This window comes from Mus musculus, chromosome 3 (assembly GCF_000001635.26).
Source record: "Mus musculus strain C57BL/6J chromosome 3, GRCm38.p6 C57BL/6J".
Taxonomy (NCBI): Eukaryota; Metazoa; Chordata; class Mammalia; order Rodentia; family Muridae; genus Mus; species Mus musculus.
In genome coordinates, this window is record NC_000069.6 from 78,593,626 (window position 1) to 78,665,714 (window position 72,089).

Below are 72,089 nucleotides of genomic sequence, written 5' to 3' on the forward strand. Positions count from 1 at the left end.
ATCAGAGAGCAGAGAACTTATTCTGATGCCATGTCTCCTAGTAAATATGTCCTAGAAATATGTCCCTAAAGTCTCTCCGACATGACTGCCTATACAGGATCTGAACAAGGACCACAATAGACATGCTAAAGCAGATGAGGACGAGACCACTGGGTCTCAGCCCTACACAAAGAACCACAGGCCACTAAAGAATGCTGAAAAGCAGGAGAGACAGTCTTCCCCAGGGAGGAGCACACCAATTAGCTACTCAACACCAAATGGTCAGGCCTGAGAACATACACACAAGTAACATTATACAGACGGTACGGGGTGTGTTCATGTATTTGGGAATTTACATATACATATGTAATATGTATATGTAAATTCCTAGATACATTATGCATATATATGTAACAATTAATGAAAAAGTAGGCACAAAGTTGAAAAAGACCAAGCAAGGGTGTATAGGAGGGTTTGGAAGTAGAAAAGTGAAGAGCAAATTATGCAATTATATTACAATATGAAAAAATTAAATAAATAATATATACGGTTATGTAGCTTAGTCATAGATACTTACCTAGCATGCATGGGACTCACGGTTTCATCTTCAGTGCCAGTTTTCTAAAAAGTAGAATTCCTCCTGACAGTTACAGAACTGTATTTTTTTTTTAATTAAAGAAGAGAAAATATAAGGAAAAGTTATCGCAGCCAAATGATGACTCTTATCCTCCACATGCTGCTGCGGACTTCCTGCGTTACGTGGAATTTATATAACACGAAAGTGGGAATTGTGCAGCGTTCTAAAAATACATAACCCAGGACACTGACTCTGCCTTAAGTGTTCAGTATGGGCAGGCTCAGATCTGGCAGAGCCTTGGGACCACTGCTCATCAGAAACTTACTGCAGTAATCCTAACACACTTGCAAATCCCTGTCTTGAAATCGTGTGCAGGTCCTCCGTCAACAGCTGCGAGAAGTAGGAAGATTGACTGCCATGTAAATTTAAAGCTGTAGACAAATATTTCAATTTTATTAAGTAAAATACCTTTGGGCATCAGGGATCCTGTAGCCAATTAAATATACTATTTACGCTTTCGGTCTCTGGAATCCCAAGGCAGAAACAAAGAAAGTGAGCACAGCTGTGTGCCAGTAGTTACATGGGCCTGTGCCCATTCTCAGAAGCCCCAGCGGGCCTGGGAAGCAGATGACCCCAGCAAAAGAACTCTTCACACAGCGGGTGCTGACTCTCCAGGTACCCCACCCTGAGGACAGCCAAATTTAATGTGTTCCTGGTGGGAAAGGCTGAGCTCCGCAATGACCTAATAGTTAACAGACACAGGCCAAGGCTGTGAGACTCTCTGGCTGCTTAATGCTATTAATTTTGAAAGTGAGAACATAATTGGCTGTCACTTACCACCTGTGGTTGATGTTAGTGCTTCAGGAAGGAAGGAGGGAAAAAAAAGGCAATCGGAGGCCAGAGATCACAGGGTCTATGCAGCCTCCAGCTGGGCCTCTTAAAGAGTGTTGACAACTTCACTGCACACCTCCCTGGAGGGCTCTCTCACTCCCGGTTATAATTTGTCACATCTTCACAGAATGCAACCCTACTTCGCTTACCTCACTTTGGCCATATTTGAAAACCAGAGAGACCAACAGCGACTTTTCTGGCGCAGTCTTCTTTTCCTTCCATTTTTCCAACATAAAAGCAGCGGCTGAGAACAGGGCAGAGATAGTGACTTCAGCAGCTCAGAGCCCATTTACTTCTGTTAGGAGCAGGGGCTTTTGACAGGAAAAGAACATTTTGTTCAAATTTGAAAAGAGTTGGTGCAGTATATATTTTTTCTCTCTCTCTCTCTGAGTGTGGCTAATGTCACACTCCTATCTTCTCTTGTATGATAGAGGAATATGAACCTTCCTCCCTGCAGTCATAATCAAGCCATGGTCATCATAAATGACATACACTCAAAACACAAAACGAAAAACAAAACCCTAAGATCGATATAACATGAAAAAGACTCTCATCTCATGGAAATGAACGGCCCACAGCACGTGAAATACAGGGCAGTAGGTTCATAGACACATAATTCCGGACATCTTTTACAATTTTACCATTGACTTCCTTTGATTTTTGTACAAGCCACTGACTGTTCTATCTCTGTACTTCAGCACAATGGCCATCCCTGAACACATTTCGTAACTCTTTTACCTAGTTCACCTCGCCCTCGAGCAAAGACAAAGGAGTTTACAATACCATTACTATACTATGCAGAGTGTGTGTTAACATAAATATCAGTTGTTAATTTATCTGTCAGAATTGTTCAAAAGTTGTAAAATAATCAATATGAAATGCCCTAATTTCTGCCAGAAAGAAAATGTTCAGTGTATGGTCCTTGTCATCATCATTATCAGGATTATCATTCAATTAGGTTTCTTTATATGTCTGTCAGTGTTTATGGAACATAAGCATTGTACAAGGCACTGCAGTGCTGACTCGTGAGCTATACAGGAACGGGCTACTGCATTGCTGTTTTTTGTAAGTCAAGCCATCTGCCCAAGAGACTAGGACCCTGTACCACTTGCTGAACGCCATGTATGATGTGAGGATTTAATAAAACCTTGCTGATCATTTATTAAATGTACAGCTTCTGTTTCTAGACATCACAGTTGTATCTACTGAAAGGAAAAATTTCCCAGGTAGTTATTTGTCTTCATTTATTAATTTACATTTCGATACTAATTAACTGATTCATGTTTACTAATTAATTTCAATGGCTCAGTTATATGATTGGTGATCTTTATATATAAGCTTTCCTGGTTTTCAGAATACAAGGAAAAAGCATGAAGTCATATGATATATTATTGCTTCTCAAATGTGTTATGAGAATTCCTTCATTTAAATTTCCTGGTTACAGTTGGGCGAAATAAGCAACTCCTACCTAAGACTTCTCAGAGCTCTTTTTTTTAATTAGGTATTTTCTTCATTTACATTTCCAATTCTATCCCAAAAGTCCCCCATACCCCCACCCACCCACCCACTCCCACTTCTTGGCAATGGTGTTCCCCTGTACTGAGGCATATAAAGTTTGCAAGACCAATGGGCCTCTCTTTTCACTGATGGCCGACTAGGCCATCTTCTGATACATATGCAGCTAGAGATACGATCTCCGGGGGGTACTGGTTAGTTCATATTGTTGTTCCACCTATAGGGTTGCAGATCCCTTTAGCTCCTTGGGTACTTTCTCTAGCTCCTCCATTGGGAGCCCTGTGTTCCATCCAATAGCTGACTGTGAGCATCCACTTCTGTGTTTGCTAGGCCCTGGCATAGCCTCATAAGAAACAGCTATATCAGGGTCCTTACAGCAAAATCTTGCTAGTGTATGCAATGGTGTCAGGGTTTGGAGGCTGATTATGGGATGGATCCCCGGGTATGGCAGTCTCTAGATGGTCCATCCTTTTGTCTCAGCTCCAAACTTTGTCTCTGTAACTCCTTCCATGGGTGTTTTGTTCCCAATTCTAAGAAGGAGCAAAAACTTAAGCGAAGGCTAGAAGAAATGACTGGGTAAGAGCACTTACTGACCTTGCAGAAGACTCTAGTTTGAGTCACAGATAATAAAAACAATACCCTCTGCTTCCAATTCCAGTAGATCCTATAAATCCTCCTTTGATTTCCCTGGCTTTTACATGCATGTGGTACCCATGCAAACACATATGCATAAAATTTGTAAAATGCTAAGTGCACTATACACCATAGTGTTTTTACATGGCAGCCAATAACCCTTCATCTCTATAACAGTTCACCACTGGTTTCAACCTGAGATACTTATGAGGTGGGACATAATTATGTGAAGAAATATTTCACCTTCAACGAAGAAAAGAAGCTGTGGTTCTATTCCAACTGCAATCACTAAAATGGTAGGTGAACTTCATTTTTGTATTTTTGTAGTCATTGTTTGCTTGTTTTGGTTTTTGAGTTAGGGTATTGATCTCTAAACCAAGCTAGCCTAGACTTCCCTTTGTTCCTCATGCACTAGTTTACTTTACCCAGCCTCCAGAATACGAGGGTAACAAGCAGGAACTACACCTCTTGAGTCTAAATGTAAAACTTTTATTTTTCTATTTTTCTTTTATTAAAGATAGATATTTTTCACACAATAGATTCTGATTCCTCAACTTCTCCAAGTCCTCCTTACCTTCTTTCCCATCCAAATCCCCCATTTCTGTCTTTTATTAGAAAATAGGCAGCTCTAAAGAATAATAATAAAATAAGGTAAAACACAAACAAACAAGAATAGGACAAAACAAACAAATGAACAGAAGCAGAGAGAGAGAGAGAGAGAGAGAGAGAACCAAAGAGAAAGCATGAGAAATGCATAGAGACACAAAGTTACACCTTCATGCACATAGGGCCCCATAAAAACAGAAGGCTAGAAATCATAATATATTCACAAAGGACTTTTAGATAACAACAAGAAATGTTCTGACAAAACATCAAGAGACAAAGAACCTCGAAAGATGCCACTGAGTTCATTTTCTGTTGATCATCTACTGCTGCAGGGCATGAGGCCTGCCTTTAAGAGTGGTTTGTGTCTCCAGTGAGACTCTGTTGGAGAAAACTAATTTTTCATTTGTGAGCGGTTATCAGTTGAAGATAGCTTCTGAGTTAGGAATGAGGGCTTGTATCCACTTCTCTCAGGGCTGGGTTGTTTGAGGGTTCTCATGGGGACACTTTTGGCCAACAACTTGATTAGATGTAAAGTATTTCTGGCACTGGATGCTTCAATTCATGATAAGAGACATAAATGTTGAACTTTTAAACATTTTTATCTTATGTCTTATGTCCAATTTCTACACCAAACTAATTTTTGAGGTAATTAAATTACTTTCAGAGGAACGAATTTGATGATTCTTCTGCTGCCAAGACAGACTCAGGCAAAAAATACACACCTATGTACTAGGAGAAATTTCACACGCATTAAAAGGTAAATGAAAATGGATGAACTTTTGGTAATGAATTTCAACTTGTGCTAGCTAATGTAATCAATGAATTATCATCTCCAACAACAGATGAGGACTTTTAAGATACAGGGATCACTTTTATTTTAAAACCGCCAAGTTTTTTTTTTTTTTAAATCCAGCTGAATGTTTGACACACACTTTCTGTCCATTAATTCTCTTCAATAACATCCCATCATTTCCTCTAGCACACTAATGGATCCCACTGTGTGTTACAAGTTTATGGTTATATGATTCATTTCTATGATAATCTTGCTTTCATTAATATAACAGCTCCAGTTGTAGTACATCAATTTCTGAGATATCCATTTCACGTCCTGATGACTTCTTCAACCCTTAATGGGTTTTAAAAGAGAAAAGTCACATTGCTCTTTTTATTTATTATTTCAAAAAAAAAACCTGCATAGGAGATTTCAGCAAACTCTATTTAGAGTCCTCTCAACAATGGTAATAATTCAAGAATAAAGTAGTCAGAAGTCTGCAGGTATATAGAACATCTTTTGAAAAGAACCCAAAGAATGTGGCAAGAATAGTGAAGGTACAGAGAATAAAAATAAATTTTCAAATGTATGATTCAGAGCATATTGCTGATATTCTGCGCTATAGTGACTGTGCTAAAGGACAGCCATGGGACTGGAGGCTCAAGAGTAGGCTCCAAAGGGTATGCTAATTCCCTAATAGTGTAAAGACATGGTGTACGTTTGTAAATAAATGTGAAGAAATAACCCATAGCTTTCATTACAATCTGAGATTGTCTGCAGGACACAAAGGAAGCATGAATAGAAATCCTTCATCCTTAGTTTATCTATAGTTTCACAGACAAGAGGACAGTGGGCCAAAGCTGACCCTATACAAAGTAATCCATATCCAAATAAAGTTCAAGAGGAAATACAAATTGTATGTATAGCTCTAAACATCTACATATGAGCATTAATACAAAATATGTAATCATGAAGAAAAGAATTGATACCATTTAAATTTCACTTAAGAAAATGAAACATAACATAACTAGACTGTAAGAGCAGACATTTATTACCCTTTTCAGGAGGGTATACATATTAAATCTATATCTTCTTAGAGATATGCTGGAATGTCTGTGCTCACTGGGCTTAAAAAGTGATAGCAGAACCAAGAGGTTTTTCTTTGAGGACTTGGCATGAGAATACCCTTCTCATGGGAACCATCTTTGAGAGAAAAGAAGCTAATTGAAGCAAATCCCAGTTGAAGCATCAAAAATGAAAGAGAAGTGAGGTACATTGCCTCTGATGATAAAAGGAAGAAAATAGCAAGAAAAGGAAGAACCTAGGTGAAGAGCATAAGGAAACAGAAGACAAGAGAGTCCCAGAAAGCTAAAAGGATGCTGGGAAGTGTTTGCTGAAGAAGCCTGATATAGCTGTCTCCTGAGAGGCTCTACCAGAGCCTGACAAATACAGAGGTGTCAGAGACAACCATTGGACTGAGTGTGGGGTCCCTGATGGAAGAGTTGGAGAAGGGACTGAAGGAGCTGAGGGGGGTTGCAGCCCCATGGAGGGAACAGCAGTGTCAACAAGCCAGACCCCAGGAGCTCTCGGGGACTGAACCACCAACTAAAGAATATACATGGAAGGTCCCATGGTGCTGGCTGCATATGTGGCAGAGGATGGCCTTGTTGGACATCAGTGGGAGGAAAGACCCTTGGGCCTGAGGGTATTTGGTGCCCCAATATAGGGGAATGCCAGGACAGGGGTGGGTGGGTGGATGGGGGAGCACACTCATAGAGGCAGGGGAGGGGGGATGGGATGGGGGGCTCTGAAGGGGAGACCTGGAAAGGGGAAAACATTTGAAATGTAAATAAAGAAAATATCCAATAAAATGAAAGAAAGAACAACAAAAAAGACAAATCAGTAAGGAGTGGTATCCAGGGGTAGTCTTGTGGAAATAAGCTTGCACAATTTGTGTTTCTCTCTCTCTCTCTCTCTCTCTCTCTCTCTCTCTCTCTCTCTCTCTCTCTCTCTCTCATTAGATATTTTCTTCATTTACATTTCAAATGCTATTCCCTTTCCTAGTTTCCTCTCCAAAAGTCCCCTATACCCCCCTGCCCTGCTCCCCAACCCACCCACTCCTGCTTCCTGGTCCTGGCATTCCCCTGTACGGGGGCATATAATCTTTGCAAGACCAAGGGCCTCTCCTCCCATTGATGGCCAACTAGGTGTGTTGTCTCTCTTAAAGGAAAAAAAAGAAAAAGGACTCCAAATCTCAAGCTTCAAATTAGAGACAGGGCATCTAAGGACATTTGGAGGCTAATATTTCCCCAGTATTGGTTTTGTGAAAGGTCATGTTGTGAGCTACCCTACCCAGATCTAGAAATCTCTTTAACTTCTCCAGAAGTTGTTTTCTCTGTCACGTATGAGCATTGTCTCTAGTCTACACTCTACACAGCCATTCCATTCAAAATGCTCTGAGTCCATTTGAGTTTTAGGGAATCCAAGAAGAGGAACCTGGATAAGAAAGAGGCCCTACAAACAGGATTTCAGGTTCTGTGGACCCAGCATTCAGCATTACAGTCACTGACTAGTCACCTAGTCGGCCATCAATAGGAGGAGAGGTCGTTGGTCTTGCAGAGATCATATGCCCCAGTACAGGGGAATGCCAGGGCCGGGAAGCAGGAGTGGGTGGGTTGGGGAGCAGGGCAGGGGTGAGGAGGGTATAAGGGACTTTTGGAGAGGAAACTAGGAAAGGGGATAGCATTTGAAATGTAAATGAAGAAAATATCTAATAAAAAATTTAAAAAGAGAGAAAGAGACAACACAAATTGTGCAAGCTTATTTCCACACAACTACTCCCGGATACCACTCCTTACTGATTTGTTGTTGTTGTTGTTGTTGTTTCTTTTTTATTATTGGATATTTTCTTTATTTACATTTCAAATGTTTTTCCCTTTCCAGGTCTCCCCTTCAGAAACCCCCTATCCCATCCCTCCTCCCCTGCCTCTATGAGTGTGCTCCCCTACCCACCCACACACCCACCCCTTCCTGCCCTGGCATTCCCCTACATTGGGGCACCACACAAATACCCCATTATCACAGTCACATTTCAACAAGGAGCAAGTCAAATCCAAGTAATTGCCATCAGGAGGCTGAAGCAGGAAGATCATGAGCTGGAGGGCAGCCTGGGTTATACAGCAAGGCCCTGTCTCTATTAGACAAAGGTTACTCCCATTCAGATTGGTGAAGGGTTTGTAGAACAAGTCAGGTAAGAAAGAATTGATTACAGAATGTGTCTTGGATGGTATCATCAAATGTACTTTGGCTTTATACTGGAAGGACTAGATAATAGCATTGCCCTAGATGTAAATAAACAAAAACCACAACAATGAGAATCAACAAAACAATGGTTTAAAAACCAGAAAGTAATTTGAATCATAATGTTTTCTATAGGTAGGGAATTCTTTTATTTTTTTAATGTTAGTAATTCTTACATAATTAATTATCCATTTATTCAAAACTCAGTATTTAGTACTTCTTAGATGTTCTTTGTGTTCTGTCACTGATTAAGCTCTCATTGCCCTAATACCTCAGCATGTTTTATGTCTAGACTTAAATTTTATTTCCTTAGAGACTTTTCACGTGAATACTAAATGAAAATGAACAATCTCTACGCCCTTGTGTTTCCTTTCCCTCCCAGAAGTGTCATTTTTATATTATACAATTCACTCATTACTAGTGTACTAGCCAATGGGTTTTAATAAAATGGTGTAGTTTTTAAAACAACATTGCAACTTTGCTTTGAAGCATTGTTCTCACCCGTCCCAAAGTCTTAGCATGCTCATTTATCATTTGTGGAAGATCTCCTCTCCCGGCAGCAAGCAGCAAGTGATCTCTCTCTGTCATCTAGTCCCACACCAAAAGTCTGTGGATTGAGCAATTTCATAAGTAGTCTTTCGTGTAGGATGTTTTTGAGATTCATAAACACTGTTACATGCAGTATTTCTTCGCTCCTTTCATTTGACAAATAATATTTCATTGTGAAGGTATGCTTCTTTTATTTACCAATTTATCAGCCAAATGTGCACATTTAGATTGTTTTCAGCTTGGAGCTATTATGAACAAAGCTATCATCAGCATTCATATGGAAGCCCCTACATGGGCTCTTGTTTTCACCTACATTGCACATACACCTACAAGTAAAATTGCTAGGTCACATGACAAGTGTACATTTAGCTGTCAAGACACGATAAACCTTCCAGTGGGCTGTGTTACATTACATTCTCCTATCAATGAGAACATGCGTATTTCTTTTTTTTCCCTTTGTTTTTGCCTGTCTGTTTTGTTGTTGTTGTTACTGTTGTAAACAGAGGTTTTTGGTTTTTTTTTTTTTCAGTCCTGCTGGATTCCAGCTGTATATGTGGCCAAAGATGAGCTTATATCCTTTACTCTCTGCTTCCAACTCCCAAGAACTGGAATTACAGGCCAGTATAGCCATACCTAGCTTATGTTCTCTACTATATAGTGTACATTTAACAGAGAATGGTGTTTCTTGATACTTTTAATTTGCTTTTCCCTGTGACTAAAATTTGAGCTCATTTTCATAAATGTTTTGAAATATCTATTCAAATAGTGTATCCATTTTTCTGTTTTGTAGCTACTAAATGAAAGTCCTATATTATATAATGATGCATGTCTACTTTCTCCAATTTCTCTGGATCATTGCTTCTGTAGTCTTATCACTGATTTGAGAAACAAAAGTTTAATTTTAATTAAAACTGGTCTGATGTATCATTGCCTTTCTCTCACAACATACAATTTTTATGTGAAGTCTAATATCTCCTTCAACAGCTGAAGAACAGAAAGATTGCCTCCTATCTTCCCTTCTAAAAGCGTTGCACTTTCAGCACTTATACTTAAAAACAAAGGATCAATTATTAAATTCTCTTCTTTCTTATTTCTTTTTCTTTTCTTTCATGATACCCAGAGTTGCAGCACCATTTGCTGAAGAAATTATTATTTCCCAAAAGAATTCCAAAGGTACTTTTGCCAAAGTCAGTGAACCAGAATGAGGATGAGCATGCCAAAATCAGGAACACCTGCACTTTCCTTATTGTGCAGAACAATTAACAAATCCACTTCTCTCACAACTGAAGCGTGTAAATCCATATGGATTCACTTCATTGGCTAACCAAACTGTTACATATTTTAAAAGCACGTAGCTTAAAAAATACAAAGATAAATCAGTCCTAAATCTAGAATCTAGTGACAAAAGGTTTGTAAGTTAGACAAAAAATGGCAAAGGTCATATTAAAAAGCAAACAAGGTGAATTCTTGAGGAGAAGAAATCACCCTCTCTTTACAGAGTCACCTGCAGAGGCTCCTTTAAGACAAAGGCCGCTTGGCTCCAGGACTCCTCGGAGGGCAGGCTGCAGGGGTGACGGTGTGGAATACAGAGGCCAGCCATTTCTGGGACAGGCGAGAGCCACAGAGCTTCTGAGGCGGCGTCATCTTCGGCTCCAGACAACCGGCCACCTTCCTGGTGAGTGCACAGGGATCCGCCAGCCCGAGAGGTTTGTGCCTCAGGCACCGGCGGGAGCCTCCTTGGCTCCGGGACCCCGCAGAGGGCAGGCTGCACGGGTGAAGGTGTGGAAAACAGAGGCCAGCCGTTTTTGGGACTGGCAAGAGCCAGGGAGCTTCTGAGGCGGCGCCATCTTCGGCTCCAGACAACCGGCCACCTTCCTGGCCAAAGCAACACTGCTTCTGGGAAAGATCCTGTTTTGGGCCTTCATCTTCAGCCAGGAGGAGGTCCAAACACCAGATAACTGTGCACCTTCCCTGAAAGAGGAGAGCTTGCCTGCAGAGACTGCTCTGACCACTGAAACTCAGAGGAGAGAGCTAATCTCCAACGTCTGCTGGTAGAGGGTAACAAAATCAACAGAGGAACAATCTCTAAACAAAGACAACTATAACAACTAACTCCAGAGATTGCCAGATGGCGAAAGGTAAACGTAAGAATCCTACTAACAGGAACCAAGACCACTCACCATCATCAGAACCCAGCACTCCCACTTCGCCCAGTCCAGGGCATCCTAACACACCTGAAAAGGTAGACCTGGATTTAAAAGCATTTTTCATGATGATGGTAGAGGACATCAAGAAGGAATTTAATAACTCACTTAAAGAAATACAGGAGAACACTGCTAAAGAGTTACAAGTCCTTAAAGAAAAAAAGGAAAACACAACCAAACAGGTAGAAATCCTATAGAAAAACAGGAAAACACATTCAAACAGGTGATAGAAATGAACAAAACCATACTAGACCTAAAAAGGGAAGTAGACACAATAAAGAAAACCCAAAGTGAGGCAACGCTGGAGATAGAAACCCTAGGAAAGAAATCTGGAACCATAGAAGCCAGAATCAGCAACAGAATACAAGAGATGGAAGAGAGAATCTCAGGTGCAGAAGATTCCATAGAGAACATTGGCACAACAATCAAAGAAAATGGAAAATGCAAAAAGATCCTAACTCAAAACATCCAGGAAATCCAGGACACAATGAGAAGACCAAACCTACGCATAATAGGAGTGGATGAGAATGAAGATTTTCAACTCAAAAGATCAGCAAACATCTTCAACAAAATTATTGAAGAAAACTTCCCAAATCTAAAGAAAGAGATGCCCATGAACATACAAGAAGCCTACAGAACTCCAAATAGACTGGACCAGAAAAGAAATTCCTCCTGACACATAATAATCAGAACATCAAATGCACTAAATAAAGATAGAATACTAAAAGCAGTAAGGGAAAAAGGTCAAGTAACATATAAAGGCAAGCCTATCATTATTACACCAGATTTTTCACCAGAGACTATGAAAGCCAGAAGAGCCTGGACAGATGTTATACAGACAATAAAGAACACGAATTCCAGCCCAGACTACTATACCCAGCCAAACTCTCAATTACCATAGATGGAGAAACCAAAGTATTCCACGACAAAACTAAATTCACCCATTATCTCTCCAAGAATCCAGCCCTTCAAAGGATAATAACAGAAAAAAAACAAATACAAGGACAGGAACCACGCCCGAGAAAAAACAAGAAGATAATCCCTCAACAAAACTAAAAGAAGACAGCCACAAGAACAGAATGCCAACTTTAACAACAAAAATAACAGGAAGCAACAATTACTTTTCCTTAATATCTCTTAATATCAATGGACTCAATTCCCCCAATAAAAAGACATAGACTAACAGACTGGCTACACAAACAGGACCCAACATTCTGCTGCTTACAGGAAACCCATCTCAGGGAAAAAGACAGACACTACCTCAGAGTGAAAGGCTGGAAAACATTTTTCCAAGCAAATGGTCTGAAGAAACAAGGTGGAGTAGCCATTTTAATATCGGATAAAATCGACTTCCAACCCAAAGTTATCAAAAAAGACAAGGAGGGATACTTCATACTCATCAAAGGTAAAATCCTCCAAGAGGAACTCACAATTCTGAATATCTATGCTCCAAATGCAAGAGCAGCCACATTCATTAAAGACACCTTACTAAAGCTCAAAGCACACGTTGCACCTCACACAATAATAGTGGGAGACTTCAACAAACCACTTTCATCAATGGACAAATCGTGGAAACAGAAACTAAACAGGGACACAGTGAAACTAACAGAAGTTATGAAACAAATGGACCTGACAGATATCTACAGAACATTTTATCCTAAAACAAAAGGATATACCTTCTTCTCAGCACCTCACGGGACATTCTCCAAAATTGACCATATAATTGGTCAAAAAACAGGCCTCAAAAGATACAAAAATATTGAAATTGTCCCATGTATCCTATCAGACCACCATGGCCTAAGACTGATCTTCAATAACAACTTAAATAATGGAAAGCCAACATTCAAGTGGAAACTGAACAACACTCTTCTCAATGATACCTTGCTCAAGGAAGGAATAAAGAAAGAAATTAAAGACTTTTTAAAGTTTAATGAAAATGAAGCCACAACGTACCCAAACCTATGGGACACAATGAAGGCATTTCTAAGAGGGAAACTCATAGCTCTGAGTGCCTCCAAGAAAAAACGGGAGAGAGCACATACTAGCAGCTTGACAACACATCTAAAAGCTCTAGAAAAAAAGGAAGCAAATTCACCCAAGAGGAGAAGACAGCAGGAAATAATCAAACTCAGGGGTGAAATCAACCAAGTGGAAACAAGAAGAACTATTCAAAGAATTAACCAAACGAGGAGTTGGTTCTTTGAGAAAATCAACAAGATAGATAAACCCTTAGCTAGACTCACTAAAGGGCACAGGGACAAAATCCTAATTAACAAAATCAGAAATGAAAAGGGAGACATAACAACAGATCCTGAAGAAATCCAAAACACCATCAGATCCTTCTACAAAAGGCTATACTCAACAAAACTGGAAAACCTGGATGAAATGGACAAATTTCTGGACAGATATCAGATACCAAAGTTGAATCAGGATCAAGTTGACCATCTAAACAGTCCCATATCACCTAAAGAAATAGAAGCAGTTATTAATAGTCTCCCAGGGAAAAAAAGCCCAGGACCAGACGGGTTTAGTGCAGAGTTCTATCACACCTTCAAAGAAGATCTAATTCCAGTTCTGCACAAACTATTTCACAAAATAGAAGTAGAAGGTACTCTACCCAACTCATTTTATGAAGCCACTATTACTCTGATACCTAAACCACAGAAAGACCCAACAAAGATAGAGAACTTCAGACCAATTTCTCTTATGAATATCGATGCAAAAATCCTCAATAAAATTCTCGCTAACCGAATCCAAGAACATATTAAAGCAATCTTCCAATCTGACCAAGTAGGTTTTATCCCAGCGATGCAGGGATGGTTTAATATACGAAAATCCATCAATGTAATCCATTATATAAACAAACTCAAAGGCAAAAACCACATGATCATCTCGTTAGATGCAGAAAAAGCATTTGACAAGATCCAACACCCATTCATGATAAAAGTGTTGGAAAGATCAGGAATTCAAGGCCCATACCTAAACATGATAAAAGCAATCTACAGAAAACCAGTAGCCAACATCAAAGTAAATGGAGAGAAGCTGGAAGCAATCCCACTAAAATCAGGGACTAGACAAGGCTGCCCACTTTCTCCCTACCTTTTCAACATAGTACTTGAAGTATTAGCCAGAGCAATTCGACAACAAAAGGAGATCAAGGGGATACAAATTGGAAAAGAGGAAGTCAAAATATCACTTTTTGCAGATGATATGATAGTATATATAAGTGACCCAAAAAATTCTACCAAAGAACTCCTAAACCTGGTAAACAGCTTCGGTGAAGTAGCTGGATATAAAATAAACTCGAACAAGTCAATGGCCTTTCTCTATACAACGAATAAACAGGCTGAGAAAGAAATTAGGGAAACAACACCCTTCTCAATAGTCACAAATAATATAAAATATCTTGGCATGACTCTAACTAAGGAAGTGAAAGATCTGTATGATAAAAACTTCAAATCTCTGAAGAAAGAAATTAAAGAAGATCTCAAAAGATGGAAAGATCTCCCATGCTTGTGGATTGGCAGGATCAACATTATAAAAATGGCTATCTTGCCAAAAGCAATCTACAGATTCAATGCAATCCCCATCAAAATTCCAACTCAATTCTTCAACGAATTAGAAGGAGCAATTTGCAAATTCATCTGGAATAACAAAAAACCTAGGATAGCAAATACTGTTCTCAAGGATAAAAGAACCTCTGGTGGAATCACCATGCCTGACCTAAAGCTTTACTACAGAGCAATTGTGATAAAAACTGCATGGTACTGGTATAGAGACAGGCAAGTAGACCAATGGAATAGAATTGAAGACCCAGAAATGAACCCACACACCTATGGTCACTTGATCATCGACAAGGGAGCTAAAACCATCCAGTGGAAGAAAGACAGCATTTTCAACAATTGGTGCTGGCACAACTGGTTGTTACCGTGTAGAAGAATGCGAATCGATCCATACTTATCTCCTTGTACTAAGGTCAAATCTAAGTGGATCAAGGAACTTCACATAAAACCAGAGACACTGAAACTTATAGAGGAGAAAGTGGGGGAAAGCCTTGAAGATATGGGCACAGGGGAAAAATTCCTGAACAGAACAGCAATGGCTTGTACTGTAAGATCGAGAATTGACAAATGGGACCTAATGAAACTCCAAAGTTTCTGCAAGGCAAAAGACACCGTTGATAAGACAAAAAGACCACCAACAGATTGGGAAAGGATCTTTACCTATCCTAAATCAGATAGGGGACTAATATCCAACATATATAAAGAACTCAAGAAGGTGAACTTCAGAAAATCAAATAACCCCATTAAAAAATGGGGCTCAGAACTGAACAAAGAATTCTCACCTGAGGAATACCGAATGGCAGAGAAGCACCTGAAAAAAATGTTCAACATCCTTAATCATCAGGGAAATGCAAATCAAAACAACCCTGAGATTCCACCTCACACCAGTCAGAATGGCTAAGATCAAATTCAGGTGACAGCAGATGCTGGCGTGGATGTGGAGAAAGAGGAACACTCCTCCATTGTTGGTGGGATTGCAGGCTTGTACAACCACTCTGGAAATCAGTCTGGCGGTTCCTCAGAAAATTGGACATAGTACTACCGGAGGATCCAGCAATACCTCTCCTGGGCATATATCCAGAAGATGCCCCAACTGGTAAGAAGGACACATGCTCCACTATGTTCATAGCAGCCTTATTTATAATAGCCAGAAGCTGGAAAGAACCCAGATGCCCCTCAATAGAGGAATGGATACAGAAAATGTGGTACATCTACACAATGGAGTACTACTCAGCTATTAAAAAGAATGAATTTATGAAATTCCTAGCCAAATGGATGGACCTGGAGGACATCATCCTGAGTGAGGTAACACATTCACAAAGGAACTCACACAATATGTACTCACTGATAAGTGGATATTAGCCCCAAACCTAGGATACCCAAGATATAAGATACAATTTGCTAAACACATGAAACTCAAGAAGAATGAAGACTGAAGTGTGGACACTATACCCCTCCTTAGAATTGGAAACAAAACACCCATGGAAGGAGTTACAGAGACAAAGTTTGGAGCTGAGATGAAAGGATGGACCATGTAGAGACTGCCATATCCAGGGATCCACCCCATAATCAGCATCCAAATGCTGACACCATTGCATACACTAGCAAGATTTTATTGAAAGGACCCAGATGTAGCTGTCTCTTATGAGACTATGCCGGGGCCTAGCAAACACAGAAGTGGAAGCTCACAGTCAGCTAATGGATGGATCACAGGGCTCCCAATGGAGGAGCTAGAGAAAGTACCCAAGGAGCTAAAGGGATCTGCAACCCTATAGGTGGAACAACAATATGAACTAACCAGTACTCAGGAGCTCTTGACTCTAGCTGCATATGTATCAAAAATGGCCTAGGCGGCCATCACTGGAAAGAGAGGCCCATTGGACTTGCAAATTTTATATGCCCCAGTACAGGGTAACGCCAGGGCCAAAAAGGGGGAGTGGGTGGGTAGGGGAGTGGGGGTGGGTGTGTATGGGGGACTTTTGGTATAGCATTGGAAAAGTAAATGAGCTAAATACCTAATAAAAAATGGAAAAAAAAAGACAAAGGCCTAGTGAACAGACCTGTTGAAGGAAGAAAGACTGAAGAGTGTATTTCATCATGGAGATAAAGCTTGTACCTGAGAGAGGAATCAAAATAGTGACCAAAGACAGCAGCGGGCACATATGGGAAATATCCAACAGAAAAGAATTGTAAAATGACAAGCTAACTCTTGCCCCTGTCAAAGAGTAGGGTCATCTCTGAGGAACTAGTTGTATTCACATGAGTGGTTTGTGGGGGCTACGATATGTGTGATGTGCTTTTGAGGTAATAGACAGAGCAGTGTTATTTCCTAAATAATGAGAATTTTCTGTTTTGGAAAGGTTTCCCAGAAGAACATACCACGAGTTTGTCATGTACCTGGCCCTAAACAATGGCCATCATTTTGAGAGCCCTTTTGACTCTTTCTCTAAGCCAGGGCATTTGTTCATTCTTGTCTGGAAGTGCTTTGCCACTGAAGTATATACCCAAAAACCCCCACTCTAAATTCTAAAAGAAAGTCTAAATGATTAAGATGTTAGCTGCTAAATAATTTTTTCTTTAGGTTTATGTAGCAGAATCTAAGGTAGTCTTGAGATAATGCCAGAATGTATAAGGCCTCTCCTTGTTTTATAAATCTATGCCTCTATATAAAGCTTATCAGTTACTGTGATGTTTGATTTAAAAATCACAGGAATTAAAGCCTGGAACTCAAGGTCAAAATGTTATGGTCAGAGGAAAGGAAAACATAAAAGAGGACACACACTCTGTATGATAAAGTTACCACCTCCATCAGCATCCACTTCCTGTCCATTTCCCCTCTTTCCCTATAAAAGTGCTTCCTCATGCCTGAGTTACCTAAAATGGTAAAAAAAAAAAAAAAAAAAAAATGACAAGCTAAATTTGAAGTGCTTAATGCCGGGTAAAAGAATAAGATCTTATTGTCTAAGAAATGGGAGCAATACGAGTCACTCATGGTTTATGGACAGAAGGTCATGATGGGTGTTCACAGCTGTGCCAACATCAGTAAAATGAAACCATAAAAAGTACTGACCATCATTTTCTAGAATTATTTTATTTCATCTAGGAGATGCTGTAATTCTGTTTCTGCCCTAACTCTTTTAACCCAATGCCAATTAAATTAAAATAGACTAATTCTCTATCTTTGGCCATTCTTTTTCCTGTAATTCATTCTTTCATTTACTCAATATATTTTAAGTGCCTCATATCTGTCAAATTTTGGATGTACACAGATTTAAAAAGAAAAATGAGAGTCTATTCTCCATATTAATGAAGATGTTTCATGTACATGTTCAGGATTAAGCATACATATAAACTAAATTATAGTGTTCACTAAAGGCCAATAGCATATCCTGCTTGAATAGACCTGTATACTTTGGAGTTTTATTTCACATTTGCATTAAACAATTCTAACCCTCATACACACATGGTGGTGTAGTTCCAAGTACTCAAGAGATTGAAGGCCAACTGGGGAAGTCTCTGACTCAAAAGAAAGAGAAAAAATGCAGATAATATTATAAGACCCACCGTACATATGAGAATACTAAAGAAAATAATATAAATAAATCCAAGATCATAAGGCTGGAACTTTAAAAACTCAGTTCTATTGTCAAATTCAGTGCACTAATGTGTACAAGTTCTAAAATGACACATTTTTCTAAATTAACATAGAAATTTCAATGGCTAGACACTATATGTATACACACACATACACACAGAGATACATATAACTGGAAAGGAGACCAAGAGAAAGTAAAAATAGGTATAAAGAAAGGTGAGAGCACATGCAAAGGTTGTATGGGACAAGAAAGAAGCAACGAGTTTGGGCAATAAGTTAGAAGTGATGTGAAGGGTAGCTGGCAGTGAGAAAAGGACAAATCTAAGTAAAATAAAATAAAATCCTCGCTTTACTGAAAAATGCCATGTTATCTAATATCTTGTATACTAATTCTAAAAATAAGTAAAGACTAAAACGAGAGTAGAGAAAACCTGGAGATATCTGTAAATTGTTCAAAGGTCTTAATAGCTTCCAGGCTGATGGATTCGGCACTGCAGTAATCCTTACCCACAAAAGACAGAGATATTAAGGAATGATCTCTTCTCAAAATACATGGTGGCATTCAAGGTCATAGTCTGGCTGTTGTCATGACACTGATTTAAGTCTGTTTTAAAGAATTGGGTGTTTGGGGGGGGGGTGGTAAATACCAATACTACTAAAACAAAGCTTTATTTTAATACACAGTAGCAAGTTAATGTTTTCAAAAATAATGCACTAAAAATTCGCATGGGTTCCTAAGTCTATATATGGGTTGTTACATTTGTATTTTGTTTTTCATTTATGGTATTTGAGATATCTGGCAGCTTGAACATCTAGGAAAAAGTAGAAGGGAAATAACTATATGCCATTATTCATGTATGACAAAGAAAGTCCTAAGAAACTACTGTTGAAAAAGTTCCAGGGTCTCCGTGATACATTTAAAATCCTGAAAACTGAGATTCCACCTCACACCAGTCAGAATGGCTAAGATCAAAAACTCAGGTGACAGCAGATGCTGGCAAGGATGTGGAGAAAGAGGAACACTCCTCCATTGCTGGTGGGATTACAAGCTGGCACAAACCCTCTGGAAATCAGTCTGGCGGTTCCTCAGAAAATTGGACATAGCACTACCTGAGGACCCAGCTATACCACTCCTGGGTATATACCTAAAAGATGCTCCAACATATAACACAAACACATGCTCCACTATGTTCATAGTAGCCATATTTATAATAGCCAGAAGTTGGAAAGAACCCAGATGTCGCTTAACAGAGGAATGGATACAGAAAATGGGGTACATTTACACAATGGAATACTACTCAGCTATTAAAAACAATGACTTCATGAAATTCTCAGGTGAATGGATGGAACTTGAAAATATCATCCTGAGTGAGACTCAGTCACAAAAGAACACACACAGTATGTACTCACTGATAAGTGGATATTAGTCCAAAAGTTCAGAATACCTAAGATTCAATTCACAGTCCATATGAAGCCTAAGAAGAAGACAGACCAAAATGTGGCTGCTTCAGGGCTTCTTAGAAGGGTGAACGAAATACTCACAGGAGGAAATATGGAGACAAAGCGTGGAGCAGAGACTGAAGGACAGGTCATCCAAAGGCTGCCTCACCTGGGGATCCATCCCATATACAGCCACAAACCCGGATGCTGTTGTGGAATCTGGGAAGTGCTTACTGATGGAAGCCAGATAGGCTGTCTCCTGAGATACTCTGCTAAAGCCAGACAAATACAGAAGCAGATGCCCATAGCCAACCATTGGACTGAACACGGGGATGGGGAGGAGTCCCCAATGGAAGAATTGGAGAAGTAGCTGAGGGGTTGCAGCCCCATGGAGGGGGCAACAGTATCAACAGGCCAGACCCCCAGAGCTCCTGGGAACTGGACCATCAACCAAAGAATACAAATGGAGGGACCCATGGGGGTAGTTGCATATGTGACAGAGGATGGCCTTGTTGGACATCAGTGAGAGGAAGAGGCCCCTGTGCCTGAGGGTGTTTGATGCCCCAGTGTAGGGGAATCCCAGGCGGGAAGATGAGAGTGGGTGGGTGGGTAGGGGAGCACCCTCATAGAGGCAGGGGGAGGGGTATGTGATAGGGGTTTTCAAAAGAGAAACCTGGAAAATGGAAAACAATTGAAATGCAAACAAAGAAAATATCTAAAAAACGAAACTTCTAGCAGTTCATGGTGACATATACCAGTAATCCCGTCATTCAGCAAGGTTGAAGAATCATAGATTCTAAGCTACATGGTAAGTCCTTGTCTCAAATAAGTAGATAAGTAGAGGAATACAGAAATACACAGAATATTTTAGCATGTAACATTTTGTACATAATGATTACATCTCTTTGAAATCAAATGAGTGATTTTTATAATCACAACTTCAAAATAGTAATTACTTAATATTAGAGAATTCAATAGAATGTACTCTCTGACAGAAATAATACACAAGTTTTTTATAGTTTTATTATATTAACAGGATGCTGTAACTGCAATAGAAAAATCAGGGAAACCCATCTTCCCTTACCCAGAAACCTCCCACTTTACCATAGTAATATAGTAAGACACAACACCCACATGGAAGCCAAGCCTGATACAGTCCAGAGAGTCTATTAAGACTTCAACAAGACTTAAGATATGCAACTTTGTCTTTGTGCTTCTATAAATACACGTCCATCTGTATATTCTTTCGCAGTTTATGTGGGTAGTTATCTATAGCTACCACAATCATGGGACAGAACAGTCTCAGCATCACTTCTAAAGAGACTAGACCTGCATATCCACACTGACACGATCATCCCTGACCTGCTATGACAACAACCCTTTTCTCTCTGATTCTGTTATTCAGAAAGGTAATTTGAAGTCCTCTTGGGAGATGACTCATTTGGGAAAAGGTCCTGCTACACAAGCCTAAAGATCTGAGTTCTGATCTCTTGCACCCATACACACACCCAGGTGTGATGACAACAAGCATGCAATCCCAAGGCCTGGGAAGCAGAGACAGGTGGATCACCAAAACTTGCTGCCACTAAGTATAGCTAAATTGGTGAGCTCCATATTCAATGTGAAATCCCATCTCAAAATATGTATTAGAAAGCAATTAAGAAAGACATCTAACATTGACCACTAACCTGCACAAATTGGCATGCACATATATAGGCATGTGTACACATACATACACACATGCACATAAAAGAGGTAATATAAGTAAATGCACACATATAGTTTGTAGTATTTTATTATCTAACTAAACAGAATTCTTTGGTCATTCATCTAAAATGTTCGCTACAACAATAATCTCTTCCCTTTAATTCCTACGTAGTATTCCATTGTACAAATGAAAACCAGTTTAATCATTTACCCATTGACAGACGTTTAGAGATCATAAGTCAAATTAGTGTAAATGCTTATAATAAATTTCTATTTGTTCATTTGTTTTCATTGCTCTAGAATGGATGTCTAAGACTACAGCTGATAGGTCATATGGCCATTACATGTATCCATTTCAATTTGGTCCAAAACCATCTATGTACATAGAAAACACCAACCCAACTTATCATATGTGTAACTGAATCCTAACATGAGTGAATTCTTATAACAAGCAACTAAGCCTCAACCAAGCAGAGTAATTCAGCTACAAACAACCAAAGCCTGCTAACTAATCAGATCATATCTACACAAGAAAAATGTACCCCCCTGAGCTCGTGTCTCTAGCTGCATATGTATCAGAAGATGGCCTAGTCGGCCATCAGTGGAAAGAGAGGCCCATTGGTCTTGCAAACTTTATATGCCTCAGTACAGGGAAATGCCAGGGCCAAGAAGTGGGAGTGGGGAGGGAGGGGAGTGGGGAGGGGAGGGTATGGGGGACTTTTGGGATAACATTGGAAATGTAAATGAAGAAAATACCTAATAAAAATAAAAATAAATAATATAAATAAGTTAATAAATAACATAAATAAATAAGTTAATAAAGAAATTAATAAGAAAGAAAAAATGCCCAAATCTGATCCACCAATCTAAATATGCCACTATGTTTCTGTCTATATAAATGCTACTTGCCCAGTTTACTGTGTGCTAACTACCTTTGAGTGTCTATTACTAAAGCACAAAACTTAAGGAAGGATTTAATTTGGCTCCTGGTTTCAGAGAGATGGTCTTGTGTTCATGGTCCCTTGGCCTCATGTGTTCAGGCAAAGCATCAGAGAGTGCATAGTAGTTATTTACTTTCTGGGCTGCTGAGAAGCATGCAAGAAAATGCGGAAAACTGGTGTCTGTTGTAATGAAACTCCAACCCCCTTAAGCCCATGAAAAAACATACAACTCAGTTAAAGATTGATAAGCTGCACACCTAGATTGGGCAGATTTACTACTACACTACTCTATTTCCCAGCTATGAGGTCCCTTGCTACTTGCAACTTCTCGGGACCATGTGGTTCTACTCCATCTTCCTTCCACCTCCTCCTCCTCCTCCATCCTTTTCCTCTTTCATTCCCTGTTCTTCCCCCACTGTCTAAAATCTCCAGCCCCACCTTTCCCTTCCACTGCCCAGTCACAGGCTCTATCCTTTATTTGACCAGTTAGAATGGGGAGAAGGTTCACAGGAAATCACCTGAGTATGGGATCCACTCCTCATCAGGGCAGCCCCTCTTGAGAAAGCAGAATTAACATCAGATTACAAACAGCACCAGGGCGACCCACAACAGGTGTCAGATGTGACTTTCAAAGGCCCATACTCAGTGACTTATTTCCTCCGCTTGGTACCAGTTCCTCAAGGGTCCACAAACTCTTAGGTTACATTTATTCCAGATTTTTATTTTAGGCTATTGTAAATGGGTTTATTTTGAGATTATCATTTCCCTGATTTCTTGCTCAGTGTGTTTGTCTTTGGTAAATAGGAAGGTTGCTATTATTTCTATGTTAGTTTTGTATCCTGCCACATTACTAAGCATGTTTATCAAAATTTTTGATGGAATCTATGGTGAATCTTATGTATGGAACCATATTATCTGTAAACAGGATGCCTAAACTTCCTCTTTCCCTACTTGTATTCTTTTTTACCCTTTTTCTTCTATGACTGCTCCAACTAACTTCAAGCACTATAGAAGTGGGAAGAAGACAGCCTTGTCTTATTCCTGATCTTAGTGGGAAGAGTTAAGTTGTTCTCATGATGTTTGCTGTAGGGCTGTCTTGTAACCCTTTTTTGGCTTAAGGCATGCTCTTTTCCACTGCTCACCTCTCCTCAGACTTTTATCAAGAAAGGATCTTAAATTGTACCAAAGGCTTTTGTCTGAATAGATTGAAACGGCCATGTGATTTGTCCTTGGGTCCACTATGTGATGAATATGTAGCACTGATTTATTGCATAATGAAAGAACTTTGCACCTCCAGAATGATGTCAATGTGATCATGGGGAATGAACATTCTTGAGTTCAGTTTGCAAGTATTTTGTGGAGAATTCCTGTGTCTAAGTGCATCAGGGAGAGTGGGCTTTAATGTACCTTTGGTTGTGTCTTTATCTTACTTTGGTATCCATATAATACTGGCTTCATAAGATTAATTTGGAATCAGTCCTTTCTCTTCTATTTTAAAGAATAATTTGAGAGCTATTTGTGTTTAATGTCTTGTAGCATTCAGCAGTGAATCCTTTTGAAATACTATCAAACTGAGGTCTCAGGCTTTCGCAGCAAGCACTGTAGCCACTGAGATATCACCCCGGCCCTTCGTAGAACATTTTAAATTACTTTTTACTGAAGAAAAATCATATATTTTTATGTTTCCTCCTCCTGTTACACCTCCCAAATCCCCTCCACCTCCCTGCCACAAAACTTTGTGTTCTATCTATCTATCTATCTATCTATCTATCTATCTATCTATCTATCTCTTTCTCTATCTTGGTCTCTCTGTATATCTCCCTGTCTCTTTCTTTCAAACAAACAAAAAGATATTAATTATCTGTTAAATGTGCAGCCAGCAAAGACTTTTTTCTCATTCTACAAGCTGCCTTGTCACTGCATTGAGAGTTTCCTTCACTGTACTAAAGCTCTTTACTTTAGTACAGTGGGTCCTACTTGCCAGTTGGCCTTCTTTTTTGAGAGGCCGATTTAGGAAGTTATTACCTATGCCTATATGTCATGCTGTGCTCTGATGTTTCCTTCAGTCATTTCAGAGTTTCAGGTTGGAGGCAACAATAAAGGGATCTGAAAAGTGGAAACTTCTTATATTACCTCATCATTTTCACAATTAATCTCTTGTGGAATAGCAAGGAAATGTGCCAACCTGCCATAGAAATTTAATCCTCCATTCAGTGTGTGTGTGTGACTGATATTTACAAAAACACAGAAATGGCTCCTTTTCATTGCTTGTTAGATGTAATGGTGACTGCATTAGTTTGAAATTCACAGAATATTCTAAGTCTAGAGAAAGTAATCTTTCTGAAGGTTTCTTATGACCCACTGAAAGATTGTCAGTTTTTAATGTATATAAATTTTTCTATGTTCATTAGCTTGTTCTGGCTTGTAAGCTTGAAAGTTTGATCTGCTGACATTTTATTGAGAATGACATAGTATCTGACTGATAAGTTGTATTTTCACTTTAACATGCTATGATCCAGTGAAAATATAATAGAAAATGAGTATTTTAAAAAATACTGGGAAGCAAAACTTTAAAGAGGATGGGGAAACAAGCCTCAAATGCTGGTGTGTGAAGGAAAGGAGCTTTAGACTCACTTTCGCTGAGCCCCTTCGGCCCTTTTCCTCTCCTCTTCCTATTGTTTTTGCTCTTTCATCACTCTTCTTAATATTCACATTAATGATCTCTTCATAGAAATGGTCAGCTGCAGCAAATTGACTCGTATGTCAAATAAAATGCAGTTTATAGAGAACCAAAGCTAATATTTTGTTTATGTGGAATCATTCAGTTCAGGAATGGCATAAAATAAAGGTGTGCCATATTTGTATCCTAATGCTTTATTTATATAAGCAGGTTTTAGACAGACTCAGTATATAAATGACAGGAAGTGGTTTTGAAATGTATGTATGCATGTGCAAGTTATTAGAGTGAAAACAGGGATGTATTTGCAAGTAATTAACATAATTTATGAGCAGCAGGGCCCTTTCTCAGAAACAGGTAAATAAACTGAGCAGAAGTTCAAGACGACTTCAGAAGAGACAGAAATGGATGCAGAAGTACTTGAAAACTAGATGGTGCTTAGTCTGGGAACAGGCACCTGCGCCAGCTGGCAACTGTGAAACCCAGCTCTTAGAAAGCTGAGAAGAAAACATAGCAGTGGCCTGCCACCTACAGGACAGTGAAGTCAGTGTGGGTGAGAGATTTTCAGAACCGTTTCCTGAGTCCAGATCTGGAAGCTTTGAAAACCCTCTATAAAACTTTCAATTTCTGCATTTAGAAAAGGAGACACACACAGAGACACAGATACAGATATAGATATGTTGCCTGTCAGGAAATTAATTGTCTCTAGTCTATGGAAAGACATTCATGGGTGTTAACAGTCATGCCTCGTGGTCTGACTTTGAGAGTCAAGAGGAATTTGGCAAAAATAAAAACAAAAAGAACATTCAGAATCATATTCTTGTGAAACTGATGCGGGGATGTACATGACACAGTGAAAAGAGAGGACAAGGAACACAGCCCGGGGCTGCCACTGCGCTAAAGATAAGGGGGACTTTTGGGATAGCATTGGAAATGCAAATGAGCTAAATACCTAATAAAAAATGGAAAAAAAAGCATCCTGATAGACTCGCACAAGTTCAAAGGGGAAGTGTTTTCCCTGAAATTCCTTTAAAGCACCCCTCAAATTCCTACCTACCATTTACAGTATTGTTTGTTGTTGTTGTTGCTGTTGTTGTTGTTAATTTTGAATTTCTAGAAAGACAGTAAGAAAACACCATGTTACTTCCATGTTCATTGTTAACATGTCCCTCTGCTTTGTTTCTTGGTCTTCAAATTATTCAGATCAAATAAATGAAAGGCCATGGAAGAAAGTGTGATAAAACTTAATTCGGGGAATATCACCTCACAAACACTTAGGCTTATTTCTGTCCCAGTCAATGAATTCTCACTTATCCTGCAGTGTTCAGCATCCTGGCACAAAGTGCATCATATGTCGCACACAGATCTGACAATTATACAGTGGAAAAACACATCCAATGTGACACCATTCACAGTTAATTCTGAGGTGATGTTTCTTCTTGAACCACTTTGCTCTAGGCAGTAAACTTAAGTTTAAAATGTTCAAATCATTAAAAATTTCTTTGTAAAACAGGTAGGCTAGAAAACACCCAGATATAAGTCTAAGAAATGAGTTCATGACCCAAACGCAGGACCCATAAAAGGAAATATCAATATATTGAATATCAAATCAGAAGTATTTTCCTCGTGAGGTATCTTATAAGAAGGTGAACTTACAAGGTGTAAGCCAGGAAAAATACCTGACCAAAAATTTATTTATAAATTATGTAAAGAACTCTAAAAGTCAATGATAAAAAATTCTAAACAGAAATAAGCAATAGACATTTTGCCTGAGAGGTTCTCTATAGAAAAACCAGCTCACCAAGTGATGTGCCAGGTTACCAAGTTATCATAATGTAGAAAAGTAAAAATTGAAACTATATAATACTGCACTTATTAGAGTAGACAGCAGTAGAGGCTGGTGACCATGAAGAAAAGCTGTTCTCTTGTGATTTTATTTAAAACCAATAATTTGGAAGTTTCTTATAAAGATAAATGTACAATTATCATGTATCCCAGTGATGGAATTCTTCAATATTTATTAAAAATAATTTTTCATGGGTAAACAGAAATGTTTATAGCATCTCTGTTTATATCAGCCAAATCTCTGTCTAAGGGTAGAGGTTAAAATAATGGTGTGTCATAAATACTGCTCACCATTAAAAGAGGACACAATACTGGGAGCCTGGAATATGCAAATTTTTAAGGATTTTGGATGAAGGAGTGGAAATGAGGGGGAGAGGTACTTCTTTGTTATACAATGCAGCACAGGTAATCCCTGTAATTAGAAAACCATTCTCTACCTTTATTGTAACGGTGCCTATTGGAATCTATATGAGAAAAATTTGCATTTTACTTAAGATAGACACAGGCATGCATGTGCATGTACAGACTCATGAAAAACAGAAGATGTGAGTAGGTTTGTACTATGAAAGTTGAATAAAGTGTGAACAAAAACGCTATGCTTGATTTCAACTGTACACACATCTGCAACTACTTAAAAATAAAATATTAGATTAATAAGACAGATTGTTATTTAATTCAATAACATTTTAAAACAGAATATGAAACAAATTCTTAACTTTCAATGAAATGTGAAAATGTGTTGCAAATCATGTAACAAGACTAACTGTCATATGTAGTAAATGCATGATTACATGTTTATATATTTTTCAACATTATCAAATCATTAAGCATTTTTATGCTTAATGTAAATGAAAACCCAAATGAACAGATTTCCTCTATTTCTATTTGTTTCTCAGGAAAAAATACTAACCTGGAGCAAAATATTAATAACCTGCGCAACTGGAGACACACAGTAAAACTTAAGTAATAGATCTCAATGAGGCGGCTAGCTGCTCAGGCTTGTATGTGTTCTGCAAGAAGCCACTGTGGGCCTGGCGTGGTGGTGCACTCCTTTAATCCCAGCACTCGGGATGCAGAGGCAGGCGGATTCTGAGTTCGAGGCCAGTCTGCTCTACAGAGTGAGTTCCAGGACAGCCAGGGCTACACAGAGAAACCCTGTCTCAAAAAACCAAAACCAAAAAAAAAAAAAAAAAAAAAAAAAAAAAGTCACTATGGGAAAATCATCAACAACCCCTGTGCAAATGTGATACGGGTTCTGCCCAGGTGACCTAATGCTAAGGATGAAGTAGACCTTTGGATTTGTTCTAGTGGTCTCTCGGGTAAATCAGAGCCCCCTTGCCCTTTCCCTTACACCAAGGCATGCTACTACCAAAAGTCATCCAGAGGCCAGCAAGTGCCAGCACCTGTACTTCCAAGCCTCCAAAGCCACAGGCCAATCAGTTTATTCCTTTTATAAATTACCAAACCAGTGGTATTCTGTTATAGTAAGACAGGTAAACTGAGACACAATCGCTGCTTGGAAAGTCGATTTGAGAGGTTGGTTAACCCTGGCCTGAAACTGAAAGAGTAAACTCTGTCCCCATTGTCTAACAGATAAGATTGCTACACTGTGCCTAAGCTGTTTATTCAAATACTACCTAGCAAGACCACTTCAAAAAACCAAGGGCTGGCAATGTAGCTCCGTGGTAGACTGCTATACTTGCACGTAGGAATCCTCAAGGTTGGTCTCTAGGTCTGCATGTGAAGAAAATGCCTTTAATCACAAAGAACAGTAAACATTGTGAGAACTATTTCATTCATATAGTTTATCTTTCATACAGCTTTATCTTTAATACAATTCCAATGGAAATAGCTTTATAGATGATAAAATCTCAAAGAACTACAACTCTTAAGAAAAGCTACTTTTTCTTTTCATATTCCCCTTCAAGTCAGTCAACAAGGTTTCTAATACATTCTATTTGGCAAGCTTTCTAGGCACTAGAAAATGCTGTGGAAATATAGATATGTGTCCATGCTGCTAGACTGTTATTTTCTTGAAAACATGTTTAAGTTGAGATTAGATATGTAGTTCAGTGGTAAAAGTATAATAAAATTGGTAAGATGTGCTTTCAGTTCAACAAAAGTGGTGGTAGCTTCCAGATAACCAGGCAAGTTTTCAAGAATGGCTTAGAGGTTTTAGACCATTCAGTTCTAACATAAGCGTTGCAAAATCTCATTAGTGGGTTTGAAAATCAGAAACATTCATAGCTACATGAACTTCTCAAATAAAGCATGGTTTTTTTATTGCTTTTCTCTTTTATTACCTTACATGTCATCTTTCACCTTATGGTTCTCTGTTCAGCTCCACAATTCAGATCTTGGAGGTAAGACATACCCATTTAAGTAACCATCTACAGTTCTGAACTTGTCATGGCTTACTGTCAGGACTTACACAGAAAGGCACACATAACTGCAGAAGAGACTAGAAATGTGCTCTTCTGGCTTGTCATATGCTAGGCTCATAAAGATCTCTGGTTTGCATGGAAATTCCAAACTAGAGTAGTAGCAACTATCTTTAAAAGTCAACCCATGGGAAAAGTGCACATACTCCTATATTTACACACCATGCATAGCTGTTATTGATACTGCTTCTGGGGATGCACTTAATGGCATCCTGATTTTTCTGTTTTGTCTACTAGATCCTGCAGAGTTCTCAACAACGAGTCAAAGGGGAAACCAGCATTGCTCTTCCTCGAAATTGTGATTACACTTACAGAATGACATCATGTCAGCATTCAAACTTATCTTCTGAAACTTGGCTTCATCTCTTTATCTCTCCCTATTGATTGAGGTGCTGGAACCTTCATTATCTTTAAGGATTACTGTATCTCCTGATTTGACCACATAGGCAAATCTGATGGGCCAAAAATGCAATGCAATTTCTCTATCACAAGGAATACTAGATTATATCAAGTATCTCTACTGCATACTCTATAGGCATGTTTATAGAGTGAAAGTGGCAGTAGAAGGTAGTTTTTGCAGTCTGAGAAATTATACACATTCTTTGACATTTTTGTTCATCTTTTAACACACACACACACACACACACACACACACACACACACACACGATACACAGTGCCTAAGCTGTTTATGCAAATAACCAAAATACCAAGGGCTGGCAATGTATCTCCATGGTAGACTGCTTGCCTTGCACGAAGGAGTCCTCAAGGTTGGTCTCTAGGACTGCAAGTGAAAAAAAACATATATATGTGTTTATATATATATAAACGTGTGTGTGTGTGTGTGTGTGTGTGTGTGTGTGTGTGTGTGTGTTTTCATGTTTGTTAACATCTAAGAATAATAGTCTTTCCTTGTCTGGATTCTCGTGAAAAGCTTGTTACCAAGTTTTAATCACCCAGAGATACCCCACAATTGTTTCTAAATTAGTTTATTCTGTTACTGCATTTAATTACAGAATTTTACATTCTAAATAAATTCTTTGATTATTATCTGTTAATATATAATTTATCCAAACCCCATCTATGAATGAAATTAGAATTGAGAAAATCATTTAAGCCTTTCTGTTATATCAAGCCATGAGTATATTTCATTATGGGGGAAAAAGGGCCTTTTTGGAATGATAAAATAAATCCCAGAAGTTCTTAACTTCTCTGTTTAAATAAATTAATTTTAAAGGAATTAAAGTAATAATAAAATACATCTTTTAAAACTAAAGACCCTTGGAAACTATCATTCTTCAGTTTCCATTTCTCCATCTATTCACCATATCCCCTAAAGCTAGAGATTTTGTGTGCACCATAGATATTTTATATAAAGATACACTAGTACTTTATAAACTCCCATTTTCAAGGTGACCCTTTGATCTGTCCTCTAAACCTAAGTAAAACCAAAGCCTGGGCAGACAAACAGAAGCTGGGGAGACCACCATGAGAAATTCCTTACAAACAATATTAGCTTTCACATGGTAGCTGAGGACATAAAACAGCCGCATGAAAGCATGTATTTCACTAATGATGTCAAATATGTAGACAAAAGGACAAAAATTATCCATAGCCACATTATCTAATATTATACAATATAAAAATATAAATTATGGCATTAGTAATACAAGTACTTGATAAGAGTAAAATTACAGAATTTTTGCAATATTCAGTTTATATCAGATCAAATAAGCTATTATACTGTTTTTATGTACATATAACCAAAAATAAAAATAATTGATAAAAAATGAAAATCTTAAAATATTTCATTAAAATTTTCAAAGAAAAGCAGTAAAAAGAAAAAAAAAAGCAGAGGCCATGATTTAACGGCGTTATTTATTCTCTTAAATATAAATGAATTTTATAACCTGGGCTATATTTAACATATTTTACAGTTCACCAATATTAAAATTATGCCTTTTTTCTAAACATATTAGAATTAAAATGGCAACCAATAGCAGGATCATAAGAAAATTTCATAATAAAGTGTTTGGACAGAGATACTTAAGCCTTATATCTTTCTTCTTCTTCTTCTTCTTCTTCTTCTTCTTCTTCTTCTTCTTCTTCCTTCTTCCTTCTTCCTTCTTCCTTCTTCCTTCTTCCTTCTTCCTTCTTCCTTCTTCCTTCTTCCTTCTTCCTTCTTCCTTCTTCCTTCTTCCTTCTTCCCTCTTCCTTCTTCCTTCTTCCTTCTTTCTTCTTCTTCTTTCTCTTCCTCTTCTTCTTCTTCCTCCTCCTCTTCCTCCTCCTCCTCTTCCTCCTCCTCCTCTATCTCCAAAGTATCAAGAAAACAAATTCATTGCATTGTAGAGAAAGTGGCACTGAAACCTACCAAGAGAAAGAAAAGTTTTCTAAGACATGGAAGCCGATGGTAGTGCATGGAATGATATGCTGGCAGCCATGAGCCTTGTTTCCTAGCAAGTTGGACTCCTTTACTGGAGGACACAGACTGAACCAGAGATCAAAATGGCCCCATCTCCTCTCTGTAGACACTAATGCTCCTCTCGATAGGAAAGATGCATAGCCATCACATGCTTAGATCCTGGTGAAATGCCTTCACATGTGTCAACCCTAAAGTTTGCCTCTGAGGAAAAACATTACATTTTCTCTTCACAGAACATAGGCTGTGGAGCATGGAAAACATCTTGTGTGTACAGCCACTACGCCATCCACCATCAACATGGAGCTGCCACTGAGCCTTGGTACACATGGCATATTTTCTACCTTACATTTCTCCCATTGCCACCACTATACTCAGCCCACAGCTGCCTCCATGTGGTTCATCCAAACTACCAAGACAGCTTCTCTGAGCTGCTGCAGATTCTGAACATTTCATCTTTACAACACCCTCACTTCTAAATGCCTTTATCAGCCTGTAGTCCTCTCAAGTCCCCCAAAATACTCAGTCAGTGCTGAGTTACCAATGTGACTGCATCCTCCTTTACCTGGCCTCTAGAGACAGAGGAGTAGGCATAGGAAGACAATGTTATGGGCACCAACTGAAAATATATCCAGAATAGGTTACCAACCAGAGGTAACTAACTTCTTCTGTTCAAGTGAAGCCACTTTGGACAATTATACACTATAAAAGTAGCAGAGATGAATGGTCATCTCATCTCTAGATGCATAAAGCCCAATGAAAAATATATATAAAAAAAAGGATAATTGCTGCTTCTAAGTGTTCATAATAGTTCTGTAGCAACAGATTAAAAAAACGATGTTGATGAAATGCCAGTTAAAAAATATAAAGTCATGATTCAAGGAAAGTGAATGAGAGCCAAGAGAATATGATCAAGTAATTCAACCAAATTAGAAAGGCAACTCATGGTGGTCATGAGAAATTCATCAAATAGAGATAGTGAAACAGAAGTGATAAAGAACCAGTGTAATATCTGAATATGAAGCATAACCCAAATATGTTCATCTATTGAAAACTTGGTTCCTAGTTCTCAAAGTTAAAACTAGGGATTAGCTGGACATAGTATGTCTCAGAAGACATGTCACTGCTGGCCTCTTCTTTTTCCTTATTAGTTGGCTCTGGCATGAGTAACTTTCCTTCAGCACACACCCCTGCTGCTATGATGTCTTGTTCAAGCATATGAAGCCTAGTAACCATGGGCTGATTCTAAAATTACATGCCAATTAGATTCTTTCTTTCTTAAGTTAAGAAAAATAACTACCACATTCAATAAGTCAAAAATACCATAGAAAGCCTTACAAGATGATATGTAAATATATTAAGAAAGAATGCATTAATGAGCAAAACAAACTGATCTTTTATATATCTCTGTCAAAAAAATAAATAAGAACAAAAACACCCTTCAAGACCCTTGGAACACTAATAAACATTGTGTGTGTGTGTGTGTGTGTGTGTGGAGAGAGAGAGAGAGAGAGAGAGAGAGAGAGAGAGAGAGAGAGAGAGAGAGAGAGAAAGATGCACATGCATGTATATTTTCGGAGCTATCTGTAAGAAACATAAGGAGGATTGAATAGAAGTAGAAAATGTGTTCAATATCATAGGAAAGCATCACTAATCTTTGGAATTTAAGTAAAAGAGGCCATAGTATCCCAAACAAACATAACCAGTACATAACCTTGTACAGCACGTTACAAGCAAAGACTTGAAAGTATAAGGCAAAGGGAAAGTTCTAGAACATTCAAATAATAGATTTAAATCACATTTAATGGCAGTCATATTAGACTTACATCAGATTTTATAGCAGGAACATAATGAAAGAATAAAAGATACATACTAACATAAAATTTATGAAAGTATAAAATGTGTTAGAATAAAAGGTACACAAAAGAGAAAAAACAGGTCTAAAAGTAAATTGCAAAATCACAATGCTGAAGAACAAAAGAAAAAGAACAAAGGACATTCGAATTGAATAGGTTATTTTTTTAATTCCAGGTATATAAAGAGTAAATAGTTGCTTTTCTATTGCTGTGATAAAACATCTACTCACAGAACTTTATAAAAGAGAGGGTTTGTTCCAGCTTATGGTTCCAGAGCATTACTGTCCATGATGGTAAAATGGAAGTGTGGTGATAAGAACAAAGGCTGAGAGCTCTTATCTTGAACTTTAAACATAGACAGGAAGTGAACTGTAATACTGAGAATCTTTACCTCTTAAAGCCTGCCTCTAGAGACATGCTTCCTCCAATCTAACAATAGCAAACCTCTTAAGCCTCCCAAAATAGTGGTACCAACTGGGGATCAAGCATGAAAATACCTGGGAATACATGGAACATTTCTCATCCAAACAACTATACCCTACTATTATAGAATATAGAGTGCCAACATGAATCTAAAGAACCAAGTGATGTGTTTGTAACACACACATACAAAGAGAATGAGTCAGAGACATATACAGATATACATGCATAAAAACAAACACACTACATTACTCACTGACACACACAGACAAAAAAAAGTGGTCAGAAGAGATAATCCAGGAAAGAGGTAGGCAAACATGTGAACAGAAGTAGCTCTATCTATATAAAAGAGATTTGAAGCTAGCAATGTTACAAAGTGGAGAAGGTAATTATATATGAGTTAATTCAATAAGACACAATGATAAGTGATAATGATAAGTAGAGCGGTAGTAATAAATTTCACAAAACATCATTAAATCTAAAGGGAGTAATAGGTTTCAGTACAAAAATATTTGAGGACATCAACAACCTACTTTCACCAACAGAGAGACAACGCAGACAAAAATGTCAATGAAATAATCAGAATCAAACTATGACATAAACCAAATGGACCTAATAAATATTCAGAGAACATTTTGAGCATTTCATCCCTCAGCTTTAGAACACACAATCCTTTCACCAGTAAGTGATACTGTCCCTTAAAAAATAGACCAATTTTGAGCTACAAAGGGAGTCTCAATAAATACAAGAAGATCAAAAGCGTATCGGGCATCTTTTCTTAGCACAACAAAATAAAATTAGATATCAATAAACATAATTGAGACATTATAAGTGCACATGGAAACTAAATTAATAAGGGAAGGCTCACTGACAAAGTCAAAAGGGAAACCTAAAATTGTCCTCAAAATAAATGGAAGCACAATATGCCAAAACATGTCAAATACAGCAAAATAAACCATAAGACAGAGGTATAGCAATGAATATCTATGTCAAAAATAGAAAGACTTCAAATGAACAACTTAAGGATGAATTTCAAGGTCCTAGAAAAGTGAAAACAAAACTAATCCAGAATTTAGTAGAAGAAATTAAAACAAAGCAGAATGAAATATAAGAGCGACAAAAAGACCAGCAGGATATGATGTCACAGCTCTAAGTCTAGTGCTCCAGAAGCACAAGGAGGAGATTTTTCTGCCAGCCTGAGACACAAAGTGAGACCTGTGTCAAAACTAATGATGAAAATGTTAACAATCAACAGAATAAAAAGTATGTCTCCTTTAAAAATGAGCACAGAAAAGTGAAAGATAGCAACCGATAGCACAGGGTCGTGAGGGACCACCTCTGTAACCATACATACATCAGTGTTCTGGTTTCATCTCTGTTGCTGTGATAAAATACCCTGACAAAAGGCAGCATAGGGGAGAAAGAGTCTATCATAGTCCACAGTTCCAGGTCACTGTCCAACAGAGCAGGGAAGGTGGCAGGAACCGCAAACACCTAGTTATATCACATCCTAAGTCAAGAGCAAAGAGAGAGATGAGTATATTCATATATGCTTGCTTGCTGGTACTTAGTTGATTTCCCCACATATATACAGGATTGTCTTACTTAGGAATGCTCCTGCCTTTAGTGGGATGGATCTTTCTATGTCTTATAATTAATACAGCATGGACAGTGACATTCTCAATAGAACTCTAACAGCTCCAGAAATAGGTGAAAGAATACAAGGCCATGAATTTTTGAGGGTAAGAAGTCAGATGTGATTATATATTTTATCTTAAAACATTTTAAGGCAAGAATGAGGCTATTGAGGTTGCTCATGTGTGACTTCTCAGCGATTAATGGTGTTCGTCATGCAAGGCTGGCTACCTGAGTTTGAGTTTTAGAACCCATGTAAAGGTGGGAGGAGAGAGGTGACTTACAAAGTTTTCCTCTAACCTACAAAAACATGCTAGGAAACATAAGCCCCCCGCCCAAAAAAAATCACTTCAAACACATGTACACAATAAGGATGAAAAATTAAAACTAACATTGGAATTAGTCAGCAGAATTGGCCCATGTTTAACAGTGCTGCACACAAGGGAAATAATTTGTACAGTATGAATACATCCCACAGAATAGGGATTTTTTTTTTGTCAGCTACTCAGCCAGGTATCACTATCCAGAATATGTAAGTATAGGAGAAAAGTATGACAATAACTAAACAACACCTTCTTACACAAAGACTACCAGTGCCCAATAAATTTATGATGAAGTGCTCAACATCCTTGGCCACCACAGAAATATTAAGCAAAATTGCACTGGGAATCTACATTATCCCATTCAGAATGGTTATCACCAAGACAGGAAAATAGTAAACGCTGTCAATGATGCAGGGTGTGGGGAATTCATATATACTAGTAGTGAGAATGTAACTCATTTAAAAATAGAACTGCCATATACTCTAGCTAGACCACTATTGCATATATACCCAAAATATTTAAATCCACTTAATTTAGATACCTGCCCATCTGTATAACCTTTGTGATATAGAACACCTTCAGTGCCCTAAGATTTTCACACATGAGCCCACTAAGTGTAGTTATTTCTTCTTCCCAGTCACTACCCCAGAGCCAATCCCTTAACAATGACACTTGTCTAAACCTTAGCAGTGCCCATACCAGTGAGCACTAGGAACTGCTTATCCACTAATGGCTGGCATTTCATAGAATAGATGTGTACCAAGGCTGCAAAATTTAGGGGCCAAACAACGTTCACCAGCTTATTAACCCTGAGAACATATGTCACTGAAGGGGTAAGCCCACTGGAAAGAAAGAGGCTCACTAAAAAAAATCCACAATGGCATATTGCTGAACATAATTCAAAAGAACACCAAAATACCACATCATAGTGGTATGATTCCTGCACTCAAAGTATTCACATTAGGGTCAGAAACACTTTCTTATTATTTATTATTTATTACCTTCTCTATTGATATATATATATATATATATATATATATATATTGATATAATCAGAGTCAATTAGCAGAGAACACAGTGTATCCACCCTAGGGGTCAAAGCAACAGTGCCCATCCATGTCTGCTATTGATGACTTCCTTCTAAACTAATTTTTTCTGATTTCCAAGCAATAGAAAGAAAGAAAACCTATGTGCTGGAACATTGATTTATTGTTACCATCCTCTTGCCTTGACTTCATTGGTTGGAAGGAGATTAAAAAATCCATTTTGGCCCTTGACTTGGAGCATGACCGTGTGGCTTGTGGATATCACTGAGAGGTCAACACAAATGATCTGAGTGGTCAGTGACATGCTTTCTGGGTCATGCTTCCTTCTGACAACTCTGTCACCATCATAAGGTGAGAACAACCTATTAACCTCTGATCCAAGAAAGAAAAGAAACAGGAAACCGAGTTGGCTTGGTCAGTCAGAAGATTTCCTAATGCACATACAAGCATGCCATCCTATGAGCCAAAGAAAGGCTTATTTCACAACCACTGAGTTTTCCTAATGCTATATACCACTATGGTACAGGGAGTTCACTAAGGAAAATATTCAAATGAGAGATCTTGAAAGTCTGGTTGAGGCTCAGGAAGCAGAAATAGATGTTTATTGATAAAAAGCGACTTAATCCTTCCAACTGCTGTAAAGAAATTGTTGCTACAATATTTTAATCTTATCTAGTTTTATTGTTTTTAAATTGCAATGAGTTTTTTCAATTGCCTTTGTTGTTTCCTAGTATGAACTGAATGTCTATTATGTAACATTGTTCAAGGTATGCAAATGGTTTAACAGTAAAGGGCATAATTTTAAAATATAGAATCACAGACTTTGACCTGATACATTTCTTTCTTGCCACAGCAAAGAGACACCAGAAAAAGTTTAAGAATTGTACGTGCTCTTAGGAAGTCAAATGCAGAGACGCATTTTTTTTAAATTAAAACTTCTTAACCTATCAGGAGACTATTACAATCTATAATAAAGTTTGAGACATTTTAAATGTCTTTAATCTTTGCTACTATGCCCTGTATTATCAAGATAGGAACTATATGACTTCTTTATCTACCATGCACAATATGAAATGCAGTGATATGTATTGTGCCTCCAGAAGACTTGTCGAAAGGTTTTTAGAGTCTACTTGACAAGCCACTCTAGTATCTGTCAATACCTATATCAGTACACACTGACTAATATTCACATAGTTCAGGAAACACATTTTCAATAGAATGTGTGAATAAACCAAAAATATGAAACTAAATGTTTTATATTCTATTGTATTCTGAACTAAGACTGTGGTGTCACCACAGAGATTAAAATAATTTGAGCTTTCCTTATCTTCCTTATCTTCCATTCTCACATACACACATACGTGCCTACACACATTCACACATATACACACTATTACATAAGTTGCTTCTAGGAGAAAAAAATCCCCACATGTTCTCTCATGTGTGCAGTACCCCTCTTGCTACTATATGTTAACTTTTGTCATGTTTAGATTGTCCATGTTTAGATCAAGTACCCAAGAAGTTCAGAACACTTCCTGTAATTCTTGTAAGCAACCGGTTTTTCATTCCTGAAACTGCCCCCACACTGTTCTCTCTTCCTCTCCAATGTCCACTCTGGTAACTAAGAAGGTAATGGAATTTATCTCCCTGCTGTCCAAGCCAAATTGGCTCCAGTGGTTCAGATGCTTCATTGAAGGCCCTGATGGGAACATATGGGATAGCAAAAACAGCTACAAGATACATTTCAAATGCTCTGTTTTTAGTATTCCTGGGATATTTGGCAACACGGCCCATTTGGGGAGGACTTAATTGTTTCATAAAGATATATACTCAAAATCTAGTCACCATAAAATTATTTTGGTAGTTTTATTTTGGATTGTTCTTGGTAACAAAATAAAAAGAGAACAAGAACTGTACTTTAAAACCTCCATCTTTCTACTCTATAAAAACTTTAAAATCTCTCAGTATCTTTCATTAAGCCTTAATAAATAATCTACAGAAGTCAATTAACTGTGCCCATGACCTGAGCTTATCTCCTTCTTAGATATACTACTGATACTGTTGCATCTGCTGGTAATAGTGGTAGTGGAGGCGATGGTGGTGTGTGTATGGGGGAGGAGGGTGTGTGTGTGTGTGTGTGTGTGTGTGTGATCTAACCTTTCTCTGTTCTGAAGAATTTTGTACATATATACACTTAAATATAACTATATCAAAAGAAAAGAAAAGATAAGTAATGACAATGGGTCAAATAATTATTTGAATGACCTCCATACAATCTCAATTCTGAAGACAGCTGAAAGAAATTGATTTAATTGTACACTTATGCATAATATTAAAAATGTGTTTGGCTGAGCCAATTAATTATCAATGGAAATATACTAACAAATGTAGAAATAGACAATAGGTTGTTTCATTGAGCCCAAGAATATAGATTCAGACATATTTAAATAGAATACATACTAAATAGTACTTTATCTGCCTGGGTAAAAAGCTTTCTGGACTTTATTATAAGGGACCCCAGTAGTCAAGATTAAAGTAATTTTAATGCACTGGTCATTACTGTAGATCCCCATAATATTTGACATTATGAGCATTTCTGACCTTTAGAAAACTTGGATTCCTAGATCTTTGATTTGCTGTGGTGTCTTTGTTGCTATGACAGGTCTCCACCTCTGCTCCTATATCAGTCATTAGTATTTTCAGAAGTCAGCAACCTACATGGGTAAGGTATTTTTTCATTTAGACTTTTAAAGATCCAAGCAACAGGAACTATGAATCTTGTATATCTACAGAGAGGTTTTCATGAGAAATTCATTTTGTAATATCAGAAAGACACAAAACTGTCACAAAATTTCCCAAAGTAGAATTGATAGATTCCAAATGGGCATGGCTTGAGAAGTGCCCATGCGGCCTAAAATCATTAGACAGTGAGACTCTGGAAGTGACTATTACTTATTAAAGCATTCTGATCCACAGGGCACATTCTGACCCATATCTCATCCCCAACCTACAAAGTGGTATTACTGTTTTTATTACCACTGTATGAACAAAGAAACTGATACCCTAACAGGTACATTCACCTAAATAAATAATACCCTCAATTGTCATAACAGAGAATTGATTATAACCACCCTAGATGTCTGAATCATCTCTCTTTTCCCAGTTCCTGCCATAAATGATGTCCTTCTTAGTTATTCTTTCTGATTTCTGGCTCAGGGGTAAAACTTCTAATAGTGTGGCCCAGGAGACCATGCTTCTCTGAACCTAGCCTCTGCTGTTTCAGAAAGTAAGACTCTTAATTCTCCTCAGGTAGTGTGTCTGAGTTCGTGTTCCAGGAATTAGTCTTCTATCAAGCAAAGAAGAATAGCAAAGCATAGACAGCTTACTTGCCCCATCCACCTCACAGAGGTAAGAGTGAGGCATTAACTCATAGCCTTCTCTCGTGCTTTCTTTCCTCCATTGTCATCTATAATTTTCCTTAACTTTTCTCTTAGGAAAGCAAAGAAAGCAGTCCATCTTTAATGCATCCTGACACACTGCTATGTAGAAAGGCAGGATCCCATAGGTCAAGAGGTAGGGATGTTCAACTTTGCTCTTTCAAAACATAACCCCAACCTGATCACACTATGTAGTTCTGGGTACTTAGGAAGAAAAAGCAAGGACCACTGAGATTACTGGAGCTTCTGACAACTGGGAAGATGATAGAGGGTTGCCAGCCCTTAGAAGAGAAAGCTTGGGGTTCCACAGGTCACAAGTAACTTGAAAAGTTTTTTTAAAAAAAAAAAATCCTATGTACTCTACGCAAAGACTCCCATGAGATACCCAGGCACTCAGTAATGATATGCTCAAAAGTTCTCAGCAGTGAGCTTTTCACTATAAGGGAACTACAGAAAAGACAGGCAACACTGACGAATATAGTTAAGAGCATAGAGGCCTTCTTTTGCTAGAGGATGTCACTAAGAAATCATGCAACTGTCCTTTGGTTAGAATGGGAAAAGCTGTACCCGACCCCCAAACACCCACCCAAGAGATGGTATTGAAAAATGGAAGGAGCTGCAGGACATAGGGGGTTTCAGCTGCTCCAAAAAAAAGTATAAACACTACAGAGGCAGTCAGTCATGGAGTGAGTTCATTACATGTAAGCTGGTAAAGGCGTAAAAGTTCTCTCTCCCTCTAACCCTTGTACTCCATGAGCATAGGATATCATCTCCCAGCTGTGACTCAGACAGGAAGCCCTCACCCTAGGATAACAAGCTACGACCTACCAAATGACAGGAAACCCTGAGATGGTGACATAGGCATCTTTGTACATTTCTTAAACAAAATAGCAAGGAGATCCAAGGCATAAAGGGGACTTCATATAACTTTGTAGTTCTTACCATTCAAGGAGACACTTAATTTTAACTTCCTGAACATTGTGCGTTGCAGCATGGCCGGCAGAGGTATGCTTTTAGAGAAGAATGCATCCCTGTTGTAGTAGTACGCTCCCTCCTACTATGTGCATAAAGAAAGTATGTGTTTGAGCTGTGACTCCTCTTTCCAGAAAGTCATTTTGTCAAAATGTAAAACTTAATTCTGAAGCTAAGAGTCACGGACAGCTGCACAAAGCATTCTAGGCTTCAGTCTGAAAATGAAACAGTGTAACAGAATAGACTCTTTATTGTAACTGACTACCAAAAGGATGAAAATGGTGTGATTCCAGCTGTGTCATCAAATCAAATAAGCTCTGTAAAAAACTTGGGAAAAAAATTCTTCATAACTTTGCCCCAACACACTTAAAATTGATCCATCCACAATGATCTCTACTCCTGAGCAAAACTGTTTTCATGATTTTTAGAAGCTAAAATAGGAAAGGAAAAATATTTCATATTGTTGTTTCCTAGGACGGTTTTTTTTTAATTCTGTATGCTGTTTTAGATGATCATGCACACCACCAGCCCATGCGGCATGAGGGAGGTAATGCTCCCATTGTTTTCTTGTGGAAGATTGTCCTTCAGGACAAGGCACAGCTGTCAGAGCCTCTGCAGAGCCCTGCTTATTTTGGCAGAGAAAACAATTACGATTTGAAGTTTGTTGACTCCTTTCCAAATATAGATCTCTTGCCTACAAAAGCAGATGACAAGCTATACCAACTCCAGCAACTAAGCATGAAGATTCCTGCTGCCTCCTGAAGACAAAACAACTGAGAGTCTCGGTTGTAAAAAAGCAAGGTTTCAGAATTCATAATATGTTTTAAAAGCCACAGAGAGACAGTGCCTTTATGATCACCATCAACCCTCAACAAATGTCATTATTTGCTTCTGGGTATGGGGGCAAATTCAAAGCCAAAATCTAATCAGTGGGAAGATTTATAAAATTGCACATTTGTTGTTGTGAGTCCATCAAAAGACAAAGCATTTATTTATGCTTGTGTTCCAAGCCTTTTAATTCTGTGTATTTCTATAATTTCTATTAGTCTATAAAGCCCATATATGCTAAAGTTAATTTTCAAGGTAAAAGCTTATGGATTCCTAAGACATTCTGACCTTTGATGTGACATAATGAGATCACCTGCAAGTTTCACACTGGAGAACCACAAACCCAAATTGAGGAAAAATTGTAAGACACAATTCCTAGTATTTTAAGGAAGTTTATGCTACAGATCAGACACACACAACTGACAGTTCTCTCCACTCTGAAAGCCCTATGTCTGGCAGAAGAGGCAGCATGCTAATTTCTGGTTTGGGGAATTTTGAGGCAGAGGAATGTCTATGGCAGAGTGTTAGGCACGTACAAAGCCATGGAGAGACTTGGTGCTAACCTGAAAGCAGGCCTGCCTAACACTGCTGTCCACTAGAGCAGTGTCTCTGGGAAAAGTCACCCTTGGTGGCATAGTGAAAATTGTTCCACTGTGTTATTGTAATTGCCTTCAAAGGTTGTTTTTGTTTGCAGCTTTTGTTTTGTTTGTTTTGTTTGAAAAGAATGAGGTCAGCTAAAAAAAAGGTTTTTTAAAAAAAAACTTTTAAAACAGTTATTGGTTTACATTTTAACTGATATCCCATTTCCTGGGTACCTTCTCCACCAACCCTCCCCCATCCCACCTCTGCTCTCCCCCACCTTTTGCCTCTCCCCCACCCACACTCTCCCACCCCATTGCTCCCACATCCCCCCTATTCTGGGGCATCAAACTTCCAGGGGTTCCCAAAGGCCACTCCTCCTGTTGCAAGGCCATCCTCTGCAGCATCCACATTGAATGGCTCATGGCTATATCTCTAGCACCATGAGGTCAGATGCTCTCTTCTGGACTCCAGGGGCACCTGCACTCATGCATAGACCCACACTCAGGCATATACGTGAGCACATAATTAAAATCAAACTATTATTTTAGTCAAGTGTGGTTGTGGATAGCTTTAATCTTACACTTGGAAAGCAGAAAGAGATCTCTGAGGTTGAGGCTTCTCCTGTCTATTTCTCAAGTACAAAGCTAGTGAAAGACCCTCAAAGAGGGGAGACCCTCACTCAAGTCTCAGGATTACGAGACTCCCCAAGAACTCACGAGAGACTGTCCTTGCTGCAATCTCGGAAGTTTATTAACAGGAACCAGCGCGCTGGGGCTGACTCACATCCCACGCAAGGGTAGAGGAGTTCGACCCGAGTAGCCGGGAAAGGGGGAATGTAAAGGAAAAACCATAATCCAAGGGGGTAGTTAGGGGGTTATTGGAAAATACCAGTGAAGAATCACAAGGGGGAACTAAAAATCACAAGGGGAAACTCCCTGCTTCTCAAGATTGTTCTCAAGATTTTAATCTAATTTTTGTGGTCAGCCAGGTCCTGAAACTGGGTCACTGAACCGGCTTGTGTAATTATTTGTTCTGTGATCAACCAGTTCTTGGAACAGGCTGCTTCAGGACCCAACTATTTTTCTTTCTTGGCTCCAACTTGGTCTAGGGGATCAAAATGAAATTTTCTACATTACACTAGTAAGGGCTACATAGTAAGAGCTTGTCTCAAAAGAAAAAAGAAAAAAACAAATTCAGGGATTTGTATAGGTGAGACTGGACAGAGAGGAGAGATGGGGGCTGTGATGGAGATGTAAAGTAAATACAAATAAATAAATTATTGGAGGAAAAAAAAACCAAAACACTGTTCTTGGACCCATCTTTCCTCCTTCCTAAGTCCTGTGGAGTAAGCCAAGCTGCTATGAGTAGGCTGCTATCCCAGAAAGACCTGCATTCTCCCTCCCCACTACCTCTCCTCCCACATTCAATAGACCTGATGATCCAGAATCATATAGCTAGGCTTCCTTCCCTGTTTGCTGAGTCCTCTGGGAACACCAAACTGCCCTGAACTGCATCAGATATGCAGCTCCTGAGCCATATAGGTCTGCAAACCTGGAACCATAAAACCTAAAGGTGTGCTACAGATAAACCTCTATTGGGTCTCCAATCTGCAGGAAACGGGTTTCTGGTTGCAGGTGAGCAAGGATTGGCGAGAAATGAGAAACAGATGTAGACACAAGGGAGTGATGATTCTGAATGTAATTTCTTTTCCAAGCAAACACCAGGCTTTTAATACAGAAGAAAAACAAGAAGGCTAGGCGAATACATTCATCAGGGTACACTGGTTCTTAACACAAAACAAAGGATATGTATACATAAAAAGATGGCGGGAGCCAGGCCATGTTTTCAACTGAGAATAGGAACAACCCTTAATTAAGAAGATTAGCTAAAAACAGGAGCCAGGTGAATGCTCTGATGCAATGCTAGTCTATTGTTAAACCCACCACTAGGGGTCCTTTAGTAAATATTTGATTATGCTATTCCTCTAGGCCTAGTGAAAAAACCTGCACAAGGGGAATTCCATTCTACTAACCCTTTCATACTACAACCCATCTATTTCGTAGGCCATTATGTATTTCTGTGTTTGGGTGTGACTCAGCTATTGTCCTAAGTAATTACTATGCAGACTAGCCCTGAGCTTTTCTAGCTCTGTTCAAGTAAATTGTAATGCCTACTTAGTTTCACTGTCTCTACTAGAAGTGAATTTGAATGTTACTGAACAGGTAATATTCTTACTGAATTCCAAGCTCAGGGTGGGCTTCAAGGATTATCTTGGACATTGGTGTAGGCCAGGAAGTAAAATTCAACCTGATTTAAGTATTTGTAAAATCATTATTTGGAAGCACACAGATCCATACACCAGACTAACTCGGGGACAGGGTTTGAGTATACGGTATATGGGAATGCCAAGGTTCCAGGAGGCATAGTTTCCTTGAAACTTTTTGCCTCGGGACTGCTTACAGGTTTTCAGGCCTGTCATATGTGTCACTACTGGAGTGGATGTAGCAAAAGTGCCAATCAGATGCTTGCCATGCCATAATTATGTATATTAACACCCTGCCTCCCTAACTACAACAGGAGCAACCAAGGACCAAAGCCATCCAGATGGGTAAAAGCTCTCAAAAGAATACAATCAACAAAAGCCAGGGTAATATGACACCTTAAGAGCACAGCTACCCTACTATTGCAAGCCCTGGATATCCTATCACAACCAAAGGACAGAGAAAAAAATGACCTTAAATCCAACCTTATAAAGATGGTAGAGGTATTTAAAGAGGAAACAAATAAATCTCTTAAAGATATGCAGAGAAATGCCATAAACAGATGAAAAAATAAGTAAACCTGTACAAGATCTGGAAATAGAAACAAAAAAATTTAAGGAGATCCTAGAAATATAAAATTTAGTGAAGAGAACAGGAACAACAGATGCAAGAATCACCAAGAGAACACAGGAGAGGAAGACACAATCTCCGGCAGAGAAGATACAATAGAAGAAACTGATACATCAGTCAAAGAAAATGTTAAAGTTAAAAAGTTCCTGACACAAAACATTCAGGAAATCTGGAAAACCATGAAAAGACCTAACCTAAGAATAATAGGAATAGAAGATGAGAGTCCCAGCTCCAAGGCCCAAAAATGTTTTCAATAAAATCATTGAAGAGAATATTCACAACCTAAAGAAAGAGATGCCTATAAATGTACAAGAAGGTTATAGAACACCAATTAGACTGAACCAGAAAATAAAATTCTCCTAACACATAATAATCAAAACACAAAAAGTACAGAACGAAGAAAGAATATTAAAAGCAGCAAGGGGGAAGGGGCAGGTAACATACAAGGGGAGATCTATCAGAATTACACCCAACCTCTCAACAGACACTTGAAAAGCTAGAAGGGCTTGGACAGATATCATTCAACGTCAAAAAAAAAAAAAAAAAACAAAAACAAAAAAACAAAAACAAAAAAAAACCCAAAACACATAGACTACTATACCCAGCATGACTTCATTGAAATACAAGATATTTAAAGACAAGTCCAAACTCGAACAATATCTACTCACAAATCCAGCCATACAGAAAATAGAAGAAAAGCTCCAACCCAAGCAGCATAACTACATAGAAAAAACACAGGAAATAAGTAATTCCATACCTGCAAAAACAAGGGAAGCATGCTTGTGGACATGCGTGTGAGCGCTCGTGCGTGTGTGTGTGTGTGTGTGTGTGTGTCACACACACTTCATTAACACCACCAACATCAAAATAACAGGAAATAGCAATCACTGGTCATTTATGTCTCTCAACATCAATAGACTCAATTCCCCAGTAAAAAGATACAGGCTATCAGAATAGATGAAAAATAGGATCCATCATTCTACTCCATGGAAGAAACACACCTCAGTGATAAAGATAGACATTACATCAGAGTAAATGGCTGGAGAAAAGTTTCCCAAGCAAACAGGCCCAAGAAGCAAGCTGGAGTAGCCAGTATAATATTTAATGAAGTAGATTTTCAACTAAAATTGATCAAAAAAGACAGGGAAGGACACTTCATACACTGCAAAGGAAAAATCTACCAAGATGAGATCTCACTTCTGAATATCCCCTAAAACCAAAAAACTCTCACACTTGTAAAAGAAGCATTGCTAAAGCTAAAATCACACATTTAGCCACACACATTAATAGTGGGAGACTTCAACATCCCGCTGTCACCAATTGACATGTCATCCAGACATAAACTAAACAGGAAAATAATGAAACTAACAATATTATCACTGAAATGGACTTAAAAGATAGTGATAGAATATTCACTAAAACACAAAAGAATATTCTTTCTTCTCAGCTCCTCAGGTATCCTTCTCCAAAATTTACCATATAGTTGGTCACAAAGCAAAACTCAACAGATACAAGGAAAACTGAAGTAACACCTTGTATCTTATAAGATCACTATAATTAAAACTGGACTTCAACAACAACAAAAACACCAGAAAACCTACGCACTCATAGAAATTGAACAGTGCTCCAAGCAATAATCTTTGGGTGAGCAAAGAAATAAAAAAAGAAATTAAAGACTTTCTAGAATTCAATGAAATGAATTGACAACATACCCAAATTTATAGGACAAAATAAAAAGTAGTGCTAAGAGGACAGTACATAGCACTAAGTGCCTCTATAAAAAAAATTAGAAAGTTCTCATACCAGCATTTTAAAAATACACCAGAAAGCTGTAGAAAAAAAGAAGCAAACACACTAAAGAGGGGTAGAGGGCTAGAAATAATCAAAATTGGGGCTGGAATCAATGAGTTAGAACCAAAGGAAACAATAGAAAATACAAACAAAACCTAGAGCTGGTTCTTTGAGGAAACCAATAGGATAAACAAACCCTTAACCAAACTTACCAAAAGACAGAGAGAACATATCCAAATAAACAAAATCAGAAATGAAAAGGGAGACAGAGTGTCTTAGTCAGGGTTTCTATTCCTGCATGAACATCATGACCAAGAAGCAAATTAGGGAGGAAAGGGTTTATTCGGCTTAGATTTCCATACTGCTGTTGATCACCAAAGGATGCAGGACTGGAACTCAAGCAGGCCAGAAAGCAGGATCTGATGCAGAAGCCATGGAGGGATGTTCTTTACTGGCTTGCCTCCCCTGGTTTGCTCAGCCTGCTCTCTTATAGAACCCAATACTATCAGCCCAGAGATGGCCCCATCCACAAGGGGCTTTCCTGCTTGATCACTAATTGAGAAAAAGCCTTACAGCTGGATCTCATGGAGGCACTTCCCCAACTGAAGCTACTTTTTATATGATAATTCCAGCCTGTGTCAAGTTGACACACAAAACCAGCCAGTACACATAGGAACAGACATGAGGAAATTCAAAGGATCATTATGTCTTACTTGAAACACCTGTATTCCACAACACTGGAAAATCTTAACAAAATGAACAATTTTCCAGACAGGCACTACTTACCAAAGTTAAATCAAGATTAGGTAAACAATTTAAACAGCCTCATACCCCCTAGCTAAACAGAAACCGTCATTAAAATTCTCCCAACCAACATTAAAAGCTCAAGGCCAGATGGTTTTAGTACAGAATTCTACCATTCTTTCAAAGAAAAACTAATACCAATTCTCCTCAAACTATTCCACAAAATAGAAACAGAATGAACACTGCCAAACTCATTCTATGAAGAAACGGTCACCCTGACACCTAAACTACACAAAGACCCAACAAAGAAAGAGTACTTCAGACTGATTTCTCTTACGAACATTGGTACAAAAATACACAATAAAATACTCACAAACTGAATCAAGGAACACATCAAAAACATCACTCAAGATGATCAAATATACTTCATCCCAGGGATGCAAGAATGGTTCAATATACAAAAATCCATCAATATAATCCATGATATCAGCAAACTCAAAAAAATCATGATCATCTCATTAGATACTGAAAAGCCTTTGACAAAATACAATACCCCTTCATGTTAAAAGTATTAGAGAGAGATCAGTGATACAAGGCACATACATAAACATAATCAAAGCAATATATAACAAGCCAATAGCCAACTTAGAGATAAATGGAGGAAAAGTTACAATCCCATTAAAATCAGGGACAAGACAAGGCTGCCCACTCTTTCCCTATCTACTCAATGTAGTATTTGAAGTTCTGTTCAGAGCAATAAAACAACTAATGGATGTCTACATTGTAGAAGAATTAAAATATATTCATATTTTCATCCTAAACAAAATCAATTTCAAGTGGATCAGGGACCTCATCATAAAACCAGATACAACAAATCTCATAGAAGAGAAAGTGGGAAGTACCCTTGAAAGCATTGATATCGGAAACAAGTTCCTGAACAGAACAAGGGCTCAGCTCTAAGATAAAGAATTGATAAATTGGAACTCATGAAACTGCAAACCTTCTGTAAGGCAAAGAACATTGTTAATAGGACAAAATGAAAGCCTACAGATTGGGAAAGGATTTTCACCAACCATATATCTGGCAGAGGGTTAATAATATCCAAAGATTATACAGTATTCAAGAAGTTAAACACCAACAATCCAATTAAAAAATGGGGCACAGAGCTAAACAGAGAATTCTCAACAGAGTAATCTCAAATGACCAAGAAGAACTTAAATTGTTCAAAGTTGTTAGCAATCAGGGAAACGCAAATCAAAACAACTCTTAGATTCCATCTTTTTTATTCTCTTTTTTTTTAATTAGGTATTTTCCTCGTTTACATTTACAATGCTATCCCAAAAGTCCCCCATACCAACCCCCCCATCCCCTACCCACCCACTCCCCCTTTTTGGCCCTGGGGTTCCCCTGTACTGGGACATATAAAGTTTGCAAGTCCAAAGGGCCTCTCTTTCCAGTGATGGCTGACTAGGCCATCTTTTGATACATATGCAGCTAGAGACAAGAGCTCTGGGGTACTGGTTAGTTCATATTGTTGTTCCACCTATAGGGTTGCAGTTCCCTTTAGCTCCTTGGGTACTTTCTCTAGCTCCTCCATTGGGGGCCGTGTGACCCATCCAATAGCTGACTGTGAGCATCCACTTCTGTGTTTGCTAGGCCCCGGCATAGTCTCACAAGAGACAGCTATATCTGGGTCCTTTCAGCAAAATCTTGCTAGTGTATGCAATGGTGTCAGCATTTGAAAACTGATTATGGGATGGATCCCTGGATATGGCAATCACTAGATGGTCCATCCTTTCATCACAGCTCCAAATTTTGTCTCTGTAACTCCTTCCATGGGTGTTTTGTTCCCATTTCTAAGAAGGGGCAAAGTGTCCACACTTTGGTCTTTGTTCTTCTTGAGTTTCATGCATTTAGCAAATTGTATCTTATATCTTGGGTATCCTAAGTTTCTGGGCTAATATCCACTTATCAGTGAGTACATATTGTGCGAGTTCCTTTGTGATTGGGTTACCTCACTCAGGATGATGCCTTCCAGGTCCATCCATTTGCTTAGGAATTTCATAAATTCATTCTTTTTAATAGCTGAGTAGTACTCCATTGTGTAAATGTACCACATTTTCTGTATCCATTCCTCTGTTGAGGGGAATCTGGGTTCTTTCCAGCTTCTGGCTATTATAAATAAGGCTGCTATGAACATAGTGGAGCATGTGTCCTTCTTACAGGTTGGGACATCTTCTGGATATATGCCCAGGAGAGGTATTGCGGGATCCTCTGGTAGAACTATGTCCAATTTTCTGAGGAACCACCAGACTGATTTCCAGAGTGGTTGTACAAGCTTGCAATCCCACCAACAATAGAGGAGTATTCCTCTTTCTCCACATCCTCGCCAGCATCTGCTGTCACCTGAATTTTTGATCTTAGCCATTCTGACTGGTGTGAGGTGGAATCTCAGGGTTGTTTTGATTTGCATTTCCCTGATGATTAAGGATGTTGAACATTTTTTCAGGTGCTTCTCTGCCATTCGGTATTCCTCAGGTGAGAATTCTTTGTTCAGCTCTGAGCCCCATTTTTAATGGGGTTATTTGATATTCTGTAGTCCACCTTCTCGAGTTCTTTGTATATATTGGATATTAGTCCCCTATCTAATTTGGGATAGGTAAAGATCCTTTCCCAATCTGTTGGTGGTCTTTTTTGTCTTATTGACGGTGTCTTTTGCCTTGCAGAAGCTTTGCAATTTTATGAGGTCCCATTTATCGATTCTCAATCTTACAGCACAAGCCATTGCTGTTCTATTCAGTAATTTTTCCCCTGTACCCATATCTTCGAGGCTTTTCCCTACTTTCTCCTCTATAAGTTTCAGTGTCTCTGGTTTTATGTGGAGTTCCTTAATCCATTTAGATTTGACCTTAGTACAAGGAGATCTTATACCAGTCAAATTGCTAAGATCAAAAACTCAAGTGAAGCTGGATGTGGTGTCCTGCGTCTTTAATCCCAGCACTTGGAAGGCAGAGACAGGTGAATTTCTGAGTTCAAGGCCAACCTGGTCTACAGAGTGAGTTCCAGGATAGCCAGGGCTACACAGAGAAACCCTGTCTCAAACAACCAAAAACCAAAACCAAAACCAAAAAAAAAAAAAAAAAAAAAAAAACCTCAAGTGAACCCATCATGTAAAGAATGTGGAGCAAGGGGAATATACATCTATTGCTAGATTCATCTATTGCTAGTGGGTGTACAAGTTTGTACAACCACTTTGTAAATCAATTTAGCAGTTTCTGGGAAAACTGGGAATAGTTCTACCTCAAGACCCAGCTATATCTCTCATGGATATATACCCAAATGCTCTAACATCCCTCAAAGACATTTGCCTCACTATGTTCATAGCAGCCTTATTCATAACAGCCAGAAACTAGAAATAACTTCGATGTCCCTCAACTGAAGAATGGATAAAGAAAATGTAGTACATCTATACAGTAGAATGCTATTCAGCTACTACGAGACATAGTGAATTTTGCATGCAAATAAATGGATCTTGAGAATATCATCCTGAGAGAGCTAACCCAGTCCCAAAGAACTCATATGGATAGATGGCACTATCTCAAAAGTTGTTGCCTGTATGTGGGATATGTCCATCTTGTTGTGCTAACTTGCCTGTACTCAGTAGGAGAGGATGTTCCTAGACACATAGAGACTTGATGTGCCATCGTGGGGGGATATTCAGGGAATCACCTCCCACTCAGAGGAGAAGGGGAGGGGTGTGGGAAAGAATATGGGAGAGGGTGACCAGAAGGAGGACAGTGAGCAGAATGTAAAGTGAAGTAAAAATAATAAATAAATAAATAAATAAATAAATAAATAAATAAATAAAATTTAACAAAACACTTTTATTGAATCTAGTGAAATGCCTCAAGAGGAGAAGGCATTTTGCCACCAAGCCTGACTGAACACGTAAGTTTTTTGGATACCTAGTATATCCATGGTGGAAAGGGAGAGTAAGATCTCACAAGTTGCCTCTAACCATAGCATGAACACACACACACACACACACACACACACACACACACATACACACAAATTCACTCACATATGCACACATGTGTGTGCATACATGCAAATAAATAAATTTCAATTATAAAAATTCTCTCCATTATAAATTCTGCTTTAAGCAAATGAAGTCTTTCCACTTTGGAAAGCTGAAATCTGTTTTGCCTCCAAATCATGCTGAAACTTATGCTAACTGATTACATTTCCATGGCATCCACTAATGAGTCTCTTAATCTATTTAAAGCAAAAGAAAAAAATGAACAAGTCACATTGGCCTTTGGTAGTCTAGGAAATCCCAACATTTGAGTAGAGAATATATATTCAGATTTAACTTATGGCTTTTTCTTCTGTCCTCTGTTTGCATGTAAGAAAATGTGATCAGAAAGTATGAATGTGAATTTCCCAGTTATTAAAGCATGGAAACAGACTAGCATGATGATCCAGCTAAGTAACTCTGACTTAGGTGTGAATTTAACTCAGTCACAAGAAAGCAAAGCTGAAAACAGTAGTGTAACCAACTACGTATTTTGTTTATTGACAGACATAACATTGTAGTCAAAAGGGGTGGCAGGCGGGGATGATATCTTTTTCTACATTAACTTCCAAAATGGTTTCAGAGAATTTCTGTCACTTTTATTCTAGGACCAGCATCATATTGTGAAGCTTAAGATGGGTCCAGTATGTTGCTGACTTAGGAAGTATTCAAGACTCTTAAATCAAGGAGAACACATTGTTCAGGGTTACTCTCTCACCAATTTTGAAACTGAATCAGGATGTAGAATTTGAGGCTACCCTGTCTTCCATGGTAGAGCCCTGTTTGTTTAATTAGTTAATTAATTACCTTACATTTTGCATCTATGTCAAGGATTTGCACTGACAGAATGAGGACCTATCAAATGTGAATATCTTTTCTTAGAAGAAGATAAGATTTATTTTTACACTGACCCACCCTGGGGAAGTGAGTCATGCTAACTGTTATATCATAACTTATCCTAGACGAGCTATAATGATACTTAAGGCTCACTCCAGCCTTTTTTTTTTTCTTCCAGAATCACTATCTTTGAGTCCTCCCACTTGTTAGAAAACCATCAATCAATGGCTCATTACCAAGGCCATCTCACCTTATAAAATGAGTGGTGTGAGGAAGATTGATCTAGAATAATTGCTCACTCAATTAGATCATTTCAGCCATGACAAGTGAGATGAAAATTAGTAAAAGATAGATTCCACAAGAATTTCTTAGTAATTATAAATGAAAAGTACTGAAACTCACAAATCTTGTATGACTTACCTAATGGAGTCTCAGTGCTGCTAACAAGATCGCCAGCAAGCAACCCTGATATCTTCTGTTCACTTCCTACAAAGCAACACAGAAATAGACCGTCAAGAGAGCCCCACCTCTTCAACTACAGGGTCTGGACCCTGGACTCAGTATTTAATTTCAGTTCCCTCATCTAGGAAGTGATACTAGGTTATTAACCTATAAAGCATCTATGAAAAGCAGAGTAGTACATAAAAGCTACACAGTATATAATAGGAAGTCACTATATTTTAATTTTCTTCCCTTTTATGATCTGTTATATGATGTGAATATGAAATGTCCCCCCACACTTGGAGCTGCTGTTTTTCAAGGTAAAAGAAATCAGTCACAGGAGGCAAATCTTAAGGGATTATATCCAGCCTTGCTTCCAGCCCAATGTTGATCTCTCTGTGAGCAGCCAGCCTCACACTCTGACCGCATAGATTCAATGCTTTGGTCCTTCTGGCTTCTGTACCCTCTCAAACTATGAACCTAAATAAATCCTACTTCCCTTAAATTTTTTGTTGTGGGCATAGCAATTAGAAAGTAACTAACATATTACCTAAGAATTACTTAAAAACCTGAAGGGTTCAATTTGTCTATGGATATTCTGAGCTCTTTCCAAAGATCATAAATTACTGTGTCTTTCTCACTGAATAGAAACAGGTTCAAATATCCCCACTGCCATTTTAAAATTTAGAAGATAAAAGAAGTTTTAGTTACTATGTGAAACTAGTTAAATGACTAACAATGTATAAAATAAAATAGATAAGAACTTTGTCAAATAAATGACACTTACAAACTAATAGAAACTTTAATTGATAGACCTGATTTACATGTAGTTCTCAACATTCCAAGATTAAAAAATAGAAAAAATGAAATAAAATACAAAAAGAAAGATAAGTAATATTACAGCTCAATATTATATTCTTAATATAAAAGCAATTTATAATCAACTTATAATATAATTTATCTACTTATAAAATTATACAGAAGACATAAGTTAATTAAGAACACCAAGAGGAGACCCTAACCAACATTCTTTTCCTCTTCCATGGTCCAAACTTACTGTGCATTTGACTCCTTTCCCAAATTCAGGATAGATTCTGATTCCTCTAGGCATAGCAATGACTGGTCCTGGCTCTCAGTGCATGATTTGAGTCCAGGAATGACCGTGTGGCCACACGTGTTCCAATCTGGAAGGGAGAACTTATATTTCATGCTTACAAAAGTCTTTTGCTCCATCTGTCTTCTTGGCTAGAAACAAGAAAATACCCAGATTTGATAAAGAATGGAATCTTTGTGACTGGCAGCACTCTTGCCCACAGGCTCAAGCCTTGATTTTCATCCCAAGAGTTGCAGAAAAATTTAACAAAGCCAGTCTCAAGACAGACAGGCACTAAGTGCCAGGACACCGAGGAAGAAGTTGTAAGTGATACCAAGAGGAAATTCTGTGAGTCTGGACTTCATGCTGCCTGCCAACTGTCCCTTATGTGATACAAACAACACAATGACATTAATAGGATGTAACAATTAAGATGATACATTACGTAGCCATTGTCCATTGACAATGTCGATAAATGATGATAAAATTTAAGACTACTAGTAATAAAACTCATTGTTGTATATATTTAATATTAAATTTGAGTTTGAAAATGAATATTCAAATTGGAAACAACTGAAATTTTCAAACTGACTCATAACCAAACCAAAACCTGAGTAAATTAATAAGTCTAAATGAAGCTTGCTATGGATTGGACCTGAAATGGGTTCCCATTCCATACTCTAGGCTCAGAGAACATTTTATGCCTGGCTGGTGGAGCGGCTGGGAGGTTGGGGAACTTTTGACAGGTGGTCTAAATAAAAGATATGTGCTGTGAGAGGGAATTTTGCAGGCTATATCTACAGGATTCCAGTCCATGTTTTCTGAGAAGCTCCTGCTCAGGTTGACACACAGTTAACTGCCACCCCTCCACAATGCATCCCCACTGCCACTGCACACGCTGCACAGTGACCTCTGGGACAGGAATCAATCTGAACCTTCATTCCTGGAGTTGTTGCTGTCAGAAACCAAAGAGGGAACTAACACAAGAACAAACAATCATGAGAAACTAAACCTAACTCAACACTCACAGAATAAATGACAATTCATTTCAAATCAAACACAGAGAAATGAGCAATATTAGAGGAAAAGGGACTAAATTTGCAATCCAGAGTTATTAAAATCAGTAATCGCATTTTTCCCAGATATCCAATGTACTGAAACTTTTAAATTCTATATAAATTCTTACAGAAAAAATTAAAGGAAAACAACAGAGAAGACATGATAGCAACACATGAAACACTTTCCTTAGATGTCATGTACTACTACATAACTAATATTTTTAAGTAAGACATAAATAATTAAAAAAGAAAGAAAGAAAGAAAGAAAGAAAGAGAGAAAGAAAGAAAGAAAGAAAGAAAGAAAGAAAGAAAGAAAGAAAGAAAGAAAGAAAAATGGGGAATGCTCTGACCCCTGGACTCAGGAGAGATCAACATTTTCTCTCCCATGACTGTCTAAGGTAGAACCAGTCAGGAGCACACAGGCTGCAGAATCAGCAAAACAGCAGGGACAGGGTCCTACCTGCCTCCATCTGCACCCAGGAAGGAGGTTAGGCTGTTCTGCAGCCCTCTGTGCACCTTTTCTGCCAGGGGAGAGCTTGCCTCCAGGGAGAGCTCTGACAACAAGACTCAGGGGAAATCACCATTTTCTCTCCAGTGACTCTCTAAGGCAGGTCCACTCAGGAGTGCACAGACAGCAGAAGCAGTAGAGCAGTTGGGACAGGGTTGTACCTGCCTCCATTTGCACCCAGGAGGTGGAGCTCTTCCAGAGCCCTCTGGGCCCTCTTGCCAGAAGAAAGCTGGTCTCCCAGGAGTGCTGACAGAGGCTTACAGACTCAAAGGAGTAACAAACTCCAGCTAGAGACAGCAAGAACATCTAACACCAGAGATTACCTGATGGCAAAAGGCAAAGGCAAAAATCTTACCAACAGAAACCAAAACTACTTGGCATGATCAGAATACAGTAATCCCACCGCAGCAAGTCCTGGATACCCCAATACACTGGAAAAGCAAGACTCGGATTTAAAATCATATCTCATGATGCTGGTAGAGGATATTAAGAAGGACATAAATAACTCCCTTAAAGAAATTATGGCACATGCCTTTAATCCCAGCACTTGGGAGGCAGAGGCAGACAGATTTCTGGGTTGGAGGACAGCTTGGTCTAAAGAGTCAGTTCTAGGACAGCCAGGACTACACAGAGAAACCCTGTCTCGAAAACCAAAAAAAGAAAAAAAAAAGAAAAGAAAAAAAGAAAAAGAAAAGAACGGAAAGGAAAGGAAAGTAAAGGAAAGGAAAGGAAAGGAAAGGAAAGGAAAGGAAAGGAAAGGAAAGGAAAGGAAAGGAAAGGAAAGGAAAGGAAAGGAAAGAAGAAAGCAAGCAAGCAAGCAAGCAAGCAAGCAAGCAAGCAAGCAAGGAAGAAAGAAAGAAAGAAAGAAAGAAAGAAAGAAAGAAAGAAAGAAAGAAAGAAAGAAAGAAAGACAGGAGAACAGAGCTAAACAGGTTGAAGCCCTTAAAGAGGAAACACAAAAATCCCTTAAAAGAATTACAGGGGGGAAAAAAGGTAAACAGGTAGGAGCCCTTAAAGAGGAAACATAAAAATCCCTTAAAGAATTACAGGAAATCAAAACCAAACAGATAAAGGAATTTAAGCCATCCAGGATCTATAAATGGAAATAGAAACAATAAAGAAATCACAAAGGTAGACAACTCTAGACATAGATAAACTAGAAAAGAGATCAGGAGACATAGATACAAGCATCACCAAAAGAGTACAAGAGATAGAAGAGAGGATCTCAGTGCAGAAGATTCCATAGAAAACATTGACACAATGATCAAAGAAAATGCAAAAAGATCCTAACCCAAAACATCCAGGAAATTCAGGACACAATCAGAAGAACAAACCTAAGGAAATAGAAAAAGCAAGAAAGTAATCTTTCAACAAAACTAAAAGAAGATAGCCACATGAACAGTATTTCAACTCTAACAACAAAAATAACAGGAAGCAACAATGACTTTTCCTTAAGATCTCTGAATATCAATGGACTCAATTCCTCAATATAAAGACATAGATTAAGAGACGGGTTACATAAACAGGACCCAACATTTTGCTGCACACAGAAACAAAGACAGACACTACCTCAGAGTAAAAGGCTTGAAAACAATTTTCCAAACAAATGGTCCCAAGAAACAAGCTGAAGTAGCCATTCTAATATTGAATAAAATCAATGTTCAACATAAAGTTATCAAAAAAGACAAGGAGGGACACTTCATACTCATTAAAGGTAAAAGCCACCAAGATGAATTCTCAATTATAAACATCTATAATTTGTTTGAAATGCAAGGGCATCCACATTCATTAAAGAAACTTTACTAAAGCTCAAAACACACATTGCACCACACACAATAATAGTGGGAGACTTCAACACCCTACTCTCATCAATGAACAGATCATGGAAACAGAAACTAAACAGAGACACAGTGGAACTAACAGAAGTTATGAAACAAATGGATTTAACAGATATCTATAGGACATTTTATACTACAACAAAAGGATATACCTTCTCAGCACTTCATGGAACCTTCTCCAAAATTGACCATATGCTCAGTAACAGGTACAAAACATTAAAATAATCCCATGCATCCTATCAGATCACCATGGTCTAAGGCTGATCTTTAATAACAACATAAATAATAAAGAGACCACATACACAGGAAAGCTGAAAAACACTCAACTGAATGATAACTTTGTCAAGGAGGAAATAAAGAAAGATATCAAAGACATTTTAGAATTTAATGAAAATGAAGCCGCAACATACCCAAACTTATGGGACACAATGAAAGCAGTCCTAAGAGGAAAACATATAGCTCTGAGTGCCTCGAAAAAGAAACTGGAGAGAGAATACACTATAGCTTGACAGCACACCTGAAAGCTCTAGACAAAAAGGAAGCAAATATACCCAAGGGGAGTAGATGGCAGGAAATAATCAAACTCAGGGAAGAAATCAACCAAGTGGAAACAAAAAGAACTATATAAAGAATCAACAAAACCAGGAGCTAGTTCTTTGAGAAAATCAACAAAATGGATAAACCCTTATCCATACTAACTAGTGGGCACAGGGAGAGTATCCTAATTAACAAAATAAGAAATAAAAAGGAAGACACAACAGAATCTAGGGAAATCAAAAAAAAAAATCATCAAATCCTACTACAAAAGCCTATACTCAACACAACTGGAAAACCTGGATGAAATGGACAATTTTATAGACAGATACCAGGTACCAAAGTTAAATCAGGAGCAGATTAACTATATAAGCAGTCCCATATCCCCTATCTAAATAGAAACAGTCATTAATAGTCTCCCAACAAACAAAAGCCCAGGACCAGATGGGTTTAGTGCAGAGTTCTATCAGACCTTCAAAGAAGACCTAATACCAATACTCCTCAAAATATTCTGCTGAATAGAAATAGAAGGAACTTTACCCAATTCATTCTATGAAGCCACAATTATTCTAATACCTAATCTTCACAAAGACTCAACAAAGAAAGAGAAATTCAGACCAGTTTGCCTCATGAACATGAATATCGATACAAAAATACTCAATAAAATTCTTGCAAGTTGAATCCAAGAATACATCAAAGTGATCATCCACCATGATCAAGTAGGTTTCATCCCAGGTATTCAGTGAGGGTTCAAATATGGAAATCCATCAATGTAACCCACTATATAAACAAACTCGAAAAAAAAAAACACACACACATGATCACCTCATTAGATGCTGAGAAAGCATTTGACAAAATCCAACACCTCTTCATGATAAAAGTCTAGGAAAGATCAGGAATTCAAGGCCCATAATTAAATATAGTAAAAGCAGTATACAGCAAACGAGTAGCCAACATCAAACTAAATGGAGAGGAACTAGAAGCAATCCCACTAAAATCAGGGACTAGACAAGGCTGCCCACTCTCTCCCTACCTATTCAATACAGTACTTGAAGTCCTAGCCAGAACAATTCGGCAACAAAAGGAGATCAAAGGAATACAAATTAGAAAAGAAGAAGTCAAACTATCACTATTTGCAGATGATATGATAGTATATGTAAGTGACCCCAAAAATTCCACCAGAGAACTCCTAAACCTGATAAACAACTTCAGTGCATCAGCTGGATATAAAATTAACTCAAACAAATAAGTGGCCTTTCTCTACACAAAGAATAAACAGGCTTAGAAAGAAGGTAGGGAAACAACACCCTTCACAATAGTCACAAATAATATAAAATACCTTGGTGTGACTCTAACTAAGCAACTGAAAGATCTGTATGATAAGAACTTCAAGTCTCTGAAGAAAGAAATTGAGGAAGATCTCAGACGATGGAAAGATCTCTCATGCTCATGGATTAGCAGTATCAATATAGTAAAAATGGCCATCTTGCTGAAAGCAATCTACAGACTCAATTCAATCCTCATCAAAACTACAACTTCAGAGTTAGAAAGGCAATTTGCAAATTCATCTGAAATAAACCTAGGATAGCAAAATCTCTTCTCAACAATAAAAGAACCTCTGGTGGAATCACCATGCCTGACCTCAAGCTGTGCTACAGAGCAATTATGATAAAAACTGCATGCTACTGGTACAGTGACAGACAGATAGATCAATGGAACAGAATTGAAGACCCAGAAATGAACCTACACACCTATGGTCACTGGATTTTTGACAAGGGAGCTAAAACCATGGAGTGAAGAAAAAAAAAAAAGACAGCATTTTCAAGAAATGGTGCTGGCACAACTGGAAGTTATCATGTAGAAGAATGTGAATCCATCCATTCTTATCTCCTTGTACAAAGCTCAAGTCTAAGTCGATCAAGGACCTCCACATAAAGCCAGAGACACTGAAACTTATAGAGGTGAAAGTAGGGAAAAGCCTCGAAGATATGGGCAGAGGGGGAAAATTCCTGAACAGAACAGCAATGGCTTGTGCTGTAAGATCAAGGATTGACAAATGGGACCTCATAAAATTGCAAAGCTTCTGTAAAGCAAAAGACACTATCAATAAATAAGACAAAAAGGAAACCAACAGATTGGGAAATTACCTTTACAAATCCTAAATATCACAGAGGGCTAATATCCAATATATACAGAGAACTCAAGAAGTTAGACTCCAGAGAACCAAATAATCCTATTTAAAAATGGGGTACAGAGGTAAACAAAGAATTCTCAATCGAGTAATGCTGAATGGCTGAAAAGCACCTAAAGAAATGTTCAACATCCTTAATCATCAGGGAAATGCAAATCAAAACAACCTTGAGATTCCACCTCACACCAGTCAGAATGGCTTAGATCAAAAACTCAAATGACAGCATATGCTCTTGAGGATGTGGAGAAAGAGGAACACTCCTCCATTGCTGGAGGAATTGCAAGCTGGTACAACCACTCTGGAAATCAGTTTGCCAGTTCCTCAGAAGACTGGACATAGTACTGCCTGAGGACCCAGCCATACCATTCTTGGACATATACGTAGAAGATTATGGTCCAACATGTAATAAGGACACATGCTCCACCATGTTCATAGAAACCTTATTTATAATAGCCAGAAGCTGAAAACAACCCAGATGTCCCAGAGGAATGGACACAGAAAATGTGGTACATTTACACAATGGAGTACCACTCAGCTATTAAAAACAATGAATTTATGAAATTCTTAGGAAAATGGCTGAATATGAGGTAACCCAATAACAAAAGAACACACATGATATGCACTTCTGATAAGTGGGTATTAGCCCAAAAGTTCGGAATGTCCAAGATATAATTTGTAAAATTTATGAAACTTGAAAAGAAGGAAGACTAAAGTGTGGATCCTTCGATCATTCTTAGAAGAGGGAACAAAATAGCCATGGAAGGAGGTACAGAGACAAAGTTCAGAGCAGTGACTGAAGGAATGACCATGCAGAGACTACCCCACCTACAGATCCAGCTCATAAACAACCACCAAACCTAGACACTATTGTGGATGCCAACAACTGCTGCTGACAGGAACCTGATATAGCTAGTTGTCTCCTGAGAGGCTCTGCCAGTGCCTGACAAATAAAGAAGTGGATGCTCATAGCCATCCATTGTACTGAGCACAGAGTCCCTAATGAAGGAGCTAGAGAAAGTACCCTTGGACTTGAAGGGGTTTGCAGCCTCATAGGAGGAACAATAATATAAACTACCCAGTATTTCCAGAGCTCCCTGGGACTAAACCATAAACCAAAGAAAACACATGATGGGACTCATGGCTCCAGCTGCATATGTAACAGAGAATGGCCTAGTAGGTCAGCAGTGGGAGGAAAGGCCCTTGGATCTGTGATTTTTTCCTATGCCCCAGTATAGAGAACTACCAGGGCCAGGCATTGGGAGTGGGTTGGTTGGTGAGCAGAGGGAGGTGGAAGGAGATAGGTGGTTTTCAAAGGGGAAACCAGAAAAGGGGATAACATTTGAAATGTAAAGAAAATATCTAAGAAAGAAGAAAAACACGTGGAAAGGAACATTGCACTTGTAGTAATTGAGATACTATGAACATAACTAACACAGTAATTGGCTAGCTTCACAGTGGCAAAGATTCTTGTCTGCAAATGCCAACATGGTGTTCTCCCAGCTGCTAACAAGAAGCTTCAAAGCAGTAGTCATGGTAGAAGTACAGAGCACTGTCTATTGAAGTGGAATGGATCTTAAGTACAGAGATTAACTTCTGAGGACTATGAAATATATGCAGCCTGGCATATCTGCTCAATAAAAAAGTATATATGTAACGTGATACCGTTTTTGTATAAGATCAGAACTAAATATATTAATGCATAGACTTTCCTAAATACATTTCAACATATAAAGCTAAAATCATGAAAAGGCTTTGAATATTTCTTAATGATTTCTTTGAATGAGCATTTTGTTTTTAGTACATATTAGTTGAATAAAATAATGGGTTTCTTTATGATATGACATTCTCATAAGGGACTATTATGCTATTTGTAATATTCACTCCCTCCTCTGTCACAATTTCCTACTACCCCCCAACTCTTCCCTTCTTCTCCATCTAGTCCTCCTTCTAATTACACACTTTATTTTTAATCTAGATTCTGTGTCGAAGACAAATGCTTTTGCTTTTTCCAGTATGACTTATGTAAATGACAATTTCCAGTTCTACCATTTTCCTATAAATAATGAAATTTCACCTGTCTTTTATTTATATGTATATATTTGTAGTAGTTAATGTATTCATATATATGTATATTTATATAAGTATGTGTTTATGTGTATGCATATGTGTAAGTGTATGTGCATATGCATATGTATCTGTGTATATATGTATGTTCCATTGGGCACTAGGTTGTATCCAAATCTGTGAACAATGCCATAATAAACATGAATGATCAGATTATCTTGGCAGCATGCTGGTTTGTATTTGGGTGGATAGCAAGGACTGTTATAGCTAAATCATATGTTAGGTTTATTTTTAGGGTGCTTAAGGGGGAGAGTCACTGTTCTGAGTTCCATAGCAGTTGTGGTAATTTATATATTCACTAGCAGCCTGTAAGAGTTTGCTTTCTTCCACATCCTTACCAGCATTCATTGCTGTTTGCCTTCTTGATGACAAGCCTTCTGAACTGGGGGAGATAGAAGCCCAATGTACTTTAACTTGTGTTTTCCTAGTAGCAAAAGATGTCAAACATTTTTTCATGTGTTTATTATATTTTTCTTTTGAGGTTTGCCTGCTCGTTCATTTCACAGCTAATTGACTAGATTATTTGAAGGTTTCCATATTTAGTTTTTTTGAGCTCACATATTCTCACAGCAGATTTTATGAACAAGGAACAAAATAACTATTGGAAGGCATTCAAAGTAAATTAATGTTATTTATGATAGTTAATATACTTAAGAGAATACGTTTATTGATTATTACTGTTATTAGTGTGTTAGCTTTCCATCACTGTAACAAAAATTATATAATCAACTTACCAGGAGAAGGGGGGTTTTCTGTTAAGTCAGTCCATAGCCGGTTGGGCTCATGACATGTTTGCTATTGTGAGGATACATGCTTGAGAACAGATGTAGCAGAAGAGACTACTCAGCTCAGAGGGAAGACCTCTATGTATTCCCATGAGACAAGACATTTTAAAGTTCCCACTACCTCCCAGCAACACAAACCTACGGACCAAGCCTTTTGCGCATAAGCCTAAGAAAATGTGCTACATACAAACTATAGTAGATAAGAATGAGAAAGAGACCAAGGGAAAGAAAATGTTAAAATCAAGAGGCCATTTGAATCATGTAGTAAAAGTCACATTTCAAATGGAAATGAAGGAACAAATGTTTAAACAAAAGGAAATATTATGTCTCATTGCCAAACACAAACAAAGCTGCTTTGGAACAAAGGAAATGTTGCATGTAGATTGTGCAGAGTGGGCACCCTAAAGATGCCCAAACACTAATCTCTGGATCCTGTAAATATGCTGCATGGCATGGTGAAGGTACTTTGCATATGATATTAAGACTAAGGACCTTGGCTGACCCAGTGACACAGCTCTCCATATACAAATTCCTTCCAAAGAGACCTGGTATCCCAAGAGTGCTGACATACCTGTGAGCACAGGTAAGACTACCACTTCTGCTCAAATTCCTGACTGAAGAAGGACCTGCCCAGAGCCATCAGGACACAAGAACCAAGGAACAGCCAAGGACAGGATCTTTCTAGTTTCCATCTGCACCCTGGACCTGATGCAGTGCCACAGTTCTCCATACCCAAATTCCATCCAGAGAGATCTGGTCTCTGAGGAGTACTGACACACAGGCTTGCAGGGGGGGGTGGAGCCACAGTTATAGACAGCAAGACCAGCTAACACCAGAGATAACCAGATGGTGAGAGGCAAGAGCAAGAACATAAGCTGCAGAAACCACGGCTATTTGCATAATCAGACCCAGTTCTCCCACCACAGCAAGCCCTGGACACCCCAACACACCAGAAAAGCAAGATTCTGATTTAAAAATCACATCTCATGATGATGATAGAGAACTTTAAGGACATAAATAACTCCCTTAAAGAAATACAGGAGAATACAACCAAACAGGTAAAGGAATTGAACAAAACCATCCAGGATCTAAAAATGGATATAGAAACAATAAAGAAATCACAAAGCGAAACAATCCTGAAAATAGAAAACCTAGGAAAGAGATCAGGGGTCACAGATAAGAATATCATCAACAGAATACAAGAGATAGAAGATAGAATCTCAGGTGCAGAAGATACCTAAGAAAACACTGACAAAACAGTGAAGGAAAATACAAAATGCAAAAAGCTTCTAACCCAAACTACTCAGAAAATCCAGAACACAATGAGAAGACGAAATATAATGATAATAGGTATAGAAGAGAGTGAAGGTCCAGTAAGTATCTTCACCAAATTATAGAAGATGACTTACCTAAACTGAAGAAAGAGATGTCCGTGAACATTTAAAGAAACCTACAGGTCTCCAAATAGACTGGACCAGAAAATAAATTCCTCCCATCATGTAATAATCAAAACACCAAATGCACAAAACAAGAAAGATTACTGAAACCAGTAAGGGGAAAAGGTCAAGTAACATATAAAGGCAGACCTATCAGAATTACACCAGAGTTCTCACCATAGATTATGAAAGTTAGAAGATCCTAGGAAGATGTCATACAAACCCTAATAGAACACAAGTGCCAGCCCAGGTTACTATTACCAGCAAAACTCTCATTTGCCATAAATGGATAAACCAATATATTCCATGACAAAACAAAAATACACAAAGGAAAATAGATGAAAAATGTCAACACAAGGAGGAAAACTATACCCTAGCAAAAGCAAGAAAGTAATCTTTCAAGAAACCCAAAAGAAGATAGCCACATAAACTTAAAAATAACATAAAAAATAACAGGAAGCAACAATCACCATTCCTTAATATCTCTAAACACCAATAGACTCATTTCCCCAATAAAAAGACATAGACTAACAGACTGGATATGTAGACAAGATCCATGCATTTTGCTGCATACAGGAAATGCACCTCAGTGTCAAAGACAGATACTACCTCAGAGTAATGGACAGGAAAACAATTTTCTAAGCAAATGGTCCCAAGAAACAAGCTGGAGTAGCCATTCTAATATCAATTATAATCAACTTTCAATCCGATTATCAAAAAAGATAAGGAGGAACACTTCATACTCATCAAAGGTAAAAATCTACCAAGATGAACTCTCAATTTTGAACATCTATACTCCAAATGCAAGACTATCCACATTCATAAAAGAAACATCATTAAGGTTAAAGCGCACATTGCACCTCACACAATAATAGTGGGAGACTTCAACACCCTACTCTTATCAATGGACAGATCATGGAAACAGAAACTAAATAGAGACACAGTGAAACTAACAGAAGTTATGAAACAAATGGATTTAACAGATATCTATAGAGCATTTCATCCTAAAACAAAGAATATACCTTCTTCTCAGCACCTCATGGTATCTTCTCCAAAACTGACCATGTAATCAGTCACAAAACAGGCCTCAACAGATACAAGAAGATTGAAATAATCCCATGCATCCTAAAAGATCACCGTGGACTAAGGCTGGTCTTCAATAACAACAAAAACAACAAAAAGCCCACATACACATGGAAGCTGAACAATGCTCTACTCAATGATAACTTAGTCAAGGAAGAAATAAAGAAAGAAATTAAAGACTTTTTAGAGTTTAATGAAAATGAAGCCACAATATACCCAAACTTGTGGGACACAATGAAAGCAGTGCTAAGAGGAAAATTCATAGCTCCGGGTGCCTCCTAAAAGAAACTGGAGAGAGCATACACTACCAGCTTAACAATACATCTGAAAGATCTAGAACAAAAAGAAGTAAATATACCCAAGAGGAGTAGAAGGCAGAAATTAGTCAAACTCAGGGCTGAAGCCAACCAAGTGGAAACAAGAAGGACTATACAAAGAATCACCCAAACCAGGAGCTGGTTCTTTGATAAAATCGACAAGATAGATAAACCCTTATCCAGACTAAACAAAGGGCACAGAGACAGCATCCAAACTAACAAAATTAGAAATGAAAAGGGAGATATAACAACAGAAACTGAGGAAATTCAAAAAGTCATAACATTCTACTACAAAAGCCTATATTCAACAAAACTTGAAAACCTAGTTGAAATGGAAAATTTTCTAGATAGATACCAACTACAAAAGTTAAATCAAGATCAGGTAAACCATCTAAACAGTACCATAACACCTAATGAAATAGAAGCAGTCAGTATAAGTCTCCCAACCAACAGAAGCCCAGGACCAGAGGGGTTTAGTGCAGAATTCTATTAGACCATCAAAGAAGATGATCTAATATCAATACTCTTCAAACTATTCCATAAAATAGAAACAGAAGGAACAATAACCAATTAATTCTACATAGCCAAAGTTACACTGATAAGAAACCACACAAAGTTCCAACAAAAAAAGAGAACTTCAAACCAATTTCCCTTATGAATAGTGATGCCAAACTATGTAACAAAATTTTGAAAACCTAATCCAAGATGACAACAAAACAATCTTTCACCAGCACTAAATAGGCTTCATCCAGTGATGCAGGGATGGTTCAATATATGGAAATCCATCAACTCAATTCACTATATAAACAAACTCAAAGAAAAAAAACCCACATAATCATTTCATTAGATGCTGAAAAAGCATTGACAAAATCCAACATCCCTTCATGTTAAAAGTCTTGAAAAGATCAGGAATTCAAGGCCGATACCTAAACATAGTAAAAGCAATATACAGCAAACCAGTAGCTAACATCAAATTAAATGGAGAGAAACTTGAAGCAATTCCACTAAAATCAGGGACTAAAGGTTGTTCACTCTCTCCCTATCTATTCAATATAGTACTTGAATTTCTAGCTAAAATAATTAGGCAACAAAAGGAGGTCAAAAGGAATACAAACTGGAAAGGAAGAAGTCAAAATATCACTATTTGCAGATGATATGATAGTACACTTCAGTGACCCAGAAAATTCAACCAGAGAACTACTAAACCTGATAAACAACTTCAGCAAAGTGACGGATATAAAATTAATTCAAAAAAAAAAAAAAAGGACACATGCTCCACTATGTTCTTAGAAGCTTTATTTATAATAGCCAGAAGCTAGAAGGAACCCAGATGTCCTTCAACAGAGGGATAGATACAGAAAATGTGATACATTTACACAATGGTGTACTACTCAGCTATTAAAAACAATTAATTCATGAAATTTCTAGGCAAATGGTTGAAACTAGAGAATATCATCCTTAGTGGGGTAACTCAATCCACAAAAGAAAACACATGGTATGTACTCACTGATAAGTGGATCATAGTCCAAAAGCTTGTAATACACAAGCTACAATTCATTCACCACATGAAGCTCAAGAATAAAGAAGACCAAAATGTGAGTGTTTTGGTCCTTCTTAGAAGGCTGAACAAAATACTCACAGGAGGAGATATGGAGACATCAAGTGGAGCAGAGACTGACACCATCCAGAGTCTGCCCCATCTGGGGATCTATCCCATATGCAGTCACCAAACCCGGCCACTATTGTGGATGTCAAAAGTGCTTGCTGCCAGAGCCTGACAATTACAGAGGTGGATGTTCTCAGCCAACGATTGGATTGAGCGTGGGGTTCCCGAAGGAGGAGTTGGAGAAGGGACTGGAGGAATTGAGGGGATTTGCAGCCCCTTGTGGGGAGCAACAGTGTCAACTGGTCAGACTCCTCCAAGCTCCAGAGAACTGAACCACCAACCAAAGGGTACACATGAAGGGACCCATGGCTCTGGTCGCATATGTGGCAGAAGATAGCCTTGTTGGACATCAATAGAAAGAGTGGCTCTTGGGCCTGAGGGGGTTCAATGCTCCAGTGTAGGAAAATGCCAGGGCTGGAAAACAGTGGGTGGATGAGTGGGAGAGCACCCTCAGAGAGGCATGGGGAGGGGTAAGGGTTGGGGATTTCTGGAAGGGAGACCTGGAAAGGGGATAACATTTGAAATGCAAATAAAGAAAATATCCAATAGAAGATTATTATGGCTAGTAATACAATGCACAAATTAAATGTAAAAAAAAATTCAAAATAAAATAATAAAACAACAACAACAAAACACCTCAGAACCTTAACATGAGAGATTAGCCTAGCTAGTCCAATCTAATCACACAGACCCTTAGAAATAGACCACTTTCTTTGCATGGAGACATACAAAGACACATAGAGACACGGAAAAACAATTTGAAGAAATCTAAAAGATTTCTGTTGTGCTAGAGGAGGCAAAATACAAAGCAATGGATGACCATGTGTGCCCTGCAAAACCAGGCACATGCCGACCTGCAAGATGATATATACCCTACAAAACTAGGTACTCATGCAAGGCTGAAAGTCTGTGAACACCCTGTGGAAGCAGAACCAGACACCCACAGCAGCCTGCATCACTGTAAACACCCTGCAGAACCACCACGGGGATGCCAGCCTGCATAGTGGTGCATACCCTCTAAAGCAGAGCCATTTCCCCATTCCAGCCGACATGTTTTTTCACACTCTTCAGAAACAGAACCAGACACCATTGCTAACTTAATAAAATCACCAGAAACCACAAGCCATAGAGTCTGAATTTAGACATCAGTATCTGTAAAAATGGAAACAAATTCATCCCTAGAGTCCCAGAAATTTCTACATACACTATTTACTGGGTTCTACCCTTAGAGGTCCCACATAGAGGTGCCATGTACACACCCCCAGCCTCCAGATGTTAGGATGAAGGCATTCTTGAGGACCATAATGGCCTATTGTACTTGGCAGAAGATTTTTGCCACACACTACTTGATTTCTAACTTTCAGTAGTGTGAGAAAATATACGACTTGTTTAAATTTATGGTAGTTTATTGTAACAACAAAGAAAATGAATACCAAGACCCAAAGGTAAAAACTACTGAATACTTTGTTACATGCAGGAAGAGAAAAGTCATGTGATCATGAAACTGGAATCAGAACATTCAATAGTTCTTAATTCATATTTAAAATCTTCCCTCATTAAAAAAATGCAGTGAATACAAGTCTGATAATTAAATGATAAATTCTGGTACTGGTATAGGGCCTGATAGACAAAAACAGGTATATTTAATAAAGACCTTTCAAAAACATCCAAAAATAAGTATACTATTTAAAATGGATAAAAAGTAGTGAATAAATATGAGCAGAGTACAATAAATGTGTATATATATGTATATGTATACATATACATATATAAGATGTAGATATATACATATCATGTGTTTATATATGAAAGTATAATAATTAAACCAATTGTATTACATGTTAATTAAAACATAATTAATAAGGCAGACGTCATGATGCATACTTGTAAGCCCAGCACTGAGAAAGCATAGATAGAAGAATCAAGAGTTTGAGCCAGCCTAGGACACATAGGACTCTGTATCCAAATAACAAGAAAACCCTAATCATAGTATTTTAAAATTATCAGAGATAAAATCCAAGAAATGAACTCTTAAATTATTATGACTAGTAATACAATGCACAATAAAATGAAGATACTTTTGTATGTATGAAATAGAAATGCTGTTAACATTTTCTAATATCCCATGTTAATATGGGCCAGTGAAAATGTTCTGTAGGATAATTTAATGATAAATATCTACTTTTAATTGATTCACTTATAGACATATTAAACTTTCTTTTAATGAGGACATTCTTAAACCTCCATATTAAAGCACTAAATAGATAAAAAGTAAGTCATTACAGTCCCCATAAGTTTATGGACTTGAGCACATAGTTCCAGTTAGAGGTGTGATTTTGAGGAAATTATGAAATTGGCAGGATGTAAAGCCTCATTGGAAGAAATGTAGAGCCAAGAGCGGGCCTTACGTATTGCAGCCCAATCCCACATCTTTTTTTTTTTTAAATATATATATATATATATATATATATATATATATATATATATATATATATTTTTTTTCTCAATTACATTTCCAATGCTATCCCAAAAGTCCCCCATACACTCCCCCCTCCACTTCCCTACCCACCCATTCCCATTTTTTTTTTTTTTTTGGCCCTGGCGTTCCCCTGTACTGAGGCATATAAAGTTTGCCTGTCCAATGGGCCTCTCTTTCCAGTGATGACTGACTAGGCCATCTTTTGATACATATGCAGCTAGAGTCAAGAGCTCCGGGGTACTGGTTAGTTCATAATGTTGTTCCACCTATAGGGTTGCAGATCCCTTTAGCTCCTTGGGTACTTTCTCTAGCTCCTACATTGGGGGCCCTGAGATCCATCCACTAGCTGACTGTGAGCCTCCACTTCTGTGTTTGCTAGGCCCCGGCATAGTCTCACAAGAGACAGCTACATCTGGGTCCTTTCAGCAAAATCTTGCTAGTGTATGCGATGGTGTCAGCGTTTGGAAGCTGATTATGGGGTGGATCCCTGGATATGGCAGTCTCTAGATGGTCCATCCTTTCGTCTCAGCTCCAAACTGTCTCTGTAACTCCTTCCATGGGTGTTTTGTTCCCACTTCTAAGGAGGGCCATAGTGTCCACACTTCAGTCTTCATTCTTCTTGAGTTTCATGTGTGTTCAGCAAATTGTATCTTATATCTTGGGTATCCTAAGTTTTGGGCTAATATCCACTTAGCAGTGAGTACATATTGTGTGAGTTCCTTTGTGAATGTGTTACCTCACTCACGATGATGCCCTCCAGGTCCATCCATTTGGCTAGGAATTTCATAAATTCCCAATCCCACTTCTAAGCTGGAGATTTTCCTCAGTTTCCCAACAGCCAATGTGCTGTAACCAGAGTCCCCATGCTTGCAGTACACCAGTCCTGAGCCAATCCTTCCACCACACCTTGCCCACAATGACAGACCATATCCTCTAAAACAGTGCGCCGTAATAACTGGTCACTAAAGTCAATGTTTTGTCATAGCAATGAAACAGAAGCTAATGAGCATGTGTTATATAGCACATTTTCTGAGCAAAACAACTGCCATCTTTATGGAGCCAGCTGTGTCTACTTGCCAAAGATCATCACCATTGGTTTTGTTGACTATTGAGGTGGTGGGGACAGACACTGGGCCCTTGTCTAATAGTCTAGCCATTGTATGAACTTTTACCGAAATTGGGACAAACATCCATTGGGTCTCTGGGAGCAGGTACTTTTGTAGACTAGGGCAGGCTAGGGGAAAGAAGGGCTTTATCTGTACAACCTTCCAGACTGATTGACTTAAGGCTCACCCACTTTCCTGCCCATAATCCCTTTCCCATACTCAGTACATAAGCCCAATACACTCATTGGTTTTTTGGAGGGAAGATGGTGTTTTGTTGAATCAAACTTTAGTCTGTACGTTAAATAAAAATGTCCCAAATGGGTCCACATAGTTACAT